This window comes from Malania oleifera, chromosome 2 (assembly GCF_029873635.1).
Source record: "Malania oleifera isolate guangnan ecotype guangnan chromosome 2, ASM2987363v1, whole genome shotgun sequence".
NCBI classification, from domain to species: domain Eukaryota; kingdom Viridiplantae; phylum Streptophyta; class Magnoliopsida; order Santalales; family Ximeniaceae; genus Malania; species Malania oleifera.
The window spans coordinates 32321432-32393520 of record NC_080418.1 but is presented as its reverse complement, the minus strand read 5'-3'; the positions used below and the strand labels follow the sequence as shown (position 1 = coordinate 32393520).

Genomic DNA, 72089 nt, shown 5'->3' with positions numbered 1-72089 from the left:
TAAGCTTTAAGTCCTTTTTGGCTTCCATCTTCCTCTTTTGTGTGTGCATCCCAAATAATGAACCTCTTGAAAATACTAGACACACACATAAGACACTCGTGTTTATCAACATCAAAATAAAGATCGGACTCAAAAAGCCAACAATCTCCCCCTTTTTGATGATGACAAACATATAAGAGCAAAATGGGTACAACCTAAAAAGGCTCCCCTCAACAATATTGTTGGACAAACGAGGTTTTTCAATCTTATTTTGATGACAACAAATGACGCTGGTATAACTTGCTTGTTGAATGATTTTGTTTCAGAAATATATATCTCAATACAAGAGAAAGAAGTTATGAATTAAAGCATCATCAAGAGAACAAGTTGTGCATTTTCATCATATCAAGAGAGCAAGTTATGAATATCAAGAGAAAGCTTCAACAAATCTTTTCAAGTAGTAAAGAAAAAGACTTGAAGCCTCAGTACTTAAAAGCTTAAAGATAAAGAGGGGACTTGAAGTCAAGAGGCTTATCGAAGACTTGAAGCATTATGTTTAAGAAAAGCTTGTTGTAAGTACTTCGTGTTAAGTGATAATTTAGAAAATATGAAGCTCTTTAAGGGACCAATATGAACTTAAGAAACTCATTTTTAAATCCTTGAAATATTTTATGAAAAATAAAATCATAAGCGTAAAGCTGAAATAGAAAAATCAAAAACAAAAACCAATCTTTCGTCTGTCCAGTCGACTGACTTAACCAAGGCAAAATTACCCAGCCGACTAATGGTCAGTCGACTGACTCAAAATGAACTGTGTCTCGCCAACCGACTTACAATTTCTTGAAATAATTTTTTGGAAACAGAATGGTATTAGCCGCCTGTCCAATCGACTGACCCTGTGATTTTTGAACTACCTAATCGCCTATCCAGCCGACTGACTCCATAGGTTTTTGTTTTTTAAACTCCAATGGGGAAATTTTAAAAATTGATTTTTCAAAATATGAACGTTGTAAAAACTTGGAGACCACTTAAGACACTTGGGGAAAAAGGAAACTAAGCCAAGAATGCCTTTAAATACTCCTTTTAACTCAAGAATTCAATCATCCAAGTAATTACTCAGCTCTCTTGAAATCAAAGTATACAATCTCTCAAAGCTCTCTATTGCTCATACTATATCTGGGAGAATAGGCTCCGAATCTCTGCTAAATCATCAAAATCGGATTATTCTCTGAGTTTTCTTGTTTAAACAAAACCTTGGTGATCTCTAAACACTTTGAGCTTCATAGTTTCTTTATTGTTTATTTGATTGAAGTATTGATTGTGCTCTAACTTGTACAACCCTACTCTGTTTTGAGAGTTTCTTTTGTACACAGATCATTATAGCAATCTCTTTTGTATTGTTGATGGTTCAAGGATTGTTTGGATCATTGTATCAAGTGAGGATTGTTCGCTTGGAGAGGTTTCTCTACCTAAAGAGAGGGAATTTTGTGAAGGCTTGCTTTCCCCGGTAAAAGAGCACACTTAGTGGAATCCTTTAGTGGAATTAACCAAAGGCGAGGACATAGGCTGGGAATAAGCCGAACCTCATAAATCTCAGTGTTCTTCTTCTCCTTACTCTCTTTACTTTCCGCATTATATACTGTGTATATCAAGTGCAGGTTGCAGGGCTTATACATCATATTCAAGGAGGCCTTTTGATTTAAGAAAGTAAGTTTTTAATTAACCGTTTGCAGAAACCCAAAACGGAGTACGTTGGTTAATTTGCGAAAATCTTAGTTAAGAGATAAAACAATAAAAAGTCATTCAAAATAGGCTTTGCAAAACAGCTGCAGGACTTCTATCAAAGGGAAAAATTATTCTTGAATGATTGGTTGAGCTTTATATTTGATTGGATTGTATTTTTTTTTTTTAAGTTTGTGGTGTGATTTGGTTTAAATTGCAAATTGATTAATTTACTTTTATAGTTTTGAATTAAAACAAGTAAGAATAAAAATAATAATAAGTTTAATTTAAATATACCAATTCACCCCCCTCTTGGTTGTTATCCTAAATTTCAATTGGTATCTGAGCCTAATTATAGTAACTCTTAACAAGAAACTATGAAAAGATCAAATAGCAAATATAGGAGTAGCACCCTTCGGTGAGGACCAATCCTCAACCCGTCCACCAATCTTTTGTGGACACAATTACACCTTTTTGAAAAAGAGAATGCAAAGTTATCTCCAACACATGGATTGGAAAGCATGAGAAGTAGTTAATGGATGGAGACCTTATTCCCACCAAGATAGTTGATGGAAAATATATTCCAAAAGAGAAAAAGGATATGATTAATTCAGACTATAAGATGCTTCAAATCAACTCAAGTGCTATAAATGCTCTATACTGTGCTCTAGATGCTAACGAATTTAATAGGGTCATGGCCTGCAAAACGACCAAAGAAATTTGGGACAAACTAGAAGTAACATATGAAGGAACAATTGATGTTAGAGACAATAGAATAGACATGTTGACAAGCGAATATGAAGCATTCAAGATGAATTCTGATGAAACAATATCAAGTATGTATACTAGATTTACCCACATAATAAATTCATTAAGTACCTTAGGGAAAACTTATACTACCTACGAAATGATTAGAAAAATTCTAAAAGGCCTTCCCTCTATATAGGAACCAAAGGCTACAACTATCATAGAAGGTAGAAACCTTAAGACCACCTCTTTAGATGAACTCATAGGTTCACTTCTTACCTATGAAATGGCCTTAAAAGAAAGGAATCCTGAACCAAAGCATAAAAGATCCATTGCATTAAAAGCGTCTAGCCACAGCTCTAGTGAAGAGGAAAGTGAAACAAGTGACTTAGATCAAGATGAATTAACATTAATCACTAAGAGACTAGGTAAGTTCTATAGAAAGAATAAAAGATTTCCTAAAAATTTTAATAAAAAGAAACTTGAAAAATGAAAGACAAGTAGGAAAGAAATAAAAGTAAGAATGAACCTCTAATTTTCTATCACTGCAAGAAACTAGGGCATATCAAATCAGACTGCCCATTGCTAAAGAAAGACAAGAAGAAAAATAAGGAAGCTATGAAGGCCACTTGGGATGACTCAAGCTCCAGCGAAATAGAAAGCGAATCAAGCGGACAAGAGATAGAAAATATATGCTTCATGGCGAATGAAGAAGAGGCAAACTCCTACTATTCCTCTACAGAATCTTACAATGAGTCATGTGATAGCATGCCTTCCTATAAGGAATTGTAAGCTGAGTTGTTTTCTTTGCATAAAAGATTTATAAAAATTTCCAAAAGAAATATAACCTTGAAAGATCAAAATAAAGAACTATTGAAGCAACTTGAATCATTCAAAACCATTGAAAAAGAAAAAGACGCTTGTATTGAAAAGTTAGAAAAAGAAGTAAATAAAGTAACTCAAGAATTAGGCAAAACTCATAAAGAAAATTTGAATAAAAAGGATTTAGAAGTAAATGAACTTAAGAAATTAGTAGATGATAAGGATAAAAATATATATAACTTTACCAAAGGTAAAGATAAGTTTGAAAAGATGATTGGATAGCAAAGGCTTCATGGAAATAAAGAAGGAATATGATATAATGGTAAAACAAATAAAAAAAAAAGAAATTATACATGAGATACTTCGTCAAGGAAGCCAAGCACTATGCTAGCACTTCCTCAAACAACAAACATGAACACACCACTTGCTATATGTGCAATACTAAAGGTCACGTAATGTTCAATTGCCCGCTAAAAAGAATGTTAAAGTGCAAGGAGAATGGAAAGATAATAATAGAACTAACAACAAAACAAATAAAGTTAAAAGAATTTGGGTTCCAAAGACTAACACATTAAACCCTTCATTGTAGGTATGTTTTAGGACAACACCATCAACGGATAAGTGGTACATGGATAGCGGGTGTTCAAGACACATGACCAGCGATAAGACCAAGTTTACCTTTCTAAAACAAAAGGATGGAAGATATGTCACCTTCGACGACAATGCCAAAAGTAAAATTATTGACATCGGGAAAATAGGTAAAGAACCTTCTCTTACCATTGATAATGTATTATTAGTAAAAGGATTAAAACACAACATTTTGAGCATTAGCCAATTAAGTGACAAAGGGTTTGAAATAATCTTTAAGAAAGAAAAATGTGTTATCCAAAATCCTAAGGAAAATAAAACCTTGTTTATAGCTCATAGGATAAATAATATTTATTGTATAAACCTTGAAACTCTAGTGAATCAAAATGTGACTTGTTTGGCAGCGATGAATGAAATAAGTTTGTTATGGCATACAGAAATTGGGACATGCTAGCATGGACCTACTATCCAAATTATCAAAAAAAAATCTTGTAAAAGGATTACCAAATACCAAATTCATAAAAGACAAGATGTGTGATACATGCCAAAAGGGAAAGCAAGTCAAAACAAGTTTCAAAAAGAAAAAATTCATATCCACTAAAAGACCCCTAGAACTTTTGCACCTAGACTTATTCAGTCCAACTAGAACCCTAAGCCTAGGAGGTAAACAGTATGCCTTCGTAATAGTAGATGACTATTCAAGATTTCCTTGGGTTTTATTTTTAGCAAACAAAGATGAAACTTGTAGCATGCTAATCACCTTATGCAAGAAAATAAAAAATGAAAAGGGTTATAATGTAACAAGTTTTAGGAGTGATCAAGGTAAGGAGTTTAAAAACAAAGAAGTTGAAAAATTCTGTAATGAACATAGGATAAATCATAATTTTTCAGCACCTATGACACCGCAACAAAATGGAGTTATTGAAAGAAAAAATAGAACCCTACAAGAAATGGCAAGAACAATGCTAAATGAAAATAATCTACCTAAATATTTTTGGGCAGAAGCTGTAAATACAACATGCCACATTGTAAATAGGGTATCTATAAGATTAAGTATAGACAAAACACCATATGAACTTTGGAAAGGTAGGAAACCTAATATTTCTTACTTTCATGTATTCGAATGCAAATGCTTTATTCTTAATACCAAAGATGATTTAGGAAAATTCGATGCAAAATCTAATGAAGGCATCTTCTTAGGTTATTCTACAAATAGTAAAGCTTATAGGATCTACAATAAAAGAACTCTTACTATTATTGAATCAATACACATAAGCTTTGATGAATCAAATAATAATAATAAAGCTAAGGTTGATGAAAAAGAAGATACTTCACAAAAAGGAGAAGAACTTGAAATAAAAGAAGAAAACAATAATGAAGCTCCAAACGAAAACATCATAGAAAATCTAGAATTACCTAAAGAATGGAGATATGCTAAAAGTCACCCAAAAGATCAAATTATTGGTGAAACATCAAAAGGTATACCCACTAGAGCCTCATTGAAAAATATTTGTAACCATTATGCCTTCTTATCTCAAGATAAACCCAAGAACATTGAAGAAGTCTTAAAAGATGATTTTTGGATTATAGCTATGTAGGAGGAACTAAATCAATTTGAAAGAAGTCCAGTGTGGGAACTTATACCTAAACACAAAAATAAATCAATCATAGGAACTAAATAGGTATTTAGGAATAAAAAGGATGAAAATGGGATAGTAGTAAGAAATAAAGTTAGGCTAGTAGCACAAGGATATAATCAAGAAGAAGGAATTGATTATGATGAAACCTTTACTCCTGTAGCTAGAATTGAAGTAATTAGGATGCTCTTAACTTATGTAGCTCATAAAGATTTCAAGCTATATCAAATGGATGTAAAAAGTGCATTCTTAAATGGTTATATAAATGAAGAAGTTTATGTCAAACAACCTCCAGGTTTTGAAGATATGAAAAATTCAAATCATGTATTTAAATTGACAAAAGCATTGTACGGTTTGAAACAAGCTCCTAGAGCTTGGTATGAAAGGCTTAGTAAATTCTTACTTAAAAATGAATTCTCAAGAGGAAAGGTTGATAGCACCCTATTCATTAAAAACAAAAACAAAGACATGCTAATTGTCCAAATATATGTGGATGATATCATATTCGGGCTACAAATAAAGTTCTATGTAAAGACTTTGCCACATGTATGCAAAAAGAATTTGAAATGAGTATGATGGGGGAGTTAAATTATTTCCTAGGACTTCAAATTAAACAAGCTAAAAATGGGACGTTTATAAATCAAACTAAATACATTAAAGATATGCTTAAAAAGTTTGATATGGAACAAAGTAAACCAATAGGAACCCCGATGAGTACTTCAACTAGCCTTGATAAAGATGAAAAAGGAAAACAAGTAAATACAAAACACTATAGGGGAATAATTGGTAGTTTACTATATTTAATTGCTAGTAAACCCGATATTATGTTCAGTGTATGTATGTGTGCAAGATTTCAATCAGCACCTAAAGAATCACATCTAACAGCAATTAAAAGAATACTTAGGTACTCACTAGGAACACTGGATCTAGGTTTATGGTATCCAAAAGATACTGATTTCAAAATGATAAGTTATTCTGATGCTGATTGTGCTGGATGTAAAGTTGATAGAAAGAGTACAAGTGGCACATGTCACTTTCTCGGACAATCCTTAGTGTCATGGTTTTCAAAGAAACAAAACTCCATAGCTTTATCAACCGCCGAAGCTGAATATGTAGCAGTTGGAAGTTGTTGTGCAATTAAAAGACTTCAATCTAGATTACAAAACAATACCAATAAAGTGTGATAATACAAGTGCAATTAATATATCAAAATATCCTATCTCACACTCAAGAACCAAGCATATAGATATAAGGCATCACTTTTTAAGAGGTTATGTTCAAAAAGGAGACATAATTCTCGAATTTATAAATACACATGATCAATGGGCGGATATATTTACTAAACCTCTCACAGAAGATAGATTTATAAATATTAGGAGAGAGCTAGGTCTATTGCACAATAGAGAAATTGAGTGAAGAATAAATAAACAGGATGAAGTCAGCTGACTGGCTCCAGACCTAACCGACTGACTGAATGATTAATATTCGAAACAAAGAGCAGTCAGCCAACTGGCTCTAGACCCAGTTGATTGACTGACGGAAAACCCTAACTTTATTTATAGAAATATGAGTCATTCGTGTGGTCAGCCAACTGACCTAGGGTTTCCTCTCAGCCTTACATTCTACCTCTTCCTCTCCTTTATTCTTCTTTCTCAAAATATCACCAAAGATCATCCTCCAACACCGAAAAATCATCAAAATGCCGAGGATCAAATCTGTTGGAAGCAAGAACACATCTACCTCTTCTCAGCAACACACTGAAGAGCTAGCCATTGAACAATAGATCGTGGCTCCTCATGCCAAAACCTTCTACCACAATCAACTAAGCATGACGGAACCCCTTCTTGGTAAATTTCTTGACACTTCTTTCTTTTCCTATGATTTTCCACACATCCTTTCATTATTTGAAACTCTTGGATGAAAAAACTTCATACTATTCCAAGCTAAGGGTCACTTCCCGACTCTTATCAAACTTTTCTATGCGAATCTTATTCGAGAAGCAAACAGGCTTTCAACAAAAGTCATAGGGAAGTCCATATCTCTTACACTGGAATCACTTGCAAAAAATTTTCACATACCAAATGGCGAGTTTAGATGTCCTACTTTTGGAACGTCTTGGATTTACGAACAAGACTTCACTCCGGAAGAATTTCTTCCTTTGGTATTGGACCATGCCCTTTTTTCATTTGAAGGTCCTCCCTTATATAAACACCTAAATCTTCAGGCGCAAATATTGCTGAAAATCATCACATATAACATCCTTCCTCAAGCAGGATCTCATGCCTATATTTCTTATGCTGATTGCTTCGTTCTCTGGTGCCTACTCAAGGGCAAGAAGCTGGACTTACCAAGACTTATGCTTCAATCGATGATCACACGTGTAGAGGCATGATGAGTTACCCTTCCTTATGGAGGAACTCTAAATATGTTTTGTTTGCCGAATTACATATATCCTCATCATCCAATCTTTTTGTCAAACGTACTCACTATGATATTTTTAACTCTACTACTCTTAAGTTCATGGGATATGAAAAACACAATGATGAATGGATTCTTAAAGGAAGTGGAGGTCAAGCACCTCCTCCTTCTCCTGTTGCTGGACCTCCTGCTTGGTTCAATCCATTTTTTCAGCAGTTTACCAGTTTTAGTCAAAACATGCAAACCAAACTTCACTCTCTTCAAACCAACTTCTCCGCTCTTCAAGCAAATTATTCCTCACTTGATAAACGTGTTGGTTGCATTGAAAAACAACTTGTTTATTCATCTCGTCCTTCAGATCCTATTGATATTAGGTCAGCTCCTACGAGTAATGATGGTAGTGATGAAGAGAACTCTCAAGATGGCAACGGTGATGATGAGGCAAACACAGAAGAAGAACATGAGGAAGGTGAAGCTGATGAATCAAGCGAAGAAGAAGAAGATGATGATGAAGATGAAGCTAATGATAACTGATGTTCTATTTTCCTTGAAAAACTGTTCTTTTTTATTTTGATATGTACTATAATTTTGGATGGTAGCTTTGCTTACTTATTTCCCCTACTTTTTGATTGATGTCCAAAGAGGGAGAGTTTTTGTGACAAGCAAAGATGGAAGTACATGAGTACTTATGTTATGTTATGACTATGCACTTTTCCCTATGAATGGAATATTATGAACTATGTATCTGATGCTTATGTGGATGTATATCTATGGATGAGTATGTGCAAGAAAACTATGAGTTTTGATACTGGATACATATGCATATAGTAAGAGGGAGCATATAGTAAGGGCGAGTTTATTTTTATCCTGATCTTTGCTTCTCATTTGTCATCATCAAAAAGGAGGAGATTGTTGGCCAAATGGGGCTTTTCAATCTTATTTTGATGATAACAAATGACGCTGGTATAACTTGTCTATTGAGTGATTTTGTTTCAGGAATATATATATCAACACAAGAGAAAGAAGTTATGAATTAAAGCAACATCAGGAGAACAAGCTGTGCATTTTCATCATATCAAGAGAACAAGTTATGAATATCAAGAGAAAGCTTCAACAAATCTTTTCAAGTAGTAAAGAAAAAGACTTGAAGCCTCAGTACTTAAAAGCTTAAAGATAAAAAGGGGACTTGAGGTCAAGAGGCTTATCGAAGACTTAAAGCATCAGGTTTAAGAAAAGCTTGTTGTAAGTACTTCGTATCAAGTGACAATTTGGAAAATATAAAGCTCTCTAAGGGACCAATATGATCTTAAGAAACTCATTTTTAAATCCCTGAAATATTTTATGAAAAATCAAATCATAAGGGTAAAGGTGAAATGGAAAAATCAAAAAGAAAAACCAGTCTTTCGTCTGTCCAGCCGACTAACTTAACCAAGGCAAAAGTACCCAGCCGACTGACTCAAAATGAACTGTGTCTCGCCATCCGACTGACAATTTCTTGAAATAATTTTTTAGAAACAGAATGGTGTTAGTCGCCTGTCCAATCGACTGACCCTGTGATTTTTGAACTACCCAATCGCCTATCCAGCCGACTGACTCCATAGGTTTTTGTTTTTTAAACTCCAACGGGCAAATTTCAAAAATTGATTTTTCAAAATATGAACATTGTAAAAACTTGGAGACCACTTAAAGACACTTGGGGAACAAGGAAACTAAGCCAAGAATGCCTATAAATACTCCTTTTAACTCAAGAATTCAATCATCCAAGTAATTACTCAGCTTTCTTGAAATCAAAGCATACAATCTCTCAAAGCTCTCTATTGCTCATACTCCATCTGGGAGAACAAGCTCTGAATCTCTGCTAAATCATCAAAATCGGATTATTCTCTGAGTTTTCTTGTTTAAACAAAACCTCGGTGATCTCTAAACACTTTGAGCTTCATAGTTTCTTTATTGTTTATTTGATTGAAGTATTGATTGTGCTCTAACTTGTACAACCCTACTCTATTTTGAGAGTTTCTTTTGTACACAGATCATTATAGCAATCTCTTTGTATTGTTGATGGTTCAAGGATTGTTTGGATCATTGTACATCATTGTACCAAGTGAGGATTGTTCGCTTGGAGAGGTTTCTCTACCTAAAAAGAGGGAATTTTTTGAAGGCTTGCTTTGCCCGGTAAAAGAGCATACCTAGTGGAATCCTTTGGTGAAATTGACCAAAGGTGAGGACATAGGCTGGGAATAAACCGAACCTCGTAAATCTCGGTGTTCTTCTTCTCCTTACTCTCTTTACTTTCCGCATTATATACTGTGTATCAAGTGTAGGTTGCAGGGCTTATACATCATATTCAAGGAAGCCTCTTGATTTAAGAAAGTACGTTTTTAATTAACCGTTTGCGGAAACCCAAAAGGGAGTACATTAGTTAATTTTTGGAAATCTTGGTTAAGAGATAAAACAATAAAAATTCATTCAAAATAGGCTTTGCAAAACAGCTGCAGGACTTCTATCAAAGGGAAAAATTATTCTTGAAAGATTGGTTGAGCTTTATATTTGATTGGATTGTATTTTGTTTTAAGTTTGTGGTGTGATTTGGTTTAAATTGCAAATTGATTAATTTACTTTTATAGTTTTGAATTAAAACAAGTAAGAATAAAAATAATAATAAGTTTAATCTAAATATACCAATTCACCTCCCTCTTGGTTGCTATCCTAAATTTCAAAAATGCATAAAAGATATAAACAGTAATATTCAAGCATATTCATGAAAGAAGAAATTGCAAATGATCATGCATTTAATTTTAATATTCAAGCACAAAAAAACCACTTTCCCCTTTTGGTCATAAACATTTTGCTCATAAAATTCTTCCCCTTTTAGCATTAGTAAAAAGGGTTAAGTTAAGTATAAAATAATTTTATCATTTAAAACAGACTTAGCAAAGAGAACTCCCCCCTTTTTTTGAAAAAGACTTTCATTTATTTTTCTTAGAAAACTCTCCCTTTTTAGTATAGATTATGGGCATAAAAAATTTATAACTGTTAAAAAATATAGCAGTGAAGCATAAACAACAGTTTAACTGGTCATTCAAATTTAAAATGACATAACAAGCATGATTAGACCAGAATTATCCACAACCCGTAGCAATTTAAATCATATCATAGGACCCATAAAAGATTTGAGCTTAAAACATACGACATATGATATCAAGTATAGGTTTGAGTATAAAGACGGTCTAACTAGTTCATATGCATTTCATGTATAACCAATGAACCAGTCATGCAACACCCTTTGTAAATTTGTAAACTATAAAAATATAATTTCATGACATAAAATTTTAAAGCAGATATAGCACAAGTCATGAAAAAATTCATCACACAAGCAAGAAATAAAGTATGTTTCATTTAAAAAGCATTTCTTGCAATAATACAGTAAATATATATATCTAGGTTTAAAAATATATCCCCTTATGATTTTTGATAAATGTTGGGGGCAATGCTTGCTGAAAAAGAAACTTTAATTAGAAGATCAAGCCAGCAATGTTTTTCTAGTTCTGGATTTGAGCACAAAATATTCCAACAAATAACTAGAAAAACCATCCATATAGATCCTACAATGATTTAGACAAATTAAACCTAGATCATATGGCAAGACCAAAGACACTGTGGCAAATCAAAAATATTTTCAATTATGATATTCAATAAAAACATTATAGTAAAGCACATGCCACAATAAACTAACATAGATCTGAGCCAAAAATTTGGTAAGCATAACAAGATAGAATTTTAGTTTAAGATGCTCCTCCTATCAATTTGACTACGTGCTTAGATTCTTTAACTACTTATATTGATGCTGATTATGAAAGTTCTTTGAGAGTTCAAACAGTATAAGTACAATATTTAGATTTTACTAGATATATGTTAGACCAATAAATGTCACCAGTGAAATGTCCTTCAACACACATGCGCTAAAGGTCAAACAATAATTCATGCATGGTGTTCATCCATACCATGAATAATCCATATCAAGGAATGATTCAATAGAGACAGGATATGATATTTAGGGTACCAAAAAAAAATTCGGACTCAAAAAGTAGAAACAATGAAAATATGAGTCCATGGGGGAGGTGAGTTATAATCCTTATCTCAAGGATGGGGCTTAAACTCCCTGGTGTAGTCTCAAGCACACAAAAGTGTATTAATGTTCAAGGATGAATTTCATTTAAGTACATTCAACATATGTTCATCTTTCATAACAAAACTTAGCATGCAAAAGATTTTGGGCATTAAGTTCTTATTCATTTTTCCTAAAAGTGGGGCTTAACTTCCCCTTGTATATACGTGCACACATACTTGCATTATTGTTCAAGGATGATAGTCATTTAAGGACACTCATCATGTATTCATCCTTTTTAAAGGATTTCAGTATGCAGCAAATATAGGCATTTAGCACATACTAGCATGACATATTGTATTTCATTTTAATGCACGATAGCCAATCAAGACTATACTCAAAGGTAATGCAATAGGGGTTTAGAAAGGTGACACAACTCAAAATTCACAATGAGTGTGTATGAAATGAAAACTACCCTTAAGTCATGCAATTGGCCCTAGTTAATGGACCATCATCAAAACATAAGACATTCAAATACAAGGATGATGCTTAACCATTTGGATCCTAAATGAAAGCACAAACCCCAAAGATTTGGATCAAATGGTGTCCATGAACTAAAGTTTCCTAAACTTAAATATTTTGCCTAATTTAAAGCATTCTAGGAAAAACTCAAAGAATTTTAGAACTTGTACATGTTTTTCAATTTAGCACAAAGCATATGAGATTTAACATGTACAGACCTAACTAATTATATTGCATGCACTATAGACAAAGGATGAAGATAAAATTTTCAGTTTGCATTCACTCGTCCAAAAAAAATTAAAGCATGCAGTTATATCAACAGTCTTAGCGTATGATTTATGGACTTGATTGTATTGGGAAAGTCTACGAAAATTTCGGCAGCATGCCATCTGTAAATTGGACATTTCCCAAAAAATTCATGCACTAAAACCCGATAGATTCAAGCAAGCATATCACAATAATATGCATCATGCAAATACCATTCAGATTAAGCATGCGAGAACCTATATCCACTACTAGTATGCAATTCACAACATACTGCATCAACCATGCAGTTGGCATTCCAGTTCAAGCATGCATTCAGTAGAATCAACAATTTATAAAAACTAAATTATCCATCAAAGAATATATTCACTTTTACAAGCAATGGATAGTGGCATTAAATTCAAAACAAAAAAAATATCCTTTCGTCAGAGAATATAATCATTTAGTACAAATGGATATTTGCATTCAGCTCAACAATAGATCATCCAAAAAGTATAAGTACAAATTTAAATTTGCATTCAACTCAACAATAGATCATCCAAAAAGTATAAGTACAAATTTAAGATGTTTATTGGATGAATTTTTAGCTTTTCTGCTCCCCCACAATTATGCAGCCAATTGAAAATAATTGAACTGTTAAGCTTCAAAATGAGTTTAGAGTTATAATATATATAGTGTTAGAATAATTCCCTAAAGCTCATTTTCATGTGGTGGACAAAGATATGTTATATTTAAGATGTTTATACCAAAGCATATATATATATATATATATATATATATATATATATATATATATATATATACATATAACATTAAAAAACTTTAGCAAATAATTATAACTTTGTCCAATATACAGGGGATAGCCAATATATTCATATATTACCCAATTACAATAATATGTATATGTATTAAGCTTTGATTGGATATGATCACTAGAACTCACGTATTGGTTAGGTTTTCTTAGGGTTCTTAGTATAACAATACTATATATTATGGTTTAGAATTTTAAGCATTATACACTATTTAAGCATTTAAGGCATTCTAACCCTATTTACAACAATTTCTAAAATCTTATGAGTATTTAAAAATATTCCTATTTAACTCCTTATAAGATGGCATGCAATCACAGAAGCATTATATGATTCACAATCATAATCTAACACAAAATGCATCAAGTGAATCATAACATGAACCAACCAAAAATTAGAAGGAGAAAAGATATACCTTTTAATTTTACTCCTCCTTAAACGTTTAAGCGCAAAGTGGTGTCTTTTTCCCTCTCTCAGATTTTTCAATACCTCATGGTTCCCAAAATTCCTTAGGACTACTATAAAAAAAAAAAATGCTTTACAAGAATGTTAGTAGTCAAGGCACAATACAATATGCATGACACTCAAATGATATGTATTAAGTTCAAGTCATTCACTTTCAAATCATTTTCATGTTTGGGAAACAATGTATAAAAAATCATTTTCAATGCGATATGAAATACTTTGCCAAGTACTTTCCAAAGCCTCCAATCAATTGATTTTACAAAAACATTTTCAATATCCAAGTGGTAAAATCTATACAATGAAAACAGTGGAGGATTTGCAAAGAGTTGACCCTCAAAACTATGATACACCAAAAAATGAGTCATTGCAATATTTATGCAAATAGCGGTTAAGCTTATTGCAACCTGACTTTGATACCAATTGTTAGAATTGGTGTGATCCCAAGAAGGGGGTGAATTGGGTTTTAAAAATTTTCGGCTAATTTAAACATTTTGCTGATTCACCACATATCAAATCCCATTTTAATTATGGTCGTGTAAGTAAAATGATTAAGCTATAAGTGTGAACATACACGTACAACATATCTCATTTAAATAAAAGTGTGCATGCAAATAATTAGAACTATGAATAAACAAGCATTCATGTGTGGACATTGAAGTACAATAGTTAAATGAGATAGAGAGAGAGAGAGAGTGACACAATATTTGTTATCGAGGTTTGGCCAAACTAGCCTACATCCCTGCCTTGGGCATACCGCCCAAGGATTACATTATGGCTACTCACTTAAACGAGCAGAGTAGAAGTCGTTACAACCTCTCTTTACAGGGCGAGGTAAACCCTAGATCAATTACAAGGCTGAGCCCAACTTGTCTTACTTACGGGGCTGAGACTCCCCAATTCAATTTCCAGGTGAACCAAACCGGTCTCACTTACAGGGCTGAGACTCCCCAGTTTAATTCTGAGGACCGATACAATAAAAATCATTTTTTTACATATTAAAATACTTTTAAATACAAGCATGTATGTACACATTAAAAGCTCAAATACATGCACTATCTAATGATATGCATTATGCTTAGTAGATGAAGGGTGTTGATCTAAATAATTGTTGCACACATAAACATATGAAAATATCAAAATGATTATTATGTTCTCCAACAAAGATTTTTGCTAATAAGAATATTTGGAGAATTTGGAGTTTAGCCTCAAAGAAAATATTTGTGCAATAAAGGATTTCTTCTAAAAATGTTTATCAAGAAAAAAATAATCGGAATAAATCTTAAGACTACTCTCAAAAATGATTTTCAAGATGAAACCTAAGTGAGAGTAAAAGTTATGGATTAACAATATGAGTGCCTAAAAAAGATAAATGCTCTTTTTCAAAACTTATTTTTCAAAGATAGAGAGTGAAAGAGAGTAGGAGAGATTAAAACATTTTGCCCCAAAGAAAAAGATTTTGCATTTAAAACGGTTCGGGGGAACTTTGATTAACAAAATAATTCGAGAAGATTTGAGACTTAATCAAAGTTGCTAATTTGGAGCAATGAGGGGGTATTTATAGATTTTCTAAGAATTATGACCGTTAGGGACATATTAAAGATTTTGGAAATTGTTTAATTAAGTTTTTACCCTAATTACCACGATTAAAGCAAGTAAACCTGAAAGATTCAGTTGCTCGATCCTTAGGGCCGGTCACCCGAATAGACACAAGTCTATTCTTAGGTTCAGGTGACTAAATGCAAGTCCAGGAGGCTAAACCTACAGCGATTTTCCATTCATTTGTGACTTCGGGCGCCTGGTCCATGGTTGGGATTGTCGAACTTCACTATTCGATCGCCCAGGCCTATTTTGAACTATAAGTTCGGTTACCTAGGGAAAGTGGGAAAAGTTAACTTTAAGGTTCAGTCGACCATGGACGGTTAGTTCAAATATGGTTTGGTCATCTGAGCCTCAGTCAACTTGTTGACTTTTTACTAGTTCGGTCGACTGAGGCATTTATAACCTCTTAGGTTCGGTCGCTCGAAGCTTTTTCAAAGTAAATTTAGGTCCAAATTTTGATTAAAAGTTTCTCTTGTTCATATAAGTATGGCATTTTAGTTTAATGGATTTTTCATGAAATGTATGGGAACTTAAAGTCAGGCTATGGCCTAGGCTTTTTAATTAAACCCAAAAATCTGGCTTCGGTCGACCTTAATTTTAGCTTTAATCTTTGACCCTAACCAATTAGTTATTTAAGAAAAAGTTCTTCTGTGAAAAGTGTTCGACCCTAGGGTCAATCTAAGGTCGTCTGAGCAATCAATCCATATCATGCAAATGCATGTATTATTATAGACCAAAGAGAAAAATTAAATACAATACAAATAGAAATGTTATTTCTTCTTCTGCACTTCAGGTTTGCATGGAACAGTGAGGATGATGTGAGTGTTAAGTCCTTTCTGACTTCCATCTTCCTCTTTTGTGTATACATTCCAAATAATGAACCTATTCAAAATACTAGACACACACATGAGACACTTGTGTTTGTCAACATCAAAACAGAGATCGAACTCAAAAAGCTAACACAAAGTATGCAAATTCTATTAGCCCCAAGCAAATCACACCTCAAAGGATTATGTATTGCATTGAGTCTTGAGCTACCTATGTTGGAGAAAAAGTCCTCAGAGGATTCAACTACTAGTTATAACTGATTAGAACATTGTACCAAAAATGGACCTCGAAAGGAGTTCAATATTGACCAATTTTTTTTAAAAAATCTTTAACCTTCGAATTCAAGGAACAATTGAAGAGAGAATTCAATCCAAGAGTCTATACCTTTGCTAAAGGAAGCTACATTCACTAGAAAAAATTATCTATGAGCACTTACATGCCCTTGGGTTTTTGAATATTATATGTGGAATCTTACCATGCATGGGAGCATCAATCTATTAATCATTTAGAAACATTTCAAACTTTTATGATTCTTCATTGAGCACGTGAAACAATAATGTGTGTATTGTCATTTTGCTCATAAACTTGGGAAATCAACCCAAACATACATGGTAATGTAGCCTCAATGGATCTTAGTATACGAACTTTGTTAATTTAGTCATTTGTTCATCCTTAGTCACTTCATTAGCAGGAGGAGGACAGGAAAAACTTCCACTAATCGTTAAGCAAATCTAAGGATGATCTAAGAGCGAATACATCAAACACTCTAATGTAAAAATATTTAGAGATACTGAATCTAGACTACAAATTAACAGAGGCTACCTTAACGCATAGTGTCACGGGCTGAATATTTCACACCTTATGAAGGGTTATACGGTACTAGTTAAAGCACTCTTATTTAACGAGTCAATCAAAGATTATTATAGTTTACCATAAGAATAATTCATAGCATTTGAATGTAAAGTATGCAAAAATAGTGAGCAATTCATGAAAACAAATGTCAAACATGCAATAAACATTGAAGCAACCCAATTCATTAACAAAGCCTCTGTAAGCAATGTGTGTTTAGTAAGAAAAATAATAGGCTAAACATGGTGAGAAGTAAGGTGTAATCCCAAGAAGGGGGGGGGGGGGTGAATTGGCTTTTTAAAACTTCTTTAGAACTTTAGTTTAATCCTTGTTGATTTCAACCACACTCTCTAATTAGCAACACAATTCTTATAACTTATTTATATTAACCAATAAAAATGATGTTGCTTATTGAGCTTCAAGAATTTCAATAGATAAAATATCAGATCAGATTTGTATACCAAAGATAATATGTTGACCTTATTAGTCATACCCGGTTTTGATTATGACAAATACTTAGGTATTTAATTTTTATCAAGCTTGTGTGCAGGTTCATATTTGCAAGATCACTTGATGGCATGAGAAGACTTAAAGTCGAAATACCCAGAAGATTTATTCTTGTTGTAATTTATTTTATGCTCATTCGGGTATGTAATAGTAATATAGGAAAAAGTTTGTAATAATCACTGCATATCATGCATGTAGATGCAATAAGCTCAAAAGGCCTTAGAAAGACCTTAGGTCGTTGCACATACACATAAGATGTCTCCAAAATCACACGTTATGAGGGGTTAAATTAAAATCAAAGAATGGACCTTAGGTTAAAATCATGAGGCTTCAGGCGACCGAACCTGACAAGTCAAATTGCCTCGATCAATAGAACTGTGGACCAGTCAAAAAGTTGACTAGGATTCGGGCGACCGAACTCAAATGACTTGAGTGTCCACGGTCGATCGAACTTGTACCTTGTACTTTTCCATCATCCCCAGGCACCCGAACTTCATGTTCAAAAATTCCTCGGGCTACCGAACACATGAGTTCGGTAAACTAAAGTCTGGACCAAGTGACCGAACCTCTAACAGAATAGAAATCGCCTTCGATCAGCAAACTGAACCCACACTCAGGCACCTGAACTTCAAAAACTAACTTTTTCTATTGTGTATGTTCGAGCGACCGAACCATGGGTCAGGTGCCCTAAACTCTCGGGTTGTTTTAATTTTTATCGTGGTTATTTTAAGCTAAATAGGATTAATTTTCTTAAATGGTTTTAAAACAAATTTAATAATGCCCTATATATCCCCAACGGTTATAATTTTAACTTATTCTATATATAGGGGTTCATTTGTTTGGATTAGTATGTGATTAGCCATTTGATTAACAAAAACTCTCTGAAAATTTACAAATCCTATTTTCTCATACAAAGTCCATAAACTCATACACTCCCATTCCTTTAAGATATCTAGCATTGTGAGTGTTTTATTCATTGTTCTATATTGCTAGAAACTCTCATTTGTGTAGTGTTCACTTGATTTTTGGATTGAGGGGTGAACTTGATTTTTTCCCCTAATTTTATTTAATAAATATTTGGTTAGGAAAAATCTTATAGCTTGTGGGTCTTTGCATTATTATTGCAAGACTCATTAAGGCTTATATTTTTGTGTGCAAAAATATTTTTTACAAGATCAAACTTGAATATCTCTTTGTGCTTTGATATTGAGAAATTTTTTTTTGAGATATTCTAAATTTCTATTGGTTCAAATCTTTAAAAACCTAAACTGTGATTGAGATTTTATCTTTACACAGTTTCAAAGATAAGCTTCATTGATACACTTTTGTGTTTGATTTGAGACAATCATTATTCTGAGGGTTGATTGCATACATACACCATTGAACTTATTGTTCTTACATTATTGTTGTGTTTTAATTATTACTAGTACAAATCTGCTTGATTGAGAAGCATATATTTTGTACACATCTTGTATTGTAATTGATTGTATTCCAGGTGTGGGCCTAAAGAGAGAGACTTGCCTTGGTAAAAGTCCTGGATTGGATTAGACTTGGTTAGGAAAGTTAGGTATGTCATCCTAGTAAGGTGTAGTTGTAGGTTGCGGCCAGCCCCGTTAATTGACCTGATTGTAATCGGTGTCACCCCACCCATTAAGTGAGCATTAGTGGAATCCTTGTGCTTGTGAGCCAAGGCGAGGACATAGGTAGTATCAGCCGAACCTCGATAACATATCGTGTGTGCACTTTACATTTCATCACTTTATATTTACTGTACATGTATGTTATTCTTAATTGTCCGTGAATGTTGTGCATGATTTAATTTCCACACATTATATTTATTTGCGCATTTGGAATTGCATAGACAGACACTAGGTTGTGTACATACTGCTGTTGGATAGTTTAACCTATGAGATAAATTTTTTAATTTCCAATTCACCCCCCCCCCCTCTTGGGAATACACCAAAGTCAACATAATATTAATTTCAAAAAGTTATCTTAAGTGTCCTTGCAATTTTGTTTCAATAAAATGATGTATTAAACAAAGTTTTAATATTCAGCACTTTAGTATTTGAATCTAATACTTCAATATATAATCAGATTTCAGAATCAATTTTTCTTATAAACAATAACAATGATAGCTTCAATGAATAGTTCCAATAAATCAATTTGGAGATTCTTTGAAAAATAGATGAGATAAGCACAAGATTTAAGTCAACTGTGTATTTCAATAATTTCAGCTTCCAAAAATTTAATCCAATTAAAAACCTTGATTCAAATCAGTGTTTAATAAAATCCAAATTTCCAGAAAATATTAAAACATCCATGCAGTTAATATGTTTGCAAAAATTTAAAGAGATTTAGGGAAGAGGAGATAGACACCATATTTTTACAAGGTTCGGCCAGCAGCCTACATCCTTGCCTCAAGCAACTACTGTGAGGATTTTACTTTCCAACTTCTTTACAAGCCAAGTTACAATCTCTCCGTATCAAGTGGAGATCCCTCTCTAACAAGAATACCCCTTCTCGTTAGCCAACGATTCAACAACCCTGAATCGTCAAACAATAAAAGAAACAAGAAACAACTTGTGTACAAGAAAAGCTCTCAACAAGAGTAGATTAGTACAGTTGAATACCAATATACTTCAATCAAAAATCAATATAAAAGAGTTAAGCTCATATTTTTATCACCGGGATTTTGATAAGATTTGAAAAACTTAGTAGAGAATGATCAGAAACCATGAGTTTGTATCAGCAAGAACGCCGCAAATACTTTAGAAAATATTTGATCAAGAAAGCGTTGAAGAGTAGAAAGAATTTAGAATGATTGCTCCTTGTAGGTATGTATGATATTTAAGTTTAACATGTATTTATAGATAGAAAAAGTTAATTTTCGTATTCCTCAAGTTTCTTGTAGTGTTTCCCAAGTTTTCAAAAAGTTTGAGGACCAAGTAATGAATTTTGGAAACTTTCCCTCACTGTTTTAATTGGAAAGTACGAAAGTTAGTCGATTGAGACTGTCGGGGTCAATCGCCTGATCTTTAATAGAACAGCAAATTTTGAAAGTCAATGTAGTGTCAGTCGCCTAAGCTTTTATAGTTTAGTAAATTTCAAAAGTCTGTATTGAGTCAGTCGCCTGAGCTTGAAAGATCAGTCTCCTGATTCTATTTTGTTTGCTCAAATTTTTAATAGCATAATTAAGTCATTCAACTGATGAAACACTATCAGTCACCTGATCTTACAACTTTTAGGAATTTCCAAAAACTTTTAATTTAATATTAAATTTTGAAAACTTAATTGAGTCTTTAAAACATTTTCTGAGGTGTTCAAAAACAGGTCTTTAAGTCCATAATGATTCCTAAGAGCTTCAAACAATTATATTGAGGTTTGCGAAGTACTTACATAAAACTCCTTAAGATTCTAACTTTCTAAACACTAAGTCTTTATGCATTTTGCTTCCATTCTTTGAGTCTATCTTGTCTTCATTCTTCAATAGACTTTAGGCTTCATTTGATCTTGTATCTTTGAGTCCAAGCTTTTAATGAACTTCATTAAACACTTGAAATCTTGAACCATTTATTAAAACCACTTGAATCCTAAAACATCATCACTTAACCAAATATGTTAAGTTCCCTTAATTTGTTATCATCAAAATAAGATTCTTAGGTCTTGTTAGGCCAACACATGGTTAAGAACTGCTAATGACTTTTTCAAGATTGATGAACACTCACCCTCCCTTAAAAAGCATTATATGCTATTTTAACTCTAACACTAGGAAAACACCAAATTGTCTGGGTTGTACTCCCATTTTCACTAAGTCTTAGACCTACTCAAAGCATAAAACCTATGCTATTATTTACATGATGCCAACACATCTCATGCACATAAAACAAACAATCATGGACAGGCATAAGGCCCTAAACAAGTTTGACTCATGACATACTCCCCCATTTATATATGTGGTCGATGTCTTTGTAGACTTTGAGGCTAGGCACTCATTAACTTTGTCCACAAATGGTTGCATGTCTTCTACTAAAATCAAGATGATTTCTTCATCTCCAAGGCCTTTGTACTTCACCCAGAACTCAGGTTGCTTCTTCACTGATAAGTAAACTCTCTACCAATAAGGATGACTCCAACTTCTCTTCTATAAGATTACGCTGTCTTCAATGGAGCTCTAGTTGACTAAATTCTTCTTAGATCTTTAGTGTCAGCATTGAATGGCTTGACGCAATTGACATGAAACACAAGATGCATTTTCACAATTGACATGAAACACGAGCGTCCAAGTGGAAGGATCAACCTTGTAAGAGTTCTTCTTAACTTTAGCCAAGACGGGGACAGATCCTTCATATTTTTGAAGTAGTCTCCTATCTTAACCCCGTAATGACATGATTTATTTTGGATTGAACTTGACAAGAACCAAGTCACCCACATTGAAATGTAATGGTCTTCTCCCCTAACATGCACACATCTTCATCCACTTGGAAGCTTTCTTTAGGTAATCTTGGGTAATCTCTGCATTTTGCATCCATTCTTTAGTGAAGATATATGCTCATAGACTTTTTCCTTTATATAGCTTGCCCACTGTGTAAGGTAACTATGACTATTGGCATAAAACAAGCTAAAAAAAAATATCGTGAGTTGTTGAGATCTTTTGGGCATTGAAACATAATTGAACCACATTGACTAATTGCACCCAATTATTTTGATTTTTGGTGACAAAATGGTGCATGTAGACACCCCAATTTTAACCAGGTCCCTGCCCCAAGAAAACCCAGTGTAATAAGACCTAGCCTTGAGTCCTGAACGAAACTCTTTTTCAAAATTAAGATCCTAATTCCCCAATTAAGTCCTTTTGATTTTAGAAAGTCAAGTACAGTCTTGAGTTTTCAAAATAGAGTCCCCCAGCTTTTAAAATAGGTTGTTAGTCCTTTTGATCAGTTTCAGAATTAATCTCTGTCAATTAAGTAATTGAGTCTTATAATAATCTATCCCTGCCAAACCAGGTTTCTTTAAACATTAGTTAAATTCAAGATTGTCTCTTTTATTAGGCTTTCAAAATTTTTGGAGTCTCGTAAGTGAGTGTTCTTAGAACTTGAAGTTAAATTCTTCAAATTTTCAAAATTTTGTTTTATCAAAATAAAAGGTCAAATTGGGTTTTTTTTAAAGTGATGAATTAAGTTTTAGGTTTTGAGTTGGGATTAGGTTTTTTGTTTTGGAATCAGATATTTTGTCTGGACTTGAGGTTAATCCTTGTGAAACTAGGAACTGTTTATGCACATGGGTCAACTATGAAGTCAAAATTGAAATGCATACATCACAGACATTATTAAGGGAAAAGCACGCGTGATAATAGTCTAAAAATTCAGTATTTTTATACACTTCATAAGACTTTATTACACTTCCATTATATTAATACTCATACTTTTGGTCAAAGTAGAAACTCATGTCACAACTTTGATTTGTATTGACTTTAATTGTAAAAATAAGACTATGCATACATGTTTAGGTTGTCTTGAGTATTATTCATAAAGTATAGTATTTATGTAGTGTATTTGTTGTGTGCAAATGGAAAAAAAATGTGTGAATGAAAAGCCAACAATTTCAGCTTGCTTACCTACTGCACAGCAGTCAATAGTTTGAACATATATGAAGTTGTAGATCTCCAAATGAGCTGATATTTTATATATAGAAATACAAGACATATATCTACAACTTTTATCTTTTTAATAAATTCAAATTCGGTGTGCATGTAGGTGAAATATAACAATCAATCTGGGTGAAGACAAGTCAACAATGCTGGCTGCGTACAGATTGCTATTTTGGACATAGCTGGAGCTGAAAACCTTGAATGAAGATGAAATTTGATATCTGAATGCCCAAGACATTGGGTTACAACTTTCATGTTTTGACTAGCTCCCAATTACATGTGTAAATGGGTACAAATGGAGCAATCTCGTGGAAGTTGATAAAATTTCAGCTTGTGTTCAAACTTGTGTTCACACTTGCATAAGGTGCTTGTGATGCCTATAAAAGGAAACCTTGAGAGGGCTCTAGGGACACGAAATTATGACCATTATTCTCCCAAAAATTGTTGAAGAACTTCTCTCTCAAGTTTGTGAGATGAATTGTAAGTTAGGCTAGAGTTCTTAACAAGGCTAGAGATGAACTTCTATGTGTAGTATTTCTACTTCTCTGTTTTGATTCAAATTGAAGTTTAATAAATGTAATATTTTTTTTATGCATGAAGCTCTTTATCATTTTTAGTTTCAATTAAACCAAAGATTATGGTTTTCAAGTTCGTATAAATTTATTCATGCTTTCTTTATGCGATTTCTTTTTAATCATAGTTTTATTTTATGGGTTGATCTTTTACTGCAATATTGTCAGTAGATATATTGTCGATTTTGGATAACCTCTAAGATAACATCTTCTTGTTCTCAAGGAAAAAAAGAGTTTTATGCATATTAAATACATTTGCTGATCATTTGTTCTTCAAAGAAATACTTTCCGATTGAAGGTTTGGGATGTGAAACTTTCAGTTGAGTTATAAAATTGAATCAAAATAGGAAATAGATTTACAAAGCATAGAAGGGGTTCTCAACGCCTTGTTATCCTTAATACTTGATTCTCTTCAACTTATTTTGTTGTAAATGCTTCCTCATGGGATCAACACCTCAATCTATACTTCAATAACCGCTAGTATATTTTAAGCGTAATCAACGCGTGCACATGTGAAGTACAAACACAGGAAGGGAAATAGAAAGTGCAGAAATAAAATGTTACAGGGTAAATAAAGTTGGTACAGGAAAGGTTTACAAGTAGAGGGTGCAGTACCAAAGGGATTGGGGTACATGTAATAAATACATAAAAATTATAAAAAAAATAAAAAATAAACTCCCTTGCCCTCCATTCTTGAGATGCTACCTGGCCAAAATTCCATGCCCTCCACTCCCATGCAACCATCTGGAGGCTCCAAGCTTACTTGCGCACAAAGAAAAAAAAGCAAGGTAGTTAGCAACAAAATTGCCAAAATAAAAATAGAAAAATCAATCACACGGGTAGAATAAAATCAGTTATAGAATCATTCCCTGCCAGTGCAGGGAATAAGGTTGGGAAATCGGTTAGTAGGAGCAAAATTGGAACCAATTAAGACTTCGAGACTCCCTATAAATAAGGAGCCCGACACTGTACACAAACCACAAAAAAAAAAAAAAAAAAGCACAACATTACCCAGCCAAATTGAGAGTGAAGGAGCATTAAAAAAATTCCGCAGAAATTGAGGGAGAAAAATCACAAAGAGAGTGGGAGAGCATTAAAATGACTCTGCCAAATTGGGGAGTGAGAAATCGTTGCAAATTTCGAAGAAAATCAAAAAGTGAAAGGGAAGCTCTAGTGAATTAAGAACTACTAGAGGAGGTTCCGCTCATTTGAAGGAGCAGAAGATGAGCTAGAAGAAGCAGAGAACCATACTAGACACTCAAACCAGACAACCAGAGAATGAGGGAAGAAGAAGGAGAAAAGGAAAAGGGTAACAATTGCTAAACTCTTCTATTTGAATTGTTCCAGTCATATGAACTGTGCGTGCGAATGCTGGTGTTCCCTCTAAGCCTCAAGTTCGAATTTGAACATGAGCTCACCATGAATTATATTAGGGTTCAGATCCCGGAATCCAAACCCGAGTTCGACCTCGTACCCAAACTGATGTCCAAACCCCTATCCAAATTCTAAAACTATCCAATCCAACACCTTTAGAACCAACTCATATTAATTTTAACTCAAAACTCGAGACAAGCCCACCAGTTTTAAAATCCCACAGACCCCCGGCTTGTTTCCATTTAAACCCCCGACCCGTTTCCATTTAAACCCCTAGACCCATTTCACAAAACTAATCGAGACTATTTAAAAAATTTAACCTAGGCCCATTTTTAATAAAAAGTTAACTGGGCCCATTTCAAACTTACCACAGACCCATTTTTCTAAAACCCTTAGGCCCAATTTAATCCTAAGTATCGAAAGCTCGTTTTTAAAAGTCTAAACCCAACCAATTTTTTTAAAAAACCATAAAGCCTAACCAGTTTTCAAAATATTTAACTCAGGCCTGTTTTCAAAACTGAACCCAGCCCCCTCCTCCCCCACCCCCCCCCCCCCTCCCCGCGGTTTTTACAAAAAAAAATAGGGGGGAGGGGGCACCAAGCCCAATTGTTTTTAAAATTGAAACCAGCCTATTTTGACAAACCACAAAGTCTGTTTCAAAAACCCAACCCATTTTGGTTCCAAAAGATAGTCAGGCCGAGCCTAAGTTAAAACAACCTAAAGCCCACACATGAAGCACCCCCCACACGTGCTCGTAAGCACATGACCCACTCAGGTTCACCTGAGTCTCTCACTGACTAGGTTGACTCAGGCAAGTCAACCCTCGCTCGTTTATCCAGTTGGGATGAGTTTGACTCATCTTCAACCTGCAAACTGAACCCTAATCCTAACAAGCTAGAATACCTGAGCCGAAGCTCTAAAAAATCTATGTACATCACAAGAAACCAATATTCAAGCAATCATGTTTGTAAAGAGAGATTAAAAACCCAAAAAAAAAAAAAAGGAAAAGAAAGAGAGAAAAGGGAGGAGAACTTATCTTGTTAGGACCCTCTCGGGGTCTGTATCTCCCCTTTTACCTTGAAGCACCCTTACGGTGTTCGCTAGTTCTCCACAGCCTCATAGGAATTCCAAAGCCTTGGGATTTGATTAGCAGGGTTTTTTATCAGTCTAAGATCTTAACACTCGAACCAGAGAAAAAGAAAGAGAGAAGAGAGGGGATCTGAGAAAGAAGAAAGAGAAAAGAGATGGAAGCTAAGAGTTAAGGAGCATGAGGTTTTTAGGTTTAGGGTTGTTGAACTTCATAAGAAATAGGTAGAAGAGAGAGATTGAGAGAGACTGAGATGGGGATGATGGGAGAGGTGAGTTGCAGAGGGTGAGTGCTCAAAGAGAATGTAGAGAAGGAAGATGACAGAAACTCTAGGGTTTCTGGATTTGCTTCATAGAAAATAGAAAAGAGGGAGAGACAGAGGGAGGGTAAAGAGAGAGTGGTGCAGGACAAGATGGTACACTCTAGTTGTTTATGTTCAGATGATGTAGGGCGGGGTAAGGTGACCTAGTCCTACTTGTGTTCAACCCTCAATCAACACACACATGATAAGCACTTTAAAATTAGAATTTAATTAACCAACATAAACAAAATAAATCATGTTTTATCATGCGGTCCAAGGATTTTAAAAAGGTATATAATTAGATTCAAGTTCGGTCCCAAGTTGTTCTTTCACAAGATAATCAAGTTATATGCCATGAACATGCTCTTCAATCATTCAAGAAAATAATTCTAAGCTACCACAATCATATTGCCATGGTTGACATTCAAATATATGTTTAAACTGAGAATTTGGGGAATCCCGAGAGGAGCTAATGGATTTTCAGCCGCAAACACCCTTCCGTATTTAAGGCACAACATTCACTACAGAACTTAAAATAAGGTGATCTTGGTGTAAAAAGAAAGCTAAGAAAATTTTGCACAAATTTAGTGTTTATAGTTTTTGAAGATGGGGAGGTTTTGACAGTGAAAATTGCACATCAAGGCGAAAGACGGACACTGTCAGGCGACTGGCAGCAAAGGGTCGGCTTAAAAAGGGGATTTTTATAGGGTTTTGCAAAACTACAGTTTCTGTAATCTACAAAAAAATATGATAAACAAAGTTATGGATGGGTATGGATGATTTTTACTGTGTGGATCCTCTGAATAACTTACCAATGATCAACGAATATGAATCACACCGAGGAATCCGTCAAGATCGCGGTGAACCGCTGTAAAGGTTGTTGCTTGTTGTTCATCATGTGCGGATGGCACGAGAGGATTTGAGATGGTGTAGACGTGGTGGATGGATTGTGATATATATATGTTGGATAGGTTGTTGGTCTTACACCAACTTATCTTCGTGCAGAACGTTGTAGCCTCTCACCACTCAATCGCAAGAATCAGAACAAAGCTTCAAGAGTTTCACAAAGGAAGAACCTTTTTTATTCAATAATAATACTTGGTTGCCTCTTCCAGCGTTTACAAAAGAATATATATATATATAGGGGAAATAAAGACCTGATAATAAAATGACCTAAACATCCCCATACAGGCATGGGAGACAATTAACTCGTTGTTCAAAAATTAAAACTTAATAACTCACACAATTCACTCATAATTAAAAAACCTAACATAACTCATAATGCAATTAATTAAATGAAACAAAGTCAAAAGGGGAGGCCCAAGCTATGGGGCCTAGAATAGCCGTGTTGGGCCTAGTAGATCCGTGTGGGCCCACAAGGGTCTAGAGCTCGGATTTGCAACACAACTCAGGCTTCTTTATTTTGAAAAGTCTTCAAGCATCTCCATAAAGTCTTCAATAACTAGCAAGTATTGTGGACATCCGGGGATCATCCACGTGTCAACATGTCGGTGAATGAAAGGTGAAGTGGTTGCTGATCTCCATCAAAGAGAGCTGCGAGTGTGAAAAAATAAAAATGAGAGAAAAGAAAAAATTTCAGCTTAAATATGTTTAGCTTGGGAACCACTGGATGTCAACACGTGGAGCCCCATGACCCTAGGATCAAACTTGTGCACGGCCAGATTTGGATTGTTCATCTGGTGTTAGTATTGAACACCTAGAATGAAGACACGTGGGCGATCCATGTGCTCCCCACCACAGCAGTTGGATCACTGCAGCGAATCAACGGCCAGCATCACCCCGTGTCAGGAGCAATAATTGTGGCCCATACTTCCACGTACGTGTGCCTGTCCCCTTTAGCTGCCATGCGACACGTGGCATTACTACCCACCGCAGTTAATGCAGCAAGCCGCTCCACCTCCCTCCATTCGATCTCTGCCATCAGTGAGCGCTCAGGATGTTGCCACGTCCCCCATCCTGTCTTTCTGCAATCAGCCTATTGAACACAGCCACGTGGTGCGTTGGACCTGACCCGACCTTAAACTGGTTTTCTCCCAGACCGGTCAAAGTTTGACCGGTCTTTTCCCCTTGAACTGGTTTCCACTGGTTCTTCCTATTTTATTTATTTTCTTTAATTTAATAATTCCAAAAATTCAACAAAGATCACATAAAAATACAAGAAAATGTAGAAAAGTCCACAAAAATATTTTGAGGGTTAAAAATTTTTTTGCACTTGAAAAATCTTAGAAAAAATATAATAAAAGTTCAAAAAAATTCTCAAAAATGATTTTGTTTTTACCCTTAGGAAAATTTAGAGAAAATTCACAAAAATGTTTTGAAGTAAAATTTCTATTTTGCACTTTAGAAACTTCAGAAAAATTACAAAAAATTCTAGAAAAATGTTTTTGACTTTTCATTATTTTCCTTAGTTGTATTTGTATTATTTAAAAATTCAGGAAAATATGGAAAAATTATTAAAAAAAAAATGTTCTTGTACTTAGAAAAGTCACATGAAAATCCAACAAAATCATGGAAAATTAAAAAAAAAAAAAAAAAAGGGTATTGAGCTCAGAAAAATGTTTTTGCTCACTTCTTCACCCCAAATAAATTCAGAAACCTCCCAAAATAATATTTTCATACTTAGAAAAATCTTATAAGATTTCTAACATTTGGGAGTGTATTTTGTAAGGTATTTTCTTGATTTTCTGATCCCAATGATTTCAAAGGGAGGCATGAGCTCTTCGGAGTACGATATGTTGAGCATCCATATCCACGTCCAAATCCGTCACAATAGGCAGGAGTGGTTAAGCCTAAGTCCATAGACCTTTTCGGATGCCTACCTTCACTAAAGAAAGGAGAAGACAAAACCCCGCTTTTAGAGTTCCTTTTTAGAGTCACTAGATCTTTGGCAATGTTCTTTTTAATGCACTCCCGTGTTATTATGGTAAATTTACTTATTGTCAAGTGAGTTACCATTTGTAAGGCCGCAAGCTTGGCCTTCCTACTTGGTTCACTATGACTTGGTTTATCCACCCTACCCTATGCTTAAATAAGAAAATGAAATTCGTTATGAATTCTTGCCAATAGGCCTACTTTAGTGATAACTTTGGTTATGTAAAGAAGTGAATAAAAGCCAAGTTATCTACTTTCACCACAAACTTCAACCTAAGTAGGTAATGTTGCCACACACAAAGACAATGTATCACTGCTAGTATCTATTTCTCGTGAGTTGTGTATGTCTGTTTGGTTTTACTAAGCTTACAAATGTTATACACAGTAGGATCTTATAACAATATTCCTCCAAGGGTGTAGTTTTACGCATTTATCTATTTCTTGAAGGACTTCATAATGTCCATGAGAATAAGTATACAATCTCTTATAATGGCATCCTTCTAGTTGTCAAAGGCTCCTTGACACTTCTTTGTCAATTTCCACCCATAACCCTTCTTCAACAATTTTGTCAAAGAAACAATTATCCTCAAATATCCCTCCACAAACTTTTTTGCAATAATTGGCAAGTTCAGGAAAGGAACGAAACTTCTTTACTATCATTAGGATTTTCCAATCTCGATTAGCTATCACCTTTTCCATATCCATATAGATATGACCTTACTCAATCATATATAACCAAGGAATTTAATGCTCCACTGAGTGAAAGAGTACTTCTCTCTCTTAACATAAAGATTGTTCTCATTTATCTCTAGATCAGTGGAATTGAAGATAACTATGTCATCTAGGTATACCATGAAAGACTTGTTAAGGTACTTATGAATACCTGGTTCATTAAGGTGTAAGATTTTGCTAGCATATTCCTTAACTCGAATGACATTACCAAAAACTCATATGCCCTTTACCTTGTCACATAAATCATGTTCGATGCATCTCTATTGGCTATCCTCGCCTGTTAGTAGCTTAACCTCAAGCCAATTTTGGTGAAGTACTTTGCATGGCTTATTTGGTCAAACAAATGAGCATTTAGTGGAATAGGCTACTTGTTGCACAAAATCACCTTGTTGAACACATTTTAGTCCATACACATCCACATGCTCCCATCATATTTCCTCTAAAACAATACGGGTGCTCTAAACGGTGATTAGGAAGGACGTACATACCCTACTTGCAATAACTTATTAAGTAGTTACCTTAATTCTATTAACTCTGGGGCTCCATAAGACATGGCCTTTTAGCAAATGACTTCAGTACTCCTTGTCACAACATGATCCCATTCTCCATATCCCTTTCTAAAGGTCAGTTGTACGATATCTTGTTTGACATCACAACTTTATACTTATCCAACACAACTAAAAATAGTAGTAAGCACCCATTCTTTGTCTACTTCTTTATTTATCACTAGTGTCGCAAGATTTGCATGTTTCCTCCTCCTCAATCCTTTTTTGAGCTACATGGCATAAAGAAACTTCTCATCATCTTTTTTCATTGCAATGGCTTGCACCATGCAAGGGTGATCTCCCATTAAACAAAGGGAACTAGAAAACGATATTTAATACTGCCTTAGTATCCCTCAAGAATTCCATTCTAGGAATCACTTGAAAATCATCCAATGATGCAATTGTGAATTTCACATGTCCCAATCATCATCAAAACTTTACAGTCACTTGCTTGGCTACTCCTAAAGTAGGTTAAGCTACAAAGTCAACTATTTTCATGTGTCCTAAATCCTTCTCTAAGGACAAGTGAGTCTCTATGCTTCTGCTTGTGAAAAAAAAAAAAAATTATGGGTAGTCTTGGTATCAACCATAGTAAGGGTTCTCTTCACATTGATTTCCAAATTTACAAACATTAACCATTTATCTTAGGTAACTTTTTCTCTCTTTTTTTCTACCTCTCCAATGTGTTAACTAATCACATTGCACCCATCCTTGGGGTTTCCTCCTTATCCTAATCATTTTGTAGTGCCCTCTTAAATTGTCAGGGCACTTGACAACTTTGTGAAGGCCTTGACAGAAGAAGCATGTCATCTTACCCTTACTAATGAATGTGTTGAATGATTGAGAAAACGAAGCTTCTTTTGAAGTTGATGCTTTGGTGTCAATTCCCCTACTTTTGGGTTTGACCTTCTTGAAAACCTTTATGTTGTTTCCACTTATGCCACTTTCTTTGGATGTTGTGAAATGCTCTCTAATGTAGTCAATCAAGTGTTCCACAATAGCTCGTGTGGTAGGAAATTCTTGATCTCTTTGTCAATGAATATTTTTCCTTGCTACAGTTTCAACCCCATAATAAAATAGAACAACTTGTATTTCTCTAACATCTCTCGATTATATAACATAAGCAGAAATTTTTTTCACATACTTCCATATTAAACCATTGACTTAAGTTATCTCAAGTTAGATCAAGCATTATACTTAACATTCTCAAGAAAGAATTGAGCATTGAGCTCTCTCTTTAAGTCTACCCATTGATCAAATGCACAACGTCCATTCTTAATTTCATCATACTTGGTACGCCACCATAACTTAGCATCACCAACTAAGTACATTGTTGCAATGGTTACTTTTACCTTTTCTGAGTCAGTCATCATCAAACAAAAGCACTACTCTATGTCAAATAAGAAATTTTCCAACTTCACTGCATCACGAGCACCCCCATACATTCTAAGTTCTAGAATCTTGGTTCCTCTATATAGCAGTGGACTTTCCTATAGCAAGAAGCATCATATTCATTTTGGCAGTTAGCTCTGCCATCTAAGCCTGTAAAGTTTCCTTATATATAACATTCTTTGATTTGGTAGATCTTGTTATCTAATAGTTTTGAGAAATTATTATGTTAAACTATCTAAACATGACACATTTTAGTTAATAAATTATATTCTTCTATTCTAAATGATTTTGAATTAAAAAATCACGCTCTTGTGAGGAATAACACTAACTCTCTCTTTGTTTACAGTAAATACAAATTAAGGACATATATTTAAGGAAAATACTAAAAGTCATGACCTCGTGACCATGAGCCATGTTGCATGCATGGATGAGGGGCGACGGGCCTATGCATTGTAACCTCCTTCCAATCAATGCATGCCATTTGAGCTTGTGAAGTTCATAGGCTTGTATTGATTAGCATTGCCCTATATTTAAAAGAAATCAATATTAGCACTCTACAGTTATTTTTTACTTTTTTATGTTTTAGATGGCAAAATTATCCTTTAATTTTCACAATGAAATAATGAAATTTTCCTCTTTTATTCTAATTTTTTACTTCGAAAATAAAAAGTTAAAAAGATATAAGTGTCAATTAATGCACGAAAATATATATGGAGTGCTAATGGTATTTTTTCGAACCTCTAATAGTGCCTCATATTTAAATTTATAGCTTGATAACTTGAATAGTTCAAATAAGGGAAAAAATAAAAAAGAAATAGTTCAAAATAAGGGAGAAAATCAAATCAAATATGGAAACTTGGTCTAATTTAATTAATTATTGGTTGAAGAGATCTTATCATCATCATCATTACATGTCAACCTTTCATATGAATAAAGGTTCTACAAATGCATTTTAACAAATACTTTAATCCTCTGTGATTTTTATTTCTCAAGAATTAGGGCCTTTAGAGACTTAATGAATAGTGGTATGTTGAAAATATTTTTTTTATTTTTATTTTGAAATCTTTATTTCTATTTCTAAAAGTCACAGCCTGCAACCATCACAATTCACGAGCTATGTGATGCTCATAGATTGGATGTGGGAAATATGCATTACAACCTTTTTTCAATTAATGCATGTCACGTGGGCCTGTAATGTTGAATAGCATTTCTCCATATATATTTAAAGAGAAGCGATATTGACATTCCACATTTATTTTTTTGTGTATTACCCTTTAATTTTTAAAATTAAAAGACAAATTTCTATTATTATTTTTATTTTTGAATTTTTTCCCCTAATAAATGAAGAGTTGAAGCATAAAATTGTCAATTAGTGCATGATAAAATAAATGTGGAGTGCTAATGGTATTTTTTTGGAACAACAATAGCGCCTTGTATTTAAATTTCTAACTTGACAATTTGAAAAATTTTAGATAAGGGAAAACTTAATCGGTATTAGGATAGAAGTGAGTTAAACTTACTCCCAAGCTACTTGGACTCGACTCGCTCTATGACTTGACTTGATATGATTTTACTTGAGTTCAATTGATCTGATTCTACTTGAGTTCAAGTCGAGTTTAAACTACTTAAGTAATTTGACAAGTCAAGTTAAAATTTTGAAAAAAAAAAAAAAAAAAAACATGATGATGGCAATGATGAAAATTATTTTTTTGAAAAACTTTGGGTTTGTATTATTGACTTGAAAACTAAAGTTTAGAAAAGGGGCACCGGGTTTGTATTACCAGTCTTCGAAGAAGGTTAGTAGAGAGAGTGAGTTTTGAAAATGTTTTGATGAAATGCATGGTATTTTTGAAAATCTAAGGTTTCATCATTGGCCTCTTTGCTTAAAATGAAGAAGATTTTTGTAAATAATTTTTAGTTTTTTGAAAAAAAAAAATTGGGTGGAGACGCCTAACCATTAAGCCTAAGCAACAAGCATCTAATTAGGTGTTCTTGGACTTTTTTAAGCTAACCTGTTAATTGAGACCACAATCCCCCTCGACCATATGGTCTTCTAGAGTTAAAAATCCCCACCATGCCTCGGGATAAAGGGAAGAAGACACTATACAGTAAAATCTTCCCCCCTTATCTCATCATAAGCAAAGATTAGATTTTGAAAACCAAAGTCACATAATTAGAGGCGTAGGACACTAATAAAATAACTTGGAAGCCACATAAGAATGACTTTTCCTTTTTTGGATTTTTTCAATATTCCATTTTTTGAGTTTTTTTAGAAAGTAATGACAATAAAGGTAATAACTATATATCAACAATAATACTAATAATAATGACACACAAATGTCCTTGGGCATATGGCTAAGTGGTAAGGCTGAGGGTTGAATTGGAATTTTAAAACTTTCTTCCTAAATATAACTAATTTAACAGCAGTATACCAGAACCTAGGGTATGTCTAGAATATATATCAATCCAATAGATGAATTACTGAGCAGATATTAAAATAAATAAACAATTCTCAGTAAGTCACAATCATTCAAAGTGCATATGTAAAATAGTCAGAGCATTAAACAATAATATATAGGTATGGAAATTAAACTTTAAAAATGTAAAGTGCACACACGATATGTTATCGGGGTTCAGGCAATATTGCTTACATCTCCGCCTCAAGCTCACAAGTAAGAGGATTCTATTAAGTTGCTCACTTGCGGGTGGAGCGACACCGTTTACATTACCTTACTAGGATGGTACACCTAGTTTTCCTAACCAGGTTTGAACCAGTTTGGTACTCTCCTAACTTGGTCTGAGCAAGTTCGAAACTATTTATAGGGCTAGTCTCCCTCTTCCGACCACACGTCAGGAATACAATAGATAATAATTTGTGTACAAGGAAATGCTTCTACTACAAGCAGATGTGTACAACAATAAGCACAAATACACTCACGTATGATATGCAAATAAACTCGATGTGAGAATGTGACTTTCACAAAAATAATCTTTGAATAAAAATGTGTATGATGAGTGCTCAAAGATTTTATGCCCACCTAAAACTTTTTCTCCAACAATATTTTTGCAAGTGAAGTGCTGTAGAATATAAGGTTATGGCTCAAAATATTTATGATCTTTATTGATCTTACTCCCATACTTGGTCCTCCAAGTATTAGCACATTATGAAAATTAACTTTTACTACTCAACTTATGTGTTTACTCACCTAGTCATGAACCATGCATCAAGTTTTGATACAACTTGTTAGAACCAAAAGAGTCTTTATACATAAGCTTGATATATATCAATGAGAACCAACTTAACCCAAAAGTTTAAACCACTATGTCTTGGGCCTATCCTTATGTATATGCCACTGCTCCTTCACTCTCTTTTCTTATGTGGCACAATTATCACAAGTGAACTTCTCAAATTGCACACACACAACTCATATATGAGAATATAGTAAAGCAATTAATTAACCCATGGTCATTGGTGAGGAAGATGGGGGAAGATGAAGGGGACTTAAAGCTTGACATACATTGTAGGTCCATAATCTCTAGTAACTTAGATTTTTAGGTGAATGATTATTTAACATGATATCAAAATGTTAAGAGTTTTATTGATGCATAATTTGACAAAGTTAACATTCCAAGCGAACTAGCTCTCAGTTGTCTTGGTATTATAGTTTGCCTAAACTTGTAAACAATATAACTAATCTTTCCTTTACGGCCGTTACAAGGATTCAAACCACCCACTCAAACATACAATATTATTTTTTTGTTGTAGAGCAACACATGTTCAAAAGGTAGTTTGTATAGATTTTAGAGATGATTCTCACCTATCACTTAACTCTACATAACACTTTATATGTTTTCTGGATGTATGATTTGATATCATTTGCAACACTCTATGCCAATGCATTTTCATAACCTTATAAATACAGATCCCTAAATAATTAATGTGAGATCAGTTTGGAATTTACAGATCAAAATTTGTTTTACTCAAATATGTGAAATAGTGCTAGATGATATAAGTTGGATTCAAGAGGTAGTGATTCCCTCTATTCATTGTAGTAGTTAGTTCAATAAAATACTTTACTTTACACTTATGACTGATATTGCAACTTTTCAATACTATACACAACAAATTAAATGAAACATAACACCATCCCAAAAGCCTTCAGTTGACTAATTAATTAGCCCAAAATACTAAGGTAAGTTGTTTAATGATGGGATTGTCTACGTTTATTTAACTACTCAAATCATACCTCTACAAATTATTTGGAATTTAAAATTGCGTATCGCAATTATAATAAAACTGTTTGTATTAAATAGTTTATCCAATGCATAACAGAGTATACTAAAACATATATAGAAGTGAAAATGAAAAAGGAAAAAGAACAACATATATGAAATATCATACTTGTTTAATGGCAAAATGCATCAAAATTCTACGAGATTTTTTTTTAAAAGACACCAATGGTATTTAAATTGAATGAACATTATAACCCCTTTATTATTAGTTGACCTCTAATGATTGCATGATACATTTATTTTAATATGAATTTAACCCCCGTAATGTTAGTGTTGAACAATAACATTCACATGACATTCGTGGATGAGTTTGAATGAAATGATGGCGCCAACCAATGCAAAAAACTCGCCTTGTTAAAAAATGAATGAATCTCTAAAGAAGAAGATGCATGTTGATATGTTTGTGAAAAGCTGAAATCCTTGACAATTTAAATTTTACTTCTAAGAAAGACAATACAAAAAAATACATCAAATTATTTTTACTTCATAAAATGTGTAAATTTAGAAACGAAGTGAATAATAGCAAGTGCATGAGGCCAATCTTTCTCCCTTGTGCTCCTTGAACATTTGTTAATCAGTAGTACATATGTGTGCACGCATACATATGATTATTGCTAACATAATTTACTTTCCACACAAATATATATATATATATATATATATATATATATATATATATATTACAATATGTCTACACACACATGCTCCTCATTATCACCTTCGGGCCTTGTATATATATATACATATACATACCTGTATATATACATACCCGCACATACACCTATGGTTTGAAGAGTCTACACACAAAAATAAAAAAAACAGATCGACATAGCCGAGCTCACTGAAAATGGCATAGAGTAGCGGCGGTTAATTAAAAGCACAAGACCATAATAAATTAATTAGGGGTTCAAAAAGAATTAACTAATTTTGAGGCGTAGCACCCCCGCGGGGGAGGGTGTGGTAGCACTGGCTGGAGCCATGATGGGTTGTTGTCCTTTTATGCATGGTCCCATGCACGTACTCCATCATGTGGGAGCTTACTGAAAGCCCTTTCCCCACATTAATCATCTTAACGCTTTCCTTCTCATTTGTAATTAGTTAAACAGAAATTAAAGACTATTACACTTTTACTGCATACATATATATATATATATATATATATATGTCATCCCCTATTGTCTGTGTTAGGTTCCTGTCATATACATACATAGAGTGTACTGGGTAGCATCCCTAGCTCAGGACTGCCGTACTGCTTTGAATGATTGTGCACGAGAGAGAGAGAGAGAGAGAGAGGAACGTGCTAGTGGTGGGATTACTGATGAGAGGGAACAGAGAATGTGCATGTGGTCTGTCATTCATTTAATGAATTAAGTATATTTATATATATATATATATATATATTATATCCCAAATGGGCTTTTGTTAAATTAGGAGTGTAGGAGTAGCTAGCTAGCTGAGGCTTTCTATATATACCAACTCAATTAGAAATAAAATTGCGAGGCATGGTGAGCGGCAGCTGATGTGTGATTCGTCCTTCAACCTCCAGAATACAGAGACAAAATTACAACCAAGTAATAATAATATATAAAGTGATCAAAAGAACGAAAAAGGAAAAAGGAAAAGATAATGCACAGATGAGGTAATAATTGTACGGCATGCAGTACTGGTGACCATGTCAAATTAACCTGCAATATAGATTGCTTGCACATGGTGGTGGGCTACAAATTATGCGGTAAGGTACACCTCGCGTGTACTCTGTGCAGTCACTACTTTGATCACATGTAGAAGTCAAATGAAGGTCAGACATTTTATTATTCGTGCCGGGGGCTCTTCCATATATCAGTTCCAATGACGTCGAGTTCATTTTTACTCTGATTTGTTTGTAGCTAAGAAGCCAACGCCTAAGTGAAACGAAGAATTAGAAATGCACATTAATTGTTTCATGAGATTGTCCAAACATTTTCTTTAGAGCTGGGGCCTCAAGAAAATTTTGAATTAAATTAATGTTCGAGTAAGGTGCACACCAAAAAAAAACAGTGCATTTACAATAATACATGAAGAGAGAGAGAGAGAGAGAGAGAGAGAGAGAGAGATTTTCTATAAAAAAAATTAATTTGTGTATACATACATAAATAAAATGTAAAAAGAATTACACCAATTTCTTTGTCATTTTAATGCGTACAATCTGCATCTCTCTCGCGCATTGTTTGTATTCATACTCTGCTAAGTCAGTATGAGAACATAAATCTAAAGCCATACAACAAGCTACTTGCATTCTTCAACCACTGGTTACTCGTATCTACACAAAAGGCTCTCCGGGAAAGACATATATGTCATGCCTATTGTACAAGGATTTGGTTATTGCCATCTGACATTGATGTATATGGCGTATTTTACAAGCCTAGATTGGGAGATGCATCTACAAACACAGAAGGCTGTAGAAAATCAGGGGAATAAAGGCGTTATCAAGTTGTGTTGTATAGGCCTCCAACAAGCCACTCACAGTTACAGCCAGGAGAAGAGAAATCCAGTGCTGCACAGTTGAAATTAAAAAGGGAGAAAAAAAAAACGTTAAAACATGTATCACTAACCAGAGAAGACAAAATACATAGCAATAATCAAGTTGCCCAATCAAGATCTTTTATTTTCTCATTACTTTTCTTTTGTTGTTGATTAATTGAAAATTTGGCAGGATTGAACCTAACAAAGTAGGAGGGTTTGAGCTGGGCTGAACCCAGAACCTTAAAATTAAATCAGTGTAGTAACAAGGGTTTCTTTGTTGGGATGCAGAGAAAAAGGACAATGGCATATAACTTTGTTTCGATTAGAAATAAAAGTTGATAACATTGCAAGAATCCAGATTGGCTCTAGTTTGTGTCATCTAAGGCAACTTTGGAATGAGTGGTGGCCCAATCGATCTTTCTATGTAGTAGCTTCCCATAAGACACTGGGAATCAATCTCAAAATCAGAGGGTTCTCACATGTGCATGCACATCTCACAGAGAGAGAGAGAGAGAGAGAGAGAGAGAGAGAGAGACCTGGCTAAGTATATAACTGGTTGATGCTATAAGTGGAAGTATAACCGAGCAAGCTGCTAGGACAGATGTTATTCCAGCAGCAGTACCTTCAATTGTTTTCTCTAGCAAGTGGGAATTTTGCATATGCTAAGAGGTTAATGACAAGAACTTCATAAGCAGAAAACTTCAAATGTAACACTTACTGCCAGTTTTGCTCCACCTGAGGACACCATATTTGTGGCCAACCACTGATGCCTAAAAATAATAACAATATCGTTTCTGTTATATACATATATAATGCCATATAACACTAACACACATATATCTTAAGAAAAACAAAAAAACAAAAAAAATCTCAACTAGCCAATGCAAATATGGCCGTCAAAGATATCAAATATAAACATAAACAGTTCATTTCTGCAATACAAGAATGCCTTGGTTGCACATAAACTATTAACTTTTGAAAGTTTCTAGCCACAGAGGTAAACGACAATTCAGAAATTCAATTCATAAAAGTAGGGACACTAGTATACTGTCGAACTCTTATGACTCGTTTGGTTCGGTGGAATAGCTATTCATTAGAATAAGATTGAATATAGTTTAAATTTTGAAAATCAAATGAACAGTTATTCTTTATATATTCCTAAGTATTTCATTTACCATATATTAAGAAAGGAATAGACATCCCCATAATGAAATTTGGGAATAGTTATTCCTTATTTATTCCTTATTATGGACTCATAAAATGTTTTATATTATTATTTTCTTTAAAGTAACAACATAATTTTTTGTATTACTAATTATAACTAGCCTACTAAAACTAATATATCCCTAAGAATAGACATTCCGCAAACCAAACGTAACCTTAGTGTTAAAGATCTCCAACAAAAAAGATCTAGCAAAATAAATCTTCTATTTTCTTTTAAATGATTTAAATGGCTGCATCAATCAGCTTAAACAAGATGGTCCCACAGAACAGTCAAACTTGATAGGGTTGTACAACTGTTTAGAATTGTGGGGGTTGTATCAAAACTTACAACCCTGAGACTTATCCCTATACACAGTTTAAATGATTGAATATTTCTTGTTATCAAAACTGTGGTACAATAATATATGCACATAACAGATTAGTTCCTAACTCCATTTGGGAAAATATTCAAAAACGAGAGCAAATGAAATTAAGTTTTATCCCTAACAACCTCCTCCAAGCTCAATGGGTCCTAAATGAACATCAGTGGAGTAACGTAAGCTTGTAACGTAGTAACTGAACATGAGTGGAGCTTAAACCATAAAAATGTTGCCAAGCTAATCAAGTGGGGAAAAATACTTGATGTCAAGGTCTTAGTGAGCTACATTGTCATGTAGGATGTGAACATAAAATTCAAAATGGATAATTAGGGAACGATACATTAGGTTGGCAGTGAGAACTATAGCACTAAGATTACCACTCTGTAGTGTGGGTGGCCATGGAAGGGTCAAAAGTAAATCATGCAATAAATTTTGAAGCAATGAGATTTCAGCCGGGGAGTTTGCAAGTCTGCAAGGAGGAGATGACACATTTAGTTGAGAACCAGCTACCAAATAGCAACCCAGAAGTACACAGTAGCTGCTTGCCAAATGACAACATTAATCCAAGAAGGCACAGATCTAACTGGATGAAGGAGAATGGAGTGAATGATGGGGCACACCAGTTAAATATCACAAAATTTGCTTCACTGCTTGCCAGGAACAATAGTCAGTTTATGCAGAAGTTGGGAGACATACTGCAAAATATATTTTTGGATGCGCGATGGGGGTGCGTACAGAAGAGCACCCATGGTGATAAGATCCAATGTTAACATTTGGTAATGGTTCACCATCAACTGATAAGGCTTGGTCATTTTTCTACAGTAAGGCATTCCCCTCAGCAGCAGGTTCATTCCTTTCTCTCTCTCTCTTGGAAATGCATAAATTCCCACCTCCACTCATTGCATAATGGTTTTAATGCAGAAGCCATCACCTCGGTTCATCATACGTGGGGTTCTATGATTAAGAATAAATCTCTTAAATTTTAATTACCAAAACCCCCTTGGATAAGTTTGACAATTGATTGAGCTGCATCAACCGTGCATTTTATTATGCAAATTGCAAATAAGTACCTTCACATGCATCCATGGTCTTAAATTTCCACAAAATTGTCGAAATTTCCATTGAAATTTCCGATTTCCATCACCCTCGAAATCGAAATGGCAGTTGATTTCCATCTTGCATAATTTCCATCAAAATCTCAACGAATCATCTAAAATTTATCGAAATCTTGAAATTTTAGCAAAACTTGTCAAAATATATACGATGAAATTTCGTCAGAATTCAAATGAGAAATTTAGGAGTGAAGTGAAATTTCTATCTTAATTTATTTTATCAAAACAAAAGATTATTAGAAGTGCTTTTGAAATTATATGAAAAAATAAACTTACAGTAAACATTTTATTTAACAATTCATGTATAAATAATCATAATTTGTATATTAAATAATATTTAAATGATTCATGAATTTCATTTGTATTAACTAAATATGTTTAATGGACATTATCTTACAAATATATTTGATACATGTACTATTTTACAACTTTTCCACCTCATACAAAACATAGATGTATTTAATTTGTAATATATTAGTCTTAAAACTTATATTATTATGTTTTTTAACCATTTCTAAAGTTTCACAAAGAATTTCATGCTTTACTACTATTTTCTATTATTTTTTCAACTCGAAATCGAAATTGACATCGAAATTGAAATTTCCATCGAAATTTCCGTACTTTTGGAGCTTCGAAATCTGAGTTGAAATCGAAATTTAAGACCATGCATGCATCCACCCCATTTAACTAGCAATCTGGAAGTACTAATACCGATATGAGTCATGGATGTGACACGAAACTAACACGGTGATATGTTATGATTAATATATATTAGGCATGTTTTTCCTTTTAGATATGACAAACAATAGCCAATTTTGATTTAAAATGAAATACAAGCACCATTCAAGCAAAATTATCAATTACACATTTCACAAACCACACTTAAACAATCAATTGCATTCATATTACAGAATATTAGTTGAAGAACATAAAACCTACAAAAGGGCATCGCTGATAATGGGCAATGGAAGCTCATCAAGAAATTTAATTTTAAAAATAAAAAATAAAATTAAGAAAGAGTGGCAGAATGGAGATGACTTTATGCAGGGGGTGCCGCCGCCGGGGGGGGGGGGGGGGGGGGGGAGTGGTGGGGGAGGGGAATTTTGGGGGCTGAGAGGTCCAGTGGTGCTCTACAATGCTGGTGCAGTGGTGCTAGGGCTCCAAAGTCCAACCGCTCCAATGTCAAAGAGCCCGACTCTCAATCTCTTGACCCATTCTTAATTTTTTCCTAGATTTTGTTAAAGGAATTAAAGGGGGCAACAAAAATGCAGCATTTTGGTGTGAGAAAAGTCTAGGATGTGTCCTTGACGTGTCAGCAAGTGCTGGGAACTGTCACAACCAAGTAAAAAAAAAAAATCAACTAGTTTCTTATACATGTCGAATGCATGTTAGGAAGGTGCCAGTATCCGGAACGTGTCGGACATTGATTTTAGGCTTCTAGAAGTGTATGCTTCCTAGCTAGCTAGTCATTCACAGCCACATATGCCCCAACACATGATCAGCCGCAATGCATGCATAATCTCATGTATTATTGGCATCAACATACGCTTCTTGTCGACGGAGATTGAACAAAAATTTTCAAAGGCACCAATGCTTAATCCTCCTGCCAAATATTCATGGAGCCCAAAAGGATATGAAAAATCTTTAGAGGAAAGATATCACACTACACTATCTCCACAATTAGACCAATCTAGAAAGTAAGAAAGCAACGATTTGGACCTTCAAGTTGGTATTGCTTACCCAAGCAATTTTCAATGGATTGGGATGAGGTTCTACTTCCAAATTTAACTTCTTACAACTCCTTCAAAAACTACATTTGTACGACTACCAAGATCAGCAACCAAAGAACAAAGTAGCTTATGACAAATAGCCTTGGTCTAAAAGATGCTAGTTCAGCACCAATCTTCTTTTTGTTTAGTCTTGTGGGAAGAGAGTATATGTCACATTACTAAAAAGTTCTTCACAGTACCATCATCATCTAATTCACTTGGGACTTCTATTTCAGCTTCAATAAATTGGATGCCATGATCATCTTCTTCTTTATCTACAATAGCCATGACTTGGTTAGGATATTGCAGCTTGGTGCCCAAAACCTCAACACTTGATTGACGATTGAACCTTAAACATTGTTCCAAAATGCTCAAAAGTCCTTCTAGAGGTAGCATAAACTCCTTTACTCAATTGCTCAACTGACTTCTCTCACAAAACTCCACTAGTACTCTTCTTAAACTGGAGGGTTGATGTAGCTCTAGGATGATCCTGCCGCATGTCATCCTCAATATAAATGGTAACCTATACTTCATCCCAATACTAAAGAGATAGCATGCAAAAATCATGGAGGCAATGGTTGACTCAAATCCTTTCCTGCACAAAGCTATCATCACATATGCTTTCCATTTTATGTTCGCACAAGTAGCCAAAGGTTAGAACCTACTAGTGTGCTCTGTCAGAGTCTTTTCCTCTTGCTTGAAATCAAAGAGTTGCATATGAACACGCTTGTGATAAGAAGGTACAAGTTGTTCCTACATGGCTCAAACCATCTCACCCTCGCTCCCCCCCCCCCCCCCCCAACGCTAAAATTGTAATCTCACCAAATCTCCTTCTTCTAAAGACCTCTTGTTATTTAATCCACCAAATTAAAGTAGTTCCCTTCAATTTTGATTTAGCCAAATACAACTTTCGAGCCTCATTCATGTCATACCATCCAAAATAGTACTCCAAAGAATACACCCAATCATCATGAGAGCCATCACCATCAAAATCTAAAACTTCTAATTTAATTCCTTTTATTGAAATTGCCATTTCAGTCCTCGTGCAATTCAAAAGTGTAAGGAGCAATGGCAGCCATAACACTTACTGAAAAAGTAAATGCACCTTTTATCCATGGTTGCAACTTTAGTTGTTAGCCTATTCAAAGCATTCATAATAGTCTAAAAGCATTCTCAATGTTTTGTACCCTACCAGACAGCACTGCCTTCGTAGCAGACAACTCAACATTACTCACTATACTACTAGTCCAATCATCAAAAAAACCATCACTGTTAAGATTGAAAACTTCTAGTTTTGAAATGGTCAATTTGGCTTTCATGCAACTCAAAAGTATCAAAAGCAATGCACATGGGGGTTCACAGGTGGTCGGACGGTGATAAATTTTACTGCTAGTCCAATCATCAAAAAAAACCATCACCGTTAAAATTGAAAACTTCTAGTTTTGAAATAGTCAATTTGGCTTTCATGCACCTCAAAAGTATCAAAATCAATGCACATGGGGGTTCACAGGTGGTCAGACGGCGATAAATTTTACAAGTAGGCCTTCGGTGGCTTCTGTTCTTGATGGTGTCGGTGATTGGAAAAGGGTTGTTCGAAAACTGATGGCAGGAACGTAATTTCTAGAAATTTTGCAGTGCTACAGTGTTTGAATTTGCTTTGTTAAATTCTACGAAAATTTTGCTCTAGCAGCAAGTGCACCCTATGGAAGTGAATTGCAATTGTTTGCTGGTTGTGGTTTGAATTTCCGGATGATTCTTCAATGGAAATTGTTGGTGTCAAAACTAACCCCCCCAATTGGTTTGTTGAATGAAATTGAAGCAGGAAAGGAATCAAGGGACGAATGGAGTCAAGTAGGAATGGCATTGGTTTTGAAATGCAATTATTACAATTGGTTAATAACACCATAGGAATCCAATTTCAATTTCTTTCAACCATTTGGTACTCTTCAATGGCTTCTATAATGGAATGAAAAAAAAAAATAAGTATTTCTTTATAAAAAAAACCATAATATATAATTATTTAACATTTTTATTTTATAATAGTAATTTTTATTAGTGTTAACATTATTTTATATTGTTGTTATTATTATTTTTTTGTTTTTCCGCAAATTATTATCCTTAAAATAATAAAAATTAATATTTTTTCCTTCTTATTTTTATTGTCTTATATGTTATTATAATTTTTTATAGTATTAAATATTTTTTCCATTTTAATTCTTATTCGTTATTATTACTTTTTATTTTTATTTTTTTACTATTTTTATGATAACTAGCATCCTTAAAAGTAATTATTAATATTATTTTTGCATTGTTATTATTATTGCTCTTGTTGTTATTATTATTTTAATAGTAACAAATATTATTATTAATTATTATATTGTTATTGTAATTATTATTAGTTGTTATTGTTTCTATAATAATAATAACAATCAACAGTATTATTATTATTTTTTATTTTTGTTTGATTATTATTTTCATAATAGTGATTATTATTAGTGTAATTATTATTTTTATTGTTGTTATTACTATCTTTTTTTATTTTTATAATAATTATAATTCTTAAAATAATAATTATTATTTTGTTCTTTATTATTATTATTATTATTTTTTGTTGTGATTATTATTTTGCAATAATAAATATTATTTTTATTGTAATTACAATTAGTTATTAATTTTTATTATTCTTTATAATACTTATTATTCTTTAAATAACAATAATTATTATTTGGCCTTTTTTTATTATTAATATTGTTCTTATTGTTAGTATTGTTTTTATTGCAATCATTATTAGTTGTTATTATTTTTACAATAATAATAATAATTAGTATTATTAGTATTTCTTGTTGCACAAGAAACTCTATCCGGAATACAACCCGCCTTTAATTTCGCAAACCAAACGTAGAAATGCGATTCCATTCCCGAAATTTGATTCCATTTCAGGCCTAATTCTGCAAACCAGATGGGGGATTAGAACTTTGTTGTTGTATCAATTCCAATTAATAATAGGGAAAGACCATGGGTGTGTAAATGTATAAAGTTACCCCTTTGCCCACAATTGTTGAATTGATCAATGTCAAACTCACATGAGCATATCAATTAAATTCAGTATTAACTATATTATCTTTGCACTCTTGCAGAAGGTCAATATCAACAGTGTATGCTGAAATTGGCCATAGCAACACATGACAAGGTCTTTTGGTGGCTAAAGTTAGGGTTTGCTAAGGGGGTCCCTACCCATTATCCTTTTCTTAAGCTGCTCATGATGTAACTGTTCCAACTAATAACAGGGGGAAGACTATGGGTGTGAATGCATAAAGTTGCCCCTTTGCCCTAGATTGTTGAAATGATCAATGTCAAACTCACATGTGCATATTAATTAAATTCAGTATTAATTACATTATGTTTTCATTCTTGCAGGAGGTCAATATCGACGATGTGTGCCAGGATTGGTCATAGAGGCACGTGGCAAGGTCTCTGCCAATCCCAGTGTTGGGATGTTCTAGAGTGTTTTGGCTTGGTGGGCTCAAGTTAGGGTTCGCTAAGGGTGTCCCTACCCCTTAGCCTTTGCTTAAGTTGCTTAAGCATGCACGTATCATTCATGGTAGGCGTTCCCTTTTATTCTATCGTCTTAACTGTGTCATTACCAAATTTGCTCAAAAATCCTCCTCCTTCATTAATTGTGGCATAACATGTCAATCTACCATTGGAAGATGACACCTTGCAATATTCTGCCCCTCCTCTACAACCCTTTTGATACTTGAACCATTAAGCCCTCTCTCTCGCTCTCTCTCTCTCTCCACTTTGGATGCCCACTAGTTCAAGGAGTCCCTGCAACCATCAAAATACCTTCACCTACAACAATCCATGCTTGATCTTCTTGGGAATTGCCTAGGAATCCTCTTTGGGCCCTCTTCAGAACATCCCTTACTTGTGCACAACAAAGCTCTCCTCTTTTCTCAAGAACCCCCTCCACAGGGTGAGAAATTTTCTCTAATACCAATGACACTGAACAGAATTATAGAATAACAGCAAAGAGAGAATTTGGGAAACATGGGAGAGTAATGAACAGCAGCTCTATTACAAAACAGCAGAAAAGGTCCTGCCCAGTGGAGAATAGGGAGAGGAGAGGGGAAGAAGGAAGAAGGAAGTGAAGAGGAAGAAGAGGAAGATACAGGTGGGGGGAACTCACGAACGTTTGCTTCAATTCCAAATTCAACACTAACCAACTCTTACATGCCTTTCACACCCTATTTATAAGCAAGCCTAGGTTATAAGAATTATGCATAAACCCCTAAAGATACATAAAATTACAAATAAGCCCCCTAAAACACACCTATATTATAAACAAACCCCCCAAGACACAAACCTACTACAACTAGGATAGACACATTTGGGTTTACAACCCAACAATCCTTCGACCCTATTCCTTGAAATTGATCTCCAAATTGCCTCAAAATGAGCCATCCAAATACCCACTTCCCATCCTACATCAATGAGGTGTTGGCAAAAGGGGATAAAAATGTTGATTGAGTAATACCTGGATGAAGAGCACATCTCTGAGATTGTAGAGGCCAATGGGTTTAATCCATGAATGAAGGGAGAGGACGGAGGCAGCGTATTCCGGCCAAAAACCAGTTAAAATGAAGCTGATATGATCAAAGTATCAAACTCAGATACAAGATCACCAATTAATGCAAGATGATGGGCGATGTCCCTCTTGAAATTGCAAACACTCATGCATACTCTTCATGCCCTTTGGTTCTTGATGTAATGCTTGGTGGAATTGCATTGTCTGAGCACGTGACTGAGAGTAGTGCTGCTTGTTGAGGCTCAACCAGACTCCAAAGGATGTACCTAAGCCCGGTGCCCACCAATTGGGCAGGAACATTTTCGGACAATGAGGAAAGCAACCAACCAAGTAAGAGTTGGGTGTTCTCTTTTTCAGATGAGGTTATCAAGATCTACAGAAGAATATGACTGTAGAGGATTTGGATGAGGGTATTAACCTAGAAGAGCATGGAAAGAATCATCAATGTAGCCCTCTAGGTCATGTCTTCAAAGAATATGGATATCTAGGAACCCCGGAGAAGGTAGTTGCCATAGCCAAGTTTGAAAGAGAGTGAATTATTCTTGAATGAAACAAATGGTGCCATGGAATTTGAAGGGGCTACAGCACCAGAGGAAGAGTTTGATTTTTTGGTGCATGAAAGCAGTACCAAATATAGATGCAGTTAACAGATTAGTTCCCAACTTCACTATGAAGAAACAGCGACAAACATTATTCAAAGACATACAGACAGGTAATTCATGTACTATTTGTTAGTTCTCTTTTTTCCTATCTTTTCCCATTCTAAAGCATCTTGAATTTTATCCAAAAAATAAAAAGTACATATGCACATTTTCAACCATGACATCAGAGATTTAATAAATTTAAGAATCTGAAAACCCTAGAGACACAGGAATGAGTAAAGAACAATAAGAAAGCACTTGTGGTCCAAATGTAAACCAAATGATAATAAAGCAACAAGAACACTCACCATTGTGTCTCCAATTCCAAGGCTTAAAATCCCAGCAAATGGGGCAAGCGGTCGATCATTGTACCCAGAAGACATCCAGATAGGAAGTGCACATCCCAATAAGAGTGAAAAATGGCTGAACAAAACATATGATGTCAAAAAGGATATAACTGGGACATGTTAGCACCAAACAATGTGACTCAAAGTTTTGGGCATTGAGGGGAATCAAGACATGCCTGACAATAAGAAGATCAGAGTCGCGATGATCTGTAAAAGCATTCATAAATTGATGTACAAGTTGTCCCAAAGGCCAAACTCTCCAAACCTGCCTACAGAAGACACAGTTACACGAGGTTTACCAGCAGAGGTGCAAAAGAACTATTAAACCATGTTAGAAATTGGTTAAGCAATAGAAGAAATTGATCCATTTTCGAACTAGAGAACAAGATATTTCAATTTTTAGGGATAGATGCAATTTTTAAGAAAAAATAGTGAATCAAGTCTCAACTGGTTGGTATAAGATGAAGTTGTCTCTTCTTAGTTCTTAGAAAGATGGTGAAATGATATCCCATAATATTGCATCTTCCTATTGCAATACGTGAATATATTGAAAGATAGTTTCTGATACCTTCATACAATAAATCCTTTTTTTTTTTTTTGGGAGTATTGACATAATATAATATTGCAGAAAACCATCCTTAAACCCCTCTTTTGTGTGCAGCAGAATCATATTCAAAATCCTATTCATATTTGAGAACACTCAAGTCACTGGAATTACTTAAGAAAATTTTGGGTATTTTAATCTCAATAAAATTATTTTCAGAATTTCTTCACTTTATGTTCCATATTTTCCTTCATAAATTTGGGGAGAGCAGGCCTTGACCCAATGGTAAGGGAGCTACATCCAAGGCTAAAGGTAAGAGGTTCAAATCACAAAAACACTCTCCTTGAGCATCAAGGTAAGCTCTGTATGTCATGTGCTCCCAGAGCCAAAAGGCATGGGAGCCTTGTGCACTAGTGTTACATTGTCTGTTTCATGATAAATGTACCAAGGAAAAAAAAATGTATTCTCATGAACACTCCCCCTTTAAAATTTTAGTGTCGTGTTATGATTGCCATGTACATATAAAAATTAATTAGCTGAACTAGCATGGCCAAAACTTTTTTAAAATCAATTATTATAAATTTTAATAATTAATTTATTCATATTAAGATACAAATGCAAAACTTGTAGTCCAGTACCACTCCATAAATCAGAAAAGTTACAATCGCCATCAATGGGAACAACTATATAAATGCAGTCCCCAACCAAATAAGGAAAACCAATTCATGTCAGCCTGAAATCCTTGTTGCAGGATAATTTTTTTAATGCTAGAAAAAAAAATTCAAAATATTAATGCAGGGAATAGCATGATGGTGAAAATTGAGTAATTTTTCTATATTATTATATTATCTTGTTAACAAGAACATTTTGAGATATTATCAATTATTTATGAGGCAACATGTTCTCAATAATGACTTTCAAACAAAAGTTCTGTTTTTCTTGTAACATCGAAGATTTTCAAGCATCAACATGTTTTAGTAATAATTCTGAACATTCCAATAGGCATTAGTTACAACAATTACAGCAACAACAGCTATTCCAAATTGATATGCATCGAGGCAATGATAGAATGTGCATGATCAACGAAACTTACTCGAATACTTTCTAATGCTAAGAAAACTGCCAAGGCCGCACCAAATGCTAGATCAAGAAACTTTGGCTGCAAACAAACAGTCAGTCAATGGGACATTTAAGCAAATTACTAACAGTAACAATAGCAAAATCATATCAAACAAAGAAGATCCATAATTCATTCCTGAATCACCTGGAAGATAAGAGCAGGCAGAAACATTGAAACAGCCATGAGGTGGTAGTATTTTCGAAGCAGAATCCTCTCTATCTTACTATTTTTTGATATATTGTAGAAGCGCATCACTGATGCGTAAGTAACACCCATCCAATAGAGACATAGTGTTAATCTCTTTAGTGGTTCCGAGAAAACAAACATAAATACCCTGTCAGAAATATAGGATGCAAAGAAACATGTCATTCTGACAAGATAACAATATCACTATATAAATATAACAGTGGAACTACACAAGCAAAAGGTATTTAACAAATTACCTGAAACCAAAAACATGGAAAATTACACAAGTCTTCACACAAACTATGGATAAAAGATTCCTGCATTCTTTATGGGAACAATATGACAGACAAACCAGCAATAAACCTAGATGCAATCATAACATTTAAAATCATTGTATGAAATATTCTGGCCACTTCCCTTGAACAAATAATTTCCATGACTTTACCCAGTTCAGGAATAGGTAACATATGCCCACAAAAAAGGCTGGAAGTACGGTTTCATAACCACGTCCAAATGAGGTTCTTACAAATCATTATAGCAATGACTGATAAATATCAACAACAAAAACGCAGTCCTGTGCACAAAGCTCCCACATATGCAGGTCCAAGGAAGGGACGGACCACGATGGGTCTACAGTAGTCCACCCCTTCCCTGGACCTCGCATACATGGGAGCTTTGTGCACCGGGCTGCTCTTTTTGTTACTGATAATTATCAGTCACAACTGACAATTATTGAGAATGACATTAATTCCTAGTAAGGCCAGTTGCTTTCAAGTAAAGACCCACTAACAGTTATGAGTAGTCATTCAGGATTCATGGTGGAATTTGACATGAATATCCAGCCATTAAAAAATGCCAAAAACTACATACATATGAAATAGAGAAGACTGCTAGGCCCCCCAAACAGAAAGCCAGATTCCACAGTAAATTTATAAGCAACATCCATGCCCATGAATGGCTGCTCTTTCTTCCAAATGAGCATCAAATAACCAATTAAAGGCGCATTACATGCGTGCCCACATATCAGAAGATGAACCTCCATTATTTCTTCCATAACATTTTGGCCCATCAAGACGGTCCAAGTAGAGTGCCACACAATTTTAGCAGTCATATATTTTGAGGTTATGACCAAGAAATTTCATATAAGTCTTTAAATAAAGTCAAATTGTTATGAAGTGTCATATTTATTATAAAAATAAAAATAAAATGTTAGGCCAATGACCCATGATTAGGATTCATCTGCTAATGGTCCAATGATTCGCATGCTATGACTCTCATACTAGCATCAACATGACTGATTCCCTACTTAGTGATCCTTCAGCTGACATTGATACTCACGTATCAATCTAAAGATTGCATAAAAAATTAATTTAAAAATATTTAGATATTTTAAATCAAGACAAAGACCCAAGTTCAAAAACATGGAGAATTTAAGTTTAGAAGGGCATTAAAGCGCAAGAAACTTTTTTTAAAATATTTTATGGGCTGAAATGAAGCTTCAATATACCAAAATCATGTTTTAGTTTTCATAAAGATGAGTGCTGACATGTAATTTTTCCCAAAAAGAAAACTGAATAATTTAAAAGCAGTCGCCTGCTGTTGAAATTGCATCCGATGCTACAGGCCTCAGAAACATTTTGTTCCCAAAATAGCTTAATTACATAATAAATTTAGCAGTCAGTGGCTTAATTTATTACATTTGAATTTTCATAAATCTTTTGACAATGTTAGAAATTTCCATGATGGCTATCAATGGCAGGAGCAAACGGTATATAAAAGAAGGCTTAAAAGGCCTTCATTCTGAGCCCAAGATCTTAGCAGACAAAGTCAGGATGGTGTGGAAGATTTTTTTAATTACATGTTTGTCCAAGAGTCCTTTAAATGGAGTCCTCTTCTGTTAGTTGCTTTATATTGAGGTTTTTTTTTTTTTTTTTTTTTTTTTAACACCAGTGCTTTCGATCATAGTTGCTATGTTAAAGTAGGAAAAGAGGCAAGTTACTGTAGAATACTGTTCACATTTCTTTACTTATTTTAGATGTGCTCTTCATACTATTGCAGTGCAACACTGCTAACATAACTGTATCAACAAGTCAATCCTAAATTGAATTTCCCTCATTACTAATCCCCCTAAATCAAATTTATATGAAACCATAACCCTACTCTCTCTATATATGGTGTTGAAAACTTAATGATCCTGTGTCATTCCAAAAGATGCCATATTTTAGAAAAATTTTAGGGGTTCTACAATGTCCTCTTTGCCTTTCCAAGTACTCCAGTTGGCTCATCAATGCATGTAAGCCCAGTAAAGATTTTCATTTTTTTTTTAATAAGCAAATTGCAAATATAAAAACCTGTAATGCACTCAATGTCGTAATTCTTTTAACACACAGCCTGAAGGAGGAATTGCTGGGTAGCTGACAGCCAAGGTAAAACTTGTTCAGTCACATAAATTGATACCCATTATTCAACGGGGCATCCCCTATAAGCAATGAGTGAGTTGCAAGTATACCACTTGGATGTAGTGAAAAATGGGCAAGTGTGGGATAGATCATCATCCCGAAGTGACATATTGTGTCAGCACCCGATAAGGTGTCAAATATGTAAGAGTTTCTGCATCATTCTAGGTGTGGGTGGGTAAAGAAGTTAGTTTAGCAGACAGGTTAGATTAGCAACTTGGAATACAGGGACACTTACTAGTAAAAGCTCGGAGATCGTTGACACTATAATTATAAGAAAAAATAACATAATCTTCCATCAAGAAACTAAGTCAGTAGGGGAGAAAGTTACAGAAATTGAAAAAACAAGATTTAAACTTTGATGCATTGGGAAACAAAAATATAAAAATGGAATAGGAATCACTACGGACAAAGGATAGTGTTGTAGATGTTAAAAGAGTAGGTGATGAAATCATAAAAATCAAGACGGTCTTAGGATAAGAGATAATAAGTCATTAGTGCTTGTGCTCCTCAAATAGGCTTAGCAAAAAGCCTTAAGAGACAATTTTGGGAAGATATTACAAGGGATATCATCAATGGACACATTGGACTGGAGAATGACAATTATGAGAGGATACATGGAAACATGGATATGGAGACAAAAATGAGCCTAGTGATATGATCTTTAGACGTTATCATGTCATGATCTTATTATAATGAATACATGCTTCAACAAGAGAGAAAAAAACTTAATAGCCTTCAAGAGTGGACAAATAAAAGTCAAATAGATCTTTCTTAAGAAGGAGTATAGATTGTTTATCAATATAGTTATCCCTTGAAAGTTCAACTACAAAACATAGAGTTTAGTATTACATACATGTATTAAAAAATGGAAAAGAAAGGATAACATAAATTAGTGCAAGAGAAGAAGGTGAAGGGACCTAAAGGGAAAAAATATAATAAAATTTAAAAATAAAATGATGATTAGACAATAGGGGATAGCATAGCCACAAACATAGTATGATAGCTAGTTCTATAAAAAATACAACAAAAGAGATTTTAGGTGAATCTACAGGAATATTATCGGCTAGTAAAAGAGAGTCAGTGGTGAAGTCAACATTTCTAGAAAGCCATGAAGACAAAAAGAAGTCGGTTTAAAACATGGAAAAAATATGGAAACATGGAAAACTTTGAAATGTATAAAGAGGTAATAAAAGATGCAAAAAAAGGTCATTAGTGAAGCTAAACATAGTGCATATCATAATTTATATGCTAGACTAAATACAAAAGAGGGGGAAAAAGATGTATCTAAAGTTCCTAGAGCTAAAAAAAGAATGGGCAAGGACTTGGGAAGTATAAATTGTATTAAAAATGAGGATGATAATGTCATGGTTAAAGAACATTAAAGAAAGATGGTGAAGCTATTTTGATCAGCTATTAACTAAAAGCCAAGTAGAAGGCTTAAACTTAGAATTAACAAATGACGAAAAGGCTAAAAATTTGAGATTTATTTGTGAAATCAAAGTTAATGAAGCTATGTTTGTATTAAAAAAAAAAAATTAAAATGGAGAAGTTATAGGACCGAATGGCATGCCAATTGAAGTTTGAAAATGCCAAGGCAATCAAGGATTTATTTGTTTAACTAATTTATTTAACACAATTACAAGAACAAAGAAAATTCCAAAAGAAAATAGGGAAAGCACTTTAATGCTTATAATAGAACTATCTTGAAGTTAAACTTGCAAGTCATATAATGAGACTTTGGGAAAGGGTAGTTAAATGAAAACTAAGGTTAGAAACAAGGGTTAGAAAAAATCAATTTGGATTTATGCCTGTGAGATCGACTACGGAAGCTATATATCTTTTAAGAGGGTTAATGGAATAGCTCAAGGAAAAAAAGATGGGTAGGTTTTTATTGACTAAGGAAACACCTGAGATAGGGTACCTGAGGAAGTTTGATGGTCGAGAGTCAAGGGAATTTCCGGTCACAATAGGTTACATCAAGGACCTGCTTTGAATCCTTATCTTTTTGCATTAGTGATCAGATGAACTTACTCAAAAGTATCCAAAATGAGGTTCCATGGTGTATGTTCTTTTGCAGATAATATTGTCTTGATAGATGAAACTAGAGGTGGAGTAGAATCTAATTTTAGAATTATAGAAAGAAGCTTTAGTTTGTAGAGGCCTTAACGTAAGTACAAATGAGACAGGATATATGAAATGCAATTTACTCATGATATGAGAAATATTGGAGAAAAGATTAAAATAGATAGTCGAGATAACAGTAGCACTAATTTCTCAAGGAGGATATCATTCCCAGACTCCCTGTGTGCACAGCTCCCACAGAACTTCCACACATACGCGCAACCCCAATAGGACTTCTATACTCCCTACGGCGCAGCTCCTATGGGACATCTAAAATTCCCCACTTGCGCAACTCCCTCAGGGCTCCCAGATTCCCTATGCGTGCAACTCCTGCAAGACTCTCAAAACTCCTTGCACCATCGTCTTAAATTTCCACAAAATTGTCGAAAGTTCTGGTTTCTATTACCCTCGAAATCGAAATGGCAGTCAATTTCCATTTTGCATAATTCCATCAAATTTTCAATGAATCATCCAAAATTTATCAAAATCTCAAAATTTTAACTATGCAATGAAATTTCCTTGGAATTCAGATGAGTGATTTAGCAGTGAAGTGAAATTTCTCTCTTAATTTATTTTATTTATTTTTATCGAAACAAAATATTATTACAAGTGCTTATGAAATTATATAAAAAAATAAACTTACAACAATATTTCATTTAACCATTCATGTCTAAATTACCTTTATTTGTATAATAAATAATATTTGTATGATTTATTAATTGCATTTGTATTAACTATATATATTTAATGCACATTATCTTACAAATATGTTTGATTCACATACTATATTACAGCTTTTCCACCTTATAGACAACATAGATGTACTTAATTTGCAATAGATTAGTCCTAAAACTCACATTATTATGTATGTTAACCATTTCTAAAGTTTCACAAGGAATTTCATGCTTTACTACTGATTTCTATTATTTTTTCAAATCCAAATCGAAATTTTTGTACTTTTGGAGCTTTGAAATTTAAGTCGAAATCAAAATTTAAGACCTTGCCTGGCACAACACCCAAAACTCCCAATGCACAACTCCCAAGAGACTCCTAGAACTCACCATGTGCACATTACTCCTACGAGACTCTCAGACTCCCTACATGCGCACAATTATCACAAGATTGCTAGAACTCCCCGCACGCACGTAATCCAATGAGACTCCCAGACTCCTCCCATGCTCACAACACTTGGGGACTTAGAACTCCCTACATGTGTCCAACTCCTACGGGCTCCCAAAAATCCCCACACACATGCAACTCCAGCAGGACTCCCAGGCCTCCCCATACACATGCAACTCCAACAGAACTCCCAGGCCTCCCCACAAATGACAACTGTGGAACTCCTAGACTTCCATGCACTTAGGCGATGAAATCCTATACCTCCCCATATGCACGTGATTCTCGCGAGACCCCCAAACCTACCCATGAGCACAACACCTGCAGGAGTTTCAACCCTCCTTACTTGTGTGCGAAACCTGATGGACTACTAGATCTTCACGCATGTGCGCAACTCCAACAAGACTCCCAGACCTCCCCATGCAAGTGACACCCCTAGGAGTTCCATATCTCCCCACACACAATTGCCACGAAACTCCTAAACCTCCCTACATGCACGTGACTCCCGCAAAACTTGCAGCGTGTGCAACCCATATTAAGACTTGCCTCCTAAATTTTTTTTTCCCCAAGTAAATTTTGTTTTACCTTGGCTTGGAATTGAAGACAACTCATTTCAGATATGCTCCTCGCCCCTTTCTCTCGACTTTCCTATGCTCTCAACTCTTTTCAAGTGAAATTCCTAAAAGCAAAAGTATGTAAAGTCTCTCCTATTAAGACTTGGATTGGGATTTACACTCCTATTAAGAGTGGGATTCCTTACCTAGTCTTTATGAAACTCTAAGGTTTCATCACCTCTAATTTTTGAAAATTCAAAATTTGACCCACTACTCCAAAAAGAAAACTTTTATTTTGCATCATTTACATAGTTCCATTTAACATATTTCGATACACAGGAATTTCTTTCGAACATCTAAGTAAACTCTTATGCAGGGGGCAAAATGCAAATGCTTAAAATTTCCACTTTACCGTAGATTGTTAACTTCATCAACATCAAACTTGCATGAACATGTTAATTAAATTAAATATTAATTATATTATGTTCATATTCTTGCAGGAGGTTAATATTAACGGCGTTTGCTTGGATTGACCATAAAGATGTAAAATAACAACACCAAGATCTTTGAAAAAACGATTGAAGAGATAACATAAAGTTTTATTACAGCAATCAAATTACAACAAACTGTCCAAAACTCACTAAATGAGCTTCAATGGCAAAAGGACAACAAATAGAAAAACAGAAGCAGACACAACTTGCAGTCGAGATGTGTAATTTGCTCCGATTGGGGGGGGGGGGGGTGTCTGATTTATAGCTTTTGGTTTGTGGAAGAAACACATGGGCAGCTCACCTACCATGGTAGGTGGTGGCAGCTCACCTACCATAGCCGTCATTGACACTGGTGGTTGCCATTCACCAACCACAGCTGCCGTTCACACCGGTAACCATCACTCACCTACCATGCCCACCATTCACACTAGATAGGTCATACTGTCTCGTTAGGGCCTACCGGGAGTCCCCAGACCCCGCCATCTGGGGGGCAACCCCCACTGGTGGCGCTGCCCCCGGACCCCTGTGTCTCAGAGGGGAACGTCTTCTGTCTTCATAATACCATGGCGGTCTACCACTTCAACCTCATCTAAGCCATACGTCAGGTAAGTGTTCCAATCAACTTGTGGGAGGTGGGCATGGCACACATATATACCAACAGGGGGCTAAATGCAAATGCTTAAAATTTCCACTTTACCGTAGATTGTTGACTTCATCAACATCAAACTTCCATAAACATGTTAATTAAATTAAATATTAATTATATTATGTTCATATTCTTGCAAGAGGTTAATATTGACGGCATTTCCTTGGATTGACCATAAAGACACGTGTCGAGGTCTCTACCAATCTCAGTCTTGGGATGTCCTAGAGAGTTTTGGCTTGGTGGGTTCGAGTCAAGGTTCACTAAGTGGGTTCCTACCCCTTAGCCTTTTTCTTAAGTTACTCAAGTGTCTGTGTGTCATTCATGATACTTGTTTCTTTTCTTTATTCTCATTTGAACCATATGTCATTTCTGAATTCACTCAAATAACAATATGAAATATGACATGTCAACCTATTATTGGAAGATAGATACCTTACAGCATTTTGTCTCTCCTTCATAAATGCCCCTTAGTTATTCTTCACAGGGACTCTCTTTTCTAGATACTTGAGCCATCAAGCTCTCTCTCTCTCTCTCTCTCACCCTCCACTTTGAATTCCCACTAGTTCAAGGAATCCCTATAGCCATTAGAACACCTTCATCAGCCATAATCCACGTTTGAGCTTCTCGAGAATTTCTTGACTCTCCTCTCTGGGCCCTCTCCAGAACATCATTGCTTAAGTATTCTCCTCCCTTCTCATGAACCACTAGACAGCTTTGATGTGCAAGCCCATCATTTCGTAAAGGTAAAGATTTAGCTCTTGAAGATGGCATTGACAATTCAAGCCCATCATTTTCTAAAAAGCCAGAGGAAATTAAAACTAATTGGTTGGAAATGGAATAAAGAAAATCAAATAATCAGGCCAAAGGATCCAGCGGCCTCAACTCAAAAACTTGGGCTTTAAGTGGAGGGATGAAACAAGATATGATGTTCTATAGAGCAGAAATATAAGCAGCAAAAAGAACGAGAAATCTCCTCTCCTCTTGCTTCACCTCTCACGTTTCTCTGGGGTGCTGAAGGGTTAAAAGAGGAATCAAGGCCAGAAGCGACCAATCAAGGATGTGCTCTAGTCCATTGACCCACCATATCCTCCACAACACTGCCTCCACCTCCTTTCTCAATTGTAAACAAACAAAAACAACTTGTCCAAAACCCATACAAAGCACCTCCCCCCCCCCCCCCCACCCCCCACCCCACGAGTCTGACACCCCGCCCCAACAGGAAAGGAAAAAAAAAAAAACTTTGTCCACCCATTACTGAGTTCCACTCTTGCTCCAGAGTAACTACCCTCCAGTACCTCTGAAAAGCCCTTCAACCCTCAAACTCAACAAATCCACATCCATAAAGATTGATCTGCTCTCTGCTATGCAGCTGATCTTCTCACAGCTTTACAGAGTTTCTAGCCATCCACTTTTGTTGCTTCAAGAACCCTATCCCTAAGGGGCCTCCCTAGCCCATTTGCTACTAGTACTAAGAAAGCAACCGTATGATTTGAACTCGCCTTGAATAAAAGAGGCTCCTTTCTTCTTCACATCTTCCAATGACTAGCACAAGCCCAGCCATGCCCTCAAGCACACCTTTGCAACCCATCAATTTCTGTCCTTATGACCCAAATCTCATCTTCATCTTCAATCCAATTAAACTCAAATCTCTCACAATTTCTTATTACAGAAATCTTCTAATCTTGAAAAAGCTTCTTATCAAGATATAAAATACATGCAAACATAAATGAAATCATTAAAACTAACTGAGGCAGACGTATTATGTCACCCACCTCCACTCCAGCGTCTTTATTCCATGATACCTGTAAAACATGACCATGCTATACTTTACCTAAATGATATTACTAACAGGACTGACAGTATTATAATAGCACAAGTGGCACCATAGTTCACTACACTCGCAGTCAGTAATTGTAAAGCACACAATCGATGCATGAAAAAACAAATTACAGCTGATGAAGAAACAGAAAAGGCTTCTTACCTCTGCATCAAGTTGGGCAATTAAAATTGCAGCTAACATAACTAATGTCAAAAATAAAATAGTACCAGAGAGAAAGAAATACCATAGGTATGGATGGACATGAAAATCTTGAATAAATTGCATCCAAGATGGAATTATCACAAATACAATAAATGTGAGTGTAGCATAGAAGATGAGAGATTTTCCAAACTCATTGTTTGTCCTTTCTTCAGAGTAGGTTGAACTTCTAAGCCATTCCCAGATTTGGAGCACAAATTTAAAGACCACTGGAAAAAGAAGGAGGCCAAGTAGCAGTCCCTGCACAGAAGAGGACCACCATGAATATCGAGGTACACCATTCACAGCAAGTCTAGTCATTAAAAGACTGTACCTGAATAATAGTACTTATCTTGTTTCTTTTAATACCAGGCAGTAAAACCAACTCCGATGATACCAAGTATCCATGAATCTGCTCAAATTATGTCACTCGTAATAGAAAAATTATATTGTTAGCGAGTACAGGAGAGAGTAAAAACAACCTGGTATTTTAAAAAAAAAAAAAACCGCATTTCACCTTTGCAATAGTAAATGTTAACATGTCGCCAAAATAGAGAACAAGACCACCAGTCACCAAAAGTGCTTCCCCTGAAGAATTAAAAAAAAAATGACTATTAAATCAGATGAACCATTGTCACATCTACTTCGCCATAGGTGCCTTTGCCTACGTTAATCAATCATGAAAGGTTGAAAAACATATAATTGAAATTTGAGAAGTCACAAAGATAAATAAAAAGAAAATGAATACGCTTGAGAACCAAGGGATTTTACGATGTCTTAAGTTTCAGCAGACAGTTATCAAATGAATCAAGACATTAAGTGGTCCATGAAATAAGCAAAACACTCATCTAGCATTTGTAAACTGTAATAAAGATAATCAACTTTTTTCAACAGAAATACACACATCTCACAGTATTTATGTCATGATTTTGCTGACAATTTATTCCAGATTACCAAATTAAGAGGCTTCTCTTCATTTAATATATATTCCAGTCCGGATTGAAACCAAAACGAAAAAAACATATATACATATATATTCTTTGCAAACCTGGCAAATTCCCACTGTATGTAATCTTAAGTGTCAAGCTCGTCTGAGAAAAGTGAAATAATCAGAAATAAAACCATAAATCCATATCACCTTCGTGACTTTTTCCTTCTCCTTTTCTTCAGAATGATATGGTCCCTTCCATTCTTCTTGGCAACCTCAGCCAAATCATATATTTACATTACTAATTCCACCTGATGTAAGTTAGAAGATGGCAACATATGTCTTCTAAATTCTGTCTTCATTTATGGAGTGATGGTACAATGCCACAGCCCATTAGTTGGGGAAAACAGTTTCGTTTTCCATTTCTAGTTTTCCAAAGAATCACAAAAATCCCATCTTATTTTTCAGTTTTCAAGAAATGTACTAAAAAGATAGAAAATCAGAGGTTGTTTAATTGTGAAAAATAATTTTCATTTTTGTGTCTATATTTCCAAATAATTACAAAAATGTCACCTTGTTTTCCAATTTTTCAAAAATTATATAAAAATTAGAAATCTAGAAAACAATAAAAAGATGTTTTCCAACTTTCCCATACAAATTTAGATAATTGGAAAACAAGGTGGCATTTTTTTAGTTATTTTAAAACTTGGAAATCAAAAATAAAACTATTTTCCATAAGTGAATAGTGTCAAAACTTCTTTGTTTCTAGTTCTTTTATACAAATGTTGCAAAACTGAAAAATAAGCTGGGTTTTTTTTCTTTTTTGTAATTCTTTGAAAAACTAAAAATAGACAATAAAAAGTTAAAACTGTTTTCCACAACTAAACAAGCCCTAACTGTTTTACAGTTCTTTATCTACACTAGTGCATGCAAGTAATACCTTCATCATGAGTTCCACATTCCTTTCATAACTCAATCTCAAATAACCATTTGAAGAGAGGGAGAGATTATAAAGAGGATGATAATGGTACAAAATTATTTAATTTTTTTATAATATTTGACAAGATATGCATGAATGAACAATTTAATATGAACAATGCTTTTGTTGAAGAGCTTGCTTATTTAGCTACTATTAGTAATTTGACATTTAACTGAAGGTTGAATTTGAATAATCTAGGAAATAGGGCAAAAGACACAAACCTCCCCGAGGTTTAACAAAAAGACATAGACCTCCCTTAAGGTTTCAAAAATTTCACGGACCTCTCCTTTAGTATGGTAAAAGATGCAAACCTCCCTTGAGGTTTTAAAAATCCCTTAGACCTCTCCTGAAATTTGTTTTCTTGGGACATTTATACCCCTCCTTAGGCCTATCTTCTTGCCAAATATAAAGGGAGGTCTTCGTCTTTTTAGAAAATCACAAGAGAGGTATGTGTAATTTTTGAAACTTCAAGGGAGATCCATGTCATTTTCCCAAAACTCAAGGGAGATCCCTCAATTTTTTTAAATCTTAGGGGAGGTCTGTACCTTTTTGCTGAACTAGTGGAAGGTCAATATCTTTTGCCTTTCTACTTTTTGTCTTGTTTGAATTGTTAATAGTTCATTTTTTCAGTGATATATTTTATGGTTATAATATTGCAACTTTAAAGCTTAGGATATTCAACACAACTTGGTGGTCTAAAATTATTAGATTTGTATTAAGATAACCAATAAAAAATAGAAATTGTTTAAATTTACTACATGTTTTATGTGCCTAATAAATTAATGGATTATGTCGCATTATAAGCTAACTTATTTTGTTTCATTAATTTGTTTATCACACATACAATTAATGAAAAGTAAAAAATATATACATTATTTTAATGAATAGAAATTCAAAAGCAAATATAAAATTTACCTTACAAACCAATGTTATTAAAAATATCCAAAATACATTAAAAATATTTTCATGATGGATTAAGGGCTTAAAACATGAAAATATGTGAATATAAATAACATTGAATGCTTGAAAAAAGAAATCATGGGTGTTGCATCCACTACTCTCACTTTCTGCTACAAGCATTACCATTATGCCACACCACCCACTACAGCTATTTAAAACAATGATATGTGTAGCCAACACTACATTGAGCAAAATAGCATAATCCACTATGTATCTAAAAATTCTATTTAAATTTTATGGACATGAATGAAATACATAGGACTATCAAAGAATGTTTAAGAAATGCCAATTCCCAAAGGTGTTGGACAAATACCTAGCTACGCTACTTTATAAATATCATTACCTTACTAATGAAATCACTATATATGAATGATATTAGGTGGAAAAATCAACACTCCTTAATTCTCCTATTATATTTACAAGCAATGCTGTGGGTGGTAGAAATACCGTTCATGATCTTTGTTTATTATTATCAAATACATGCATTACATAAGTGCCCAAACATCTCTCATTTTAACGCAGTGGTGATATTTCCTCATTTGCAATCGAAGAAGATCATCCTGTATCATAATAAGAAATAAACAATCACTCTGGCCAATACCGATGGAAGCACATGATGGAAATGTTTTAAGAAGCTGCTGAATCAATTTTACTGCTGCTAATCCATGGAAAAGCAACCACAATGGCTTCAGTGCCATGAACACACCTGTAAAACAACCAATTATGTAACAATATCATTCACACAGAATTTTGCTAGACGGACAGAAAAGTGGAAATTTATCTGTTAGACCATAATTCACGTAACTGACAATCTGGCAAGTGATAGCTGACACTAAATACTAGAGCTAAAAAAATTTGTTGTCAGTTAGTTATGATGTGTCAGATCAAACTCCATTCAATTAAAATAAAAAAACAAAAACAGATAATTATAACATATACATAACTGCTAACTCACCGTAGTAATAAGATATCATAGCAAGAGACACACAGCACAGTGCTGCATATAGAATTATGCGAATTGAGCCAATCTTCAAATCCCAAATGCTATGTAAGGAAGAGGAACAAGCGTTGTATGGTGAACACCATATAACTAGGCAAAGGAAAAGAATCACGCTGAAGCAGCAGAAAAACGTGGCCCAATATTGCATCTTCAGATATTCAAACTCTGAAGAAGAGAAATTTAACAGCATCATCATACTGATTAAATGATATCATACCCAAAAATATATATATATATATATATATATATAATTACATAGATATCGTTTTAAAAGTTGATGAAAGCTACATTTAAAAAATAAAATAAAATAAAATAAAGAATATTGGAATACTAATTCAGCAATTAAGATGATGAATTCTACCAACAGTTAGAGCTACAAACGTCAATTAATAAGCTAAATATGTTCTTTTATCATCATCATCATCATAGAGAAGCTATTAGAAGAAAATGAATGTCCATACAGAAGGATAAGAAATCTTCCTACAAAAAGCATATTAAGTTCAAATTTTCTTCTCTTAATATAATTGACCAAAATTATATTACCACTTTTTCCTCACTACAACCTGTTTACAGTCTTGATCATCTGCAAAAAATGAAGAAGCTTGGAGGACTAAGATGTACTCCAGGCATCACTCCAATGCTTAAGTTTGGGGTGGAAGAGGTGACAATAGATGGGCAATAGTAAGAATTAGTTTTGTGTCACTTACCTCCCACAAAAGCGCTCCTTTTATAGATGAACTACCTCCATGTTTAATACCTTATATCTTTCGTTCGAAGGAGGTTATGGAGCTTAAATTTCAAGGTTTATACCCCTTCATTTCCCTCCATAATTTAAGGGTTACATCCATTTATCATTTAAGTTAGAATTATGGCCAAAGGTTTCAAGACAAGTAGAAATAAGATAGAATGTGTGAATTGCAATTTGAGTGGTAGGAGGAATATGCAAAAAGATTAAACTTGATGGTCAAAAAATTAAGAACACTTCTAGATTTTGATACGTTGGATCTAGTATGCCAGCTGAATGAGAAATCCAAAAAATGTTATGCATAGAGTTAAAGCATGGTGGGTAAAATGGAGAATTTCTTCAAGCTATGTGATCATAGAATCCATAAAATTTAAGAGAAAGTTTTATAGGATAACTAGAAGACCAACTAAGTTTTATGGATCAAAACTTTCGGCAACTAAGAAGCAACATATCAAAAAAGTAAAAGTCGCCTAAGAAAATGCTAAGGTGGAAGAGTAGTGTAAGGTTAACTTGATAAATTAAGGAATGAACATTTTCGCAGTAAATGAAGCATAAAGCTAATAGTAGATAAGATAAGGGAGGAGTGACTCAGATAGTTTGGGGAATCTACAACACAAGCCCAACAAGAGTGAGCTAGTTACGCAATAGAAGGGGTAGGGATAGAACAAAAATAACTTGGAATGAGATATTATTTAATAACCTTAAAATTGTAAGAGGATATTTCTCACGATCATGTAAATTGGTGAAAAAGAATGTTATATAATTATACTCACTAAAGAGACCAAACCTAAAAATATTTCTCTACTCTCATAATAAACTAAATCACATATCAAAAGAAATCTTTACAAAAGGAATTTTGACTTCCTATATTTATTATGTGGTGTAGTTTTCCAGCAATTTGATAAGTTATGCATGTATCTTTTTTTCTTTTTCATTTTACGATTATAGCTAAAAAAAAATAATATCTAGAAGTTAGACCAAATGCAAAACATCAAGATATGATCATACATCTTATTGTAAATTAATTATTTTATAAAAAATCTAAACAAACTTCTCTTTCAATAAGAATTATGCTAATTAATAAAAGGATTTGAGTTGGTCCTTTTAACAATTTACAAGGGCGAGAAAAAGAAATCCAAACCTGACATTTTTAACCACACATAATTAATCTAATCCATAAATCTAAGTTAAATGACAAACTTTCCCTTCCCAAAAAACAAAAAAGAATTTAAATTATTGCATTGCAATAATCAAAGTATTTATTTAACACCATAAGCATTTTTTTTTCTCCTTTTCAAAATTTCTTAGACCAATCAATCAAAATAACACCATCTCAACGTGAGAATACTCCCAACACTAAAGGTGTTGAACTCAAACCTCTTGAGTTTGATCCCATATTGTATATATTTATTTTTAGAGAGAGAATAAGAAAATCTTTCAAACATCTCAAAAATATATGTAGGTACATCATCTCAAAGCATCATGGCCATCATCATCATCATATGCATGGTGATCATCTAATCAAGAGTCAAGCAGTAGCACTGCCAACAAGCTTTTGTGGATTTTCAAAATTGGGATCCTTTGTGCCAAGATCTCCCTTCTTAAACCCCACCTCAGCTCTCGGACCACGTGAATATACTATCATAACCTCCTTTCTTTGCAATATGTTCACATGGGTGTTTGATCTTCTGTTTCCCCAAATATTTGGGTTTCTGTCTCTCCAAACATTTGGGTTATACTTTCTGTGATGCGTTTAAAACCCTTTTCCTGAACTATTGTTCATTCTTTCTTCCTAATAAAGGATATACACACACACATGTAAGGGGAAGGACAAAATGAGATGTGGAAAGACGAGAAGGATGGGAGAAGAATTGTTTGGAGAAGAGGAAATGGCAAGGGACAAAAATGTTGGTAGAAGAATCATATGAAGAATAAGAAAAGGGAATATAAGAGGGATGCATTTGTAGTCGACACTAAAGACCTCCTAAATAGTAAGGGTAAAATAGGAATAATGAACAGAATACCAAAAATGGGCCTTGTGCTTTTAAGAGTAGTAGAATACATTTATATATATAAAGAGGGCCTAAGACCTCTACTCTGTCCTTGCATTTTATGGAGTCTTCTACAAGGGACTATTTGAGTTGTGAGAGAAATAGAGAGACACGTAGTCATGGTCAGAGATAAGAGAAGAATTAAAAGGACACAAACAATGGCTAGTTCAAAAGGAGAATGTTGCAGACATGTGTTTTCGAGAATGAAAGAGAAGGCAAAGACATGAAAGGGTTAGGGATATAGATGAAACTAGAAGTAACACTTAAGATTATGAAAGCACTATCAGCATTACAAAATTAGGAAGGAGATGAAAGGATTAGGGATATAGATGTAAGTTGAAATAATACTAAAAAATTGAAGGATACTATCAGCAATATGAAAATTGTCAAATGAGGACTACCATAAATATAGGTTTTGCCTTTGTAGGAGTAGTATAATTTAATTATTATAAACATTTTCCCCTTAGAGGACATCTGAGTGGTTAAAGATTGGAAGTTCCACATTGGAGGTCTCGAGTTCAAATCTTAAGAAGAGTGGGAAGAGGTATAGGTTGCCACCTCCCATTGTGTAGCTTAGGCCTGGGTTTTTAGTGGAAGAAAAAGAATATTATAAACCTAAAAAATCTCAAGACAAGAAAAAAAAAATTTTCTAAAACAAATTAGTCCACAATTATAAAACATGAGCATCTAAAATATATTTAAATAGCAAATAAAAAGCAAAACCCGAACTATCAAGTAGGCTCATTGAAATTAGTGTCAACATTCAAACCACTATTTGGTTCATCAATATCACCAAGATCATCACAGGTGACTTCATCAAGTGCATCAATAAAATCATCCTCACAACTATCATCCAACGCATTAGTGCATTACACATCTACATATATCCTCTAAATAGACATTAAAGTTAGATGTTTGAATCACTTAATGAACATCAATCCGAGAATAAATTTTTAAGCTCAAAATTTTGTTAATATTTGATTGTTGTAATCATTTCCCAAGTCGTGGAATCCTTGTACAAGTTATACATGACAAAAATCAAGATTGCTATACAAGTAATCTTGTAAAAATATAAAATATAATGTATGGTAGGACCTTCCATGAAATTGCCTCATCACATTATAACTCTGCATGATTTTAAGGATAAAAACACATTTGTGATTGGAGCTATTATTGAGAGAAGAGCTGTTAGGACAGAGAACACTAAACCTCTGAGATATCATAATATTTGATTCAACAAAAAGTCAAAAACAATTGGTGGTAACAGCTACAATTCTTTGGCAGTCTCATTCTAAATGATGGATTTTTTGCATGATGTAGTTTGTAAAAACAGCAGTGCCGTCCAATTTCCATGGCATGTTCAAACATGCAATAAATAAATAACAGACCATGTAACAGCAGCTGCAAATAGGGTTTAATATACAAAATAATCAATTAAGTGATCAAAACAAAATTCAATCACATGCAGTCTGTGCCTCTCCTCCCTGTATCAATCTGCGAAAAATTCTTGCTAACATATAATATGAAAGAAGTAACATATGAAGTTTTATCTACAATTGCGGCAACAGCAGGACAAACTCATTGTACCTTCAATGCCGATTCCATGCGATGAGAATGCCCTCAACAGCTGTATCAACCTTGTGATCATGAGGGCAGGCAGTGTAACAGCTCCCAGCAGTATGCCTGATGAAGAACCTGGTCTGAAACATAAAAAACAAAAAATACGACCAATAAATCATTCTACTCCAAACTGCACAAACAAAAACTAAATCTAGTATCTAATAGGTGCCACCTAAAAAAACTAAATTCCATATGAATTACAAGGCAGATTAACTGCCAAAAAACAGGGGGAGAGAAAATAAACAATAGATTCACAACCATACGTTGGGTTTAGTATTATTAATTTTCCGAAGAATAATTGAAAAGCACCTCCACTAAGCCAAATGATTGTATTAGGCATAAAAATGGCGGTTTTGTTCTTCTGCACTCCCGAGTAATAACTAGACGAATACAAATAAAATTTTATCCAGTTTTCTTACAGCTCCTCAGAAACCAAAAATAACCAGAAAATTTGACATAAAAAAAAAAACCCTTAATTTCGCCTACAACGCGCGTATAATCCATCACCCAAACCTAACAAAAAAATAATCGAACCAAAAACTTCACGAATTTCGATAAAAACGAAGAAAACCTGAACTGTCTGAGCACACTTGCCTGGTCTTGAACATAGCGAGGGAGTCGTAGTCGTCGGCGGAGATCTCGACGGCGAGGGCGGCGAGGGCAAGGAGGGAGAGAGCGAAACCCTCACGAAGGAGAGGGAGAGGCGTGGAGAAGTGAACGAGAAAGATGAACACAAGCACGATGGCTCTCTCGCCGTTGAAAAACGACGAAGCCATCGACGGCGAAGCCATTCGCCGGCGTGCGCAGAACAATTTAATTTGTCGCAGAGGTCATGGAGCTAGTCAATGGGGAAGGAGGACGGGGAGATCGTTGGGCTTTCGCGCGCGTATGGGGCCTTTATGGGTACGCCGTGGGTGGAAATGCCGTGCAATCAAAATATGCCACGTCATTCGTTAGATGACTTGGCAAGGCTGTGGGGATGATTAGGCAAGGCCAGCTGGCGTTTCGAACTGATGCATTGAGGAGTGGGGCGGAGTCTCGGAGATATAAACAAAGCGTCGTTCCATACGCCGACATCTTTTTACAAATCACCCCCTTTTATTCTAATTTTTTTTTTTTTTTTTGCTATTTTACCCCTATTTCAAAAAAATAATGTTCTTTCAAAAATAATTTTCATATATTTAATATTTCATTAATTTTTAGTAAAATTTAAAAAAAAAATAATCATAAGTAAATCACAACAGATATTTTGTCTTTAAAATTAATAGTTGCATAAAAAAAGAGGTAGTTCAAATGCAATGCAATAAAATTAAAAGTACTAAATGTTATAAAAATATTATAATTTTCAATTGTAAGTATGAAAAGTAATAAATTAAAAAAATACCATATATTGTCTATTAGAGCATTCTATAGTGTTCCTAGCAATTTAAAATTTAAAAAAAATACAATTAATCTTAAATTATTTATTTGTGGGTTAACATATTTTAATATCTATCTAAGATAAATGATTAAAAGTCCTACTTATACATTACCATCACATCGCAGTCCCTTCAACTATCAATTGAATAAACCTACGTTTAAAGTTATTTGTTTATTTATTTAATATTTGCAGTCGCCATATATATGTAACAATTAGGATCAATCAATAAAAATATGCAATAGAAAATTAATTTAAAACAAATTTTCTTTAAATAAATAATGAAATCTAATAATTTCATAAACAAAGAGGTTAAGCAACAGTAAAATAAAAATATTAAAAATAAAATATCATAAACAACGTCATCATCTCCATAAATCCAAACATAAAACATCCAAAAGAATGCAACTACAATTATAGTTTTAATTCATAACTCTCTAAAAACAATTAAAATATTTAAAATAATACGTTCATCATTAATTATCTGTGTTCATATATTCCATATATAGTCCTAATGGCTAGTAGTACATTTGCCAATAGTATGATATATCAATCTAATGATATATTGTCGCTTAAGACGACTAGGAAGAGAGAAAAACATTGAAGCTCTATTTGGTTCAGAAGCAAATATGTCTGTTGTTTGAATGATTTCTATTTTAGTTAATCCTTCTAATTTAAACAATTCTCTACCACCTTATTGCTTCTATCAGTCATTTCATTTTTATGCGACACTGCTCTAGCCATAGTAGTAAAATGCGGCACTATGTCATGAACAAAAGATCCAAAAATGTCAAACATATTCTCAAATTGTTTTAGCATTGGATCACTAGAAGACTTTGAACCCTTTCTAGTCACACCCTGAACCTGAACGGGTCTGGGGTGGGACTTTCGATAAAAACATGTTATAATTGATGCAATAAATATAAAGCAACAGAAGAAATTTGAAAACCTCTAATATTTTATACCAAAATACTATTGGGCTTTTGTGAAGCCTAGTTGTGTTTTAATTTGGATGACGACCCGACCTCTATTTAATTAGAGATTTCTATCCTAAGGCTTAGTCCATGGAGCGAAGGTTTGGGCATTCGGAACGGAACCCTAGGCGCAACATATAAAAAGGATTGCTTTCGGGTGATTAGGGTTGGAGTGGTTGTACCTGCGAGAGAGCGAGAGGGAGAGCATTGTATCGCCGCACTCTCTGTGTGTTCTTCCTAATAATATTGAAATCCCTGCAACTCCGTAAACGTAGGCAAAATTGCCGAACCACGTAAATATTGTCTTGTGCGTGTGATTGATTTTTTCTTTGGCGTTATTTTTTCTTCTATTTTGTTTCTCACAGGTTTCGGGAATTTGTTCTTTATTCCCAACAACTAGTATCAGAGCCTAGGGTTAGGTTCGAGTGGGAGCAGTGGCAGAGGAAGCAGGAAAGGTGTCTGGAATAGAAAAGTTTGATGGCATAGACTTTGGATTCTGAAGGATGCAGATCGAGGATTATCTCTATGGGAAGAAGTTACATCTACCGCTTCTAGGAGAAAAACCTGCTACTATGAAGGACGAGGAATGGACTCTCCTTGACAGACAGGTACTGGGAGTTATAAGATTAACTCTGTCTAGGTCTGTTGCACACAACGTCATGAAGGAAAAAACTACAGCACATCTGATGAAGGCTTTGTCTGGTATGTATGAAAAACCATCAGCAAATAACAAGGTACATCTGACGAAGAAATTATTTAATTTAAAGATGGCAGAAAACTCATCTATAGCACAACATCTGAATGAGTTTAATACTATCACAAATCAATTATCATCGGTAGAAATTGATTTTGATGATGAGATTCATGCACTGATCGTTTTGACTTCGTTGCCAAACAGTTAGGAGGCAATGAGGATGGCA

At 34.3% G+C, this 72089-nt stretch overlaps 1 protein-coding gene across 3 annotated transcripts; it reads right to left on the bottom strand.

Annotated features, from left to right (window-relative positions):
- Positions 1–38776: 38776 nt before the first annotated feature.
- On the bottom strand, positions 38777–69658 carry LOC131148421 (dolichol kinase EVAN). 3 transcript variants are annotated; one of them, XM_058098121.1, is made up of 14 exons: positions 69373–69658; positions 68746–68858; positions 64318–64527; positions 63964–64068; positions 61013–61083; positions 60830–60907; positions 60542–60756; positions 51050–51239; positions 50879–50944; positions 49418–49506; positions 49203–49317; positions 39920–39971; positions 39738–39838; positions 38777–39232 (listed from the first exon to the last, which is right to left on the bottom strand). In XM_058098121.1, exons 1-14 carry the CDS (start codon positions 69567–69569, stop codon positions 39119–39121), a joined length of 1716 nt encoding a protein of 571 aa, XP_057954104.1. In that variant the 5' UTR covers positions 69570–69658; the 3' UTR covers positions 38777–39118. The 3 variants fall into 3 exon arrangements, with proteins under 3 accessions (XP_057954104.1, XP_057954105.1, XP_057954106.1); XM_058098122.1 differs by having other exon boundaries at positions 39738–39823; positions 69373–69652; XM_058098123.1 differs by lacking the exon at positions 39738–39838 and having other exon boundaries at positions 69373–69652.
- Positions 69659–72089: the final 2431 nt, after the last annotated feature.

Excerpts from the sequence above, each read along its gene's own strand:
- LOC131148421 (XM_058098121.1), bottom strand. The coding sequence starts at position 69,569 with ATGGCTTCGCCGTCGATGGCTTCGTCGTTTTTCAACGGCGAGAGAGCC. Across the intron at positions 64,528-68,745 it reads GCATGGAATCGGCATTGAAG|AGTTTGAATATCTGAAGATG; the intron begins GTACAATGAGTT and ends TCTCTTCTTCAG. Across the intron at positions 64,069-64,317 it reads TATGATATCTTATTACTACG|GTGTGTTCATGGCACTGAAG; the intron begins GTGAGTTAGCAG and ends GTTGTTTTACAG.